The sequence below is a fragment of the Carcharhinus amblyrhynchos genome, chromosome 3 (assembly GCF_965287045.1).
Source record: "Carcharhinus amblyrhynchos chromosome 3, sCarAmb.v2.hapA, whole genome shotgun sequence".
NCBI lineage: Eukaryota > Metazoa > Chordata > Chondrichthyes > Carcharhiniformes > Carcharhinidae > Carcharhinus > Carcharhinus amblyrhynchos.
In genome coordinates, this window is record NC_137326.1 from 84,883,511 (window position 1) to 84,945,846 (window position 62,336).

The window sequence follows — 62,336 nt, forward strand, 5'->3', positions numbered from 1 at the left end:
CTGCTTTCTATCAGTCAGCCAATCCTCAATCCAAGCCACAAATTTACCCCCACCCCTTGGGATCTAATCTTCTGGATCAGTCTCTTGTATGGCACCTTATCAAATGCCTTCTGGAAGTCCAGATAGATCATATCCACAGGATCCCCATGTTATCTACCATTGACTTCAGCAAGAGGGGAAAATCCCATTGATGAAAAATTCCACCTAGTGGGTGGAACTTTAGTCCTTTCCGCCAACGGGATCTTCCAATTCCATCGCAGACAAGCACCGCCACCTCCCCCCGACCACCCTGCCCCATGGCTCACCAACTGTGGATTGAGATAAGCCACACAAAACATCATAGACAATGTCAGGACCAAAAATCCTGTTGGGGACCAATCAGAAGGCACCTCCACTGCTGGAAAACACTCTGGGGTGGGGGTGCGGGACAGGGTGGGGGGGGAGGTGTGGAACCAGAGAATCCCACCCAAGATTTTAGGGCTCAAGTCAAAATCCCAAGAGATGGGAGATTAGATAGATTTGATGCTCTGTGTTGGACTCAGTAGTTCTAAATTGACATTACAGCACAGATGGAGGCCGTTTGGCCCAATTTTGTCCATGCTGGCTCTCTGTAGAGCAATTCAGTCAGTTTACAAAGAACAAAGAACAAAGAACAACACAGCACGGGAAACAGGCCCTTCGGCCCAACGAGCCCGCGCCGCCGTCCCATTGTCTCAGTGACCTATTCATGATTTTAGTCTACGCCTAATGTGCGAGGATCAGGGAGGTCCAATATAGGGACAATTTGTTACCCAATCAATCAGCCTAAAAGCGCATCTTTGGGATGTGGGAGGAAACCGGAGCACCCGGAGGAAACCCACGCAACCACGGGGAGAACGCGCAAACTCCCACAGACACAGGCCCAAATCCATGTGTCCGCACAGCAACAGAGATAGTCTCTGAGCTGTCATGTTGCCCTCGAGATGGTCCAGTTGAAGCACACTAACGACATGAAGCAATAGGCAACTCCCGAAGCAACATCCAAGAGCAGCCCACTACAACCTGCCGCATGCATGCCCCTTGCTGGTCAACAAGGTGGACTTAAATGCCTGTGGAGACAAAAAATTCATTATTAAACAGGCAAAGACTGTAACATCCCTGAGGCAAAAATGGAATCCCAAGCCTACAATGTTTAGTAAGGCCTGCTATATCCCCCTATATGTACATTTAGTTATAGCTGAAAGATATGTATATTTGTACATGGTTAACACATTTTGTGTATGGAACACTTTGCTAGGATGCCTTTCACAAAGGTTAATTGGGTTTTATTATAAAATTATGTGATCCATGTAGGTGAAGAAAGACCCACACTAGTAACTAAATTATACAACTGTTAAGGGTATTGACAATGGTTCCTATTTTATCCCATAGTCTTGTCAATTTATTTTGGACAAGTGATTTCCAATTTTCTTTTGAAATCACTGATTACTTCCAGTCCAATCTCCCTCTGAGACAGCAGGTTCCAGGTATTTACCATCATCATATAACAAGTCTTCTTAACATCCTGTCTGTATTTTTTGCCCAAAACCTTAAATCTATGTCCCCTAGCACTGGTGTCATCAACAGATGGGAATAATTTCCTTTGCATCAAAGGGAACAACTTCGCCATCTCCAACCTAATGTTGTAGATAACATCCTTCATTCCTAGAACTGTTCTGGTAAATGTTCTCTGCATACTCAAGGACATTTGTGTCCTGAGGTTGGTGATTATGAGTTGGGTGCAATACTCCAGTTGTAGACAACCCCAAGTTTTCTGAAGGTTCACAATAACTTCCATAGTTTGTGGTCAATATTTCTATTTATGAAACCAGAGATCCCATATGCTTGCTAACCAGTATCTCAGTATGTTCTGACACCTTCAAAGATCTAAGCACAAGAACCCTCTCCGGATCCCCCAGTCCCTGCATGTTTTTTCAGAACCATGCCATTAAATCTCTATTGTCCCTCACATTTCTCTGCGTTAAATTCCATTTGCCTTTTGTCTGTCCATATTCCCTTGCAGCCAACTGGCATTCATCCTCACTATTTACCATGCCTCCAAATTTAGTATTATTGGCAACTTGTGAAATTTTACTCTATTTCAATATCTAACTCACTTAACTAAAGAAAAAGCAACTGAGCTGAGTCTTAGGGAATGTCACTGGATGGAATTTTCCCCAAATTTGGCAGTGTCAGGTTCAGGCTGATGTACAGCCATGTTTGCTATCCAGATTTTCTGCCACTCGGTGCACAGTGGGTGGGTGGCTGGGTGGGTGGGGTAGGGTGTGGTGGGGGGAGAAGGGACGGTTCCTCCATGTCCATGGGAGCATGGTTTATGCCAGCTTCACAGAGATCTAGGTGCCTCAACTAGTGTTAGAAATAATAGTGTTGGACACGGAGGAACTGCCTCTCCCTGCCCCAGGATCAGGACTCTCTCCCCAACCACCATTTCAGCACTGGGGCATCCTCCTCTCCCCCACAACCTCAGCCCTCTATACAAGCATTAAGTCACCTCTTCCCCATCTCACCATCAGGGCATTTCCCACCCTCAAACCACACAAGAATAGGGGCATCCCACCTCCACTACCAGCATTGGGCACTCCCCCCTTTGTCAAGCATTCTACCTCTCAACCACAAGTATCCCAGCATTTCCTTCTTCTCAGTCATCCTGTCCCCTCCCAGGCATAGAGGCACTACCTCCATCCCATGCATCCACCCCTCTCACAGAATTAGGCACCCCACCACACATAAAGGGAACTCCTCCCCAAAGAGGATCCCCAGAGGGCCAGCCCTGGTAGTGGCACCCTGACATTTCCAACCTGGCACTGCTAGAGGCTAGTGCCCAGGCATGTCCCTCACCACCCAAGGGCTGTTTACCTAGGGACTATGTTTCTAAAAGCACTGACATTAAACCGATTCACCCATCTATAGTTCCTAGGAACTCCCTTACATCCTTTCTTAAACAAGATTGTCACATTTGCCACTTTCTAATCCTTTTGGCACCGCCCCCATATCTAGAAAAGTTTGAAAGATTCTGGCATAACACTTAAATTATCTTCAGCCCCACTTTGCTTCATAACCTGGGACTTCAGCCATCCAAACCAGGTGACTTATCCACTCTATGCATACTAGTCTTTCCACGACATTCTTCCTATTAAGTTTCACTCTATCCCTCTACAGTCTCAACTTCTATTTATATTTTGTCAACATTCTCTTCCTTAGCAAACACCTCCTTTGCCGTGAACCTCTCAGAATATCTCACAAATCACTTGTCCCTAATAGGGCACGCCTTAACACTTCCAACCTACTTACAAATTAAATGCCAAGATATGGTAACCAAAAAAATCTTCTATGTTAATCTGACAACTAACCAAAGTCGCTGTGGGAGTTGTTGGCTCACTGAGGAATAGGATTGTTTGCTGATGTTGAGTTTGAAACTCTCCCTGTGTTGGTGAACTGCACCTTCTGACAGTGTCAACCCCAACTGTATACAATAGACATTGGGATAGTGGTGTGGCTGCTGACTTTTTATTTTCCAAACAGCTCCCACATTCTTCAGGCTTAAATGGTGAATATGTTTCAACAGACAGCGATCTCCTTGAGGTCAATGCTAGCTCGACACGTGTAAAATATTCAGCAAGGACTGGGTTGTCACAATTAATATGAATTACCTGATGCAACTTTGAAGATGTGAACAGAAAATGAATCTGAAAATTTCATTATCAGCATCTGCACCATGGGCCTTATTCCTTTTCTTCGTGAATGCTCGCTGGTCCTAAAAAAGGGATAAAATTATTATCCTGACACATGATACAATGCTAGGCAAATGGTCTTCTTGAAGCATCAGCTACCTGATCGTGACTAGAGAGAGAGAGAGACTTGCATTGATATGTCACCTTCCATGACCTCAGGAAGTCCCACGGTGTTTTGCAGCCAACTAAATACTTTTGAAATTTTGTAACTAATATATGAAATGCAGCAACCAATTTTCCCACAGCAAGATCCCATAGGCAGCAATGTGATAATACCAGCTAATCTGCATTTAGTTGTTTTAGTTGAGGGATAAATATTGGCCACAAATATATTTGAAAATGGAATGTGAATGGAAAAAATTGTTATTAAGGAGTTGCAGAGTCACCAAGGAGAATATGGCCGAGGTACGCCAATTGATTAGTAAAACCCTGGAGATACAATAAGTCATTTACCACATGGTACCAATTGCAGTGAAGATTATTATTGCTTTTCACCATTCCTGCAAACAGATTATTTGACACGAGTATGCCAATCTAGTATGTTTTTAAGCTCCATTCTCATAAATTTAGTGATTTGAAGCTTGATATGACCACATTTTGTATTGGGGGGGAAAGCCAACATAATGGCAGAGGAAGCACTCCTGAAATTTGATCCTTCTGTGCTATGACTTAGTGAGCCATCAGTGGGTATTGCTACCTGTGATGTGCAGATGCCAGCATTGGACATGTGGTCCAACGTGTGGTAAGCTGGATAAAAAGTCTCAAAACATCAGGTTAAGTCCAACAGGTTTATTTAGTAGCACAAGCATAAGCTTTTGGAGCCCTGCTCCTACATCAGGAGAGTGGGATTTGTATTCACAAACAAGTCATATAAAGACACAAACTCAATTTACAAGATAATGGTTGGAATGCGAGTCTTTACAGATAATTAAGTCTTAAAGATACAGATAGACAATGTGAGTGGAGAGAGGGCCAAGCACAAGTTAAAGAGATATGTATTCTCTCTAGCTGGGACAGTTAGTGAGATTTTGCAAGCTCAGGCAAGTCATGGGGGTTACAGATAGTATGACATGAAGCCAAGTTCCCATTTGAAGCCGTCCTCATGTGTGGGGAACTTGGCTATCAGTTTCTGTTCAGCGATTCTGCGTTGTCGTGTGTTGTGAACGCCACCTTGGAGAATGCTTACTCGAAGATCAGAGGGTGCATGCCCGTGACTGCTGAAGTGTTCCCGACAGGAAGAGAACACTCCTGCCTGGTAATTGTCGAGCGATGTCCATTCATCCATTGTCGTAGAATTTGTATGGTCTCCACAATGTACCATGCCTTGGGACATCCTTTCCAGGTAGACGACGTTGGCCGAGTTGCAAGAGTATGTACTGTGTATCTGGTGGACGGTGTTCTCACGTGAGATGATGGCATCCATGTCGATGATCCAACACATCTTGCAGAGGTTGCTGTGGAGGGTTGTGTGATGTCGTGGTCAATATTCTCCTGAAGGCTGAGTAGTTTGCCGCGGGCAATGGTCTGTTTGAAGGCAAGAAGTGGGGGTGTGGAGATGACATGGCGAGACGTTCATCTTCATCAATGACATGTTGAAGGCTCTGGAAAAGATGTTGTAGCTTCTCTGCTCTGGGGAAGTATTGGACGGCAAAGGGTACTCTGTCCACCGTGTCCCGTATTTGTCTTCTGAGGATGGCAGTGCATCGCAACTGTTGATTCATGAGTCAAGTGCCATGTCCTGTCCTTATGAGGATGTCTTTCAGCATCTGGAGGTGTCTGTTGTGATCCTCCTCATCTGAGCAGATCCTATGTATATGGAGGGCTTGTCTGTTGGGGATGGTTTCTTTAACATGTTTAGGGTGGAAGCTGGAGGAGTGGAGCATTGTGAGGTTATCCATGGGCTTGCGGTACAGTGAAGTGCTAAGGTGACCTTCCTTGGAGATGCATGTGTCCAAGAATCCAACAGATTCCAGAGAGTAGTCCATAGTGAGTCTAATGGTGGGATGGAACTTGATAGAATGAAGAACAGCACAGGAACAGGCCCTTCGGCCCTACAAGCCCACGCCGCCCATTTTAGCGCTCAGTGAGTGCCTTATTCAAGTCTTTCGTCGATCGTTGACGTTTTTGTCTACCTCTAGTGGAACTCCACAATAAAGGGGGTGCAAGTTTAGGCAATTATATGTTCGCCAAATTAAGGGAGATCCAATTCAGGAACAATTTATTGACGCCAGTGAGCCTAAAAAGCATGCTTTTGGGATGTGGGAGGAAACCGGAGCACCCGGAGAAAACCCATGCAAGCACGGGGAGAATGTGCAAACTATTACAGACATTGATCCAAGCCGGAGATCTGACCCAGGTCCCTGTAACTGTACAACAGACAGTGATAATCACTGAGCTGACGTGTTGCCCATCGATTGGTCCAGTTTAAGCGTACACTAACAGACGTGAAGCACTAGGCAACTCTCGAAGCAACATTCAAGAGCAACCCTCGCACGACCCACCGCGTGTATGCACCTTGTTGGCCAACAAGGCGGACCGAATCGCCTGTGGATGTAAAAGGAGACATCAGTAAACATAAATAGACATACAACAGGCGATACAGACAGTAATGGAAGATCCCCAATAGCTCCAACTTAAAAATTAAGCCTTAAAATTTGTTGGAAGACTGATAGGAATCTATTAATTCCCAGGAACGTCCTGAGGCTCTTGATCGTCAACTAGAACATTCTTTTGTATCCCTCCATCTCCAGTCTGCTCATGTGCCTATCTAGGTAAGCCTTAAACAACCCTAGTGTGTCTGCCTCCACCACCCTACTTGGCAGTGCATTCCAGGCCCCCACCACTCTCTGTGTAAAAAACGTCCCTCTGACATCTGAGTTATACCTCGCCCCTCTCACCTTGAGCCCGTGACCTCTCATGATCGTCACCTCCAACCTGGGAAAAAGCTTCCCACTGTTCAACCTATCTATACCCTTCATAATCTTATACACCTCTATTAGGTCTTCCCTCATTCTCTGTCTTTCCAGGGAGAACAACCCCAGTTTGCCCAATCTCTCCTCATAGCTAAGACCCTCCATACCAGGCAACATCCTGGTAAACCTCCTCTGCACTCTCTCTAAGGCTTCCACGTCCTTCCGGTAGTGCGGCAACCAGAACTGGTCGCAGTACTCTAAATGTGGTCTAACCAACGTTCTATACAACTGCAACATCAGATTCCTGCTTTTATACTCCGTGCCCCTTCCTATAAAGGCAAGCATCCCATATGCCTTCTTCAATGTCATCATATAGTTGTGATTGTTACCATGAGTCCAAAGAAAGAAAATGTCATCAGTGTATCTAGAATTTCCTGAAATTCTCTCCTCCCAATAGTTGTTGTGTGTCAGCTCCTTTGTGGAAATTTTGAGCAGTCAGTGATTAGCAGCGACTGATCAATGTCTCAGTGATGGTCAGACTGAATTCAGGCACATTCATTACTGTCTGTTCAAACTCGCTAGCTTGTGTTTGAGGGGATTGGTTCCCTCCTGTCGAGGAGCTGTTTCCCAATCTCCACACATTAAACTACATACTCTCTGGAAAGTGCTTTGAAAAGTCTGGTGGTCATGAATAGCACCATATAAATACAATATTTTCTTGCTTGGCAGTCAGTTAACACCTGCAGGCTGTTGGCAACAAAACTGATTTTGCTAAACTTCTCTGCCAGTCTCCATCTCTTCCCATTTCCACCATGCTTCAAGTTTCTGGGTATTCAGACACCAACAATCTGTCCTGCTCCTTCCATGCCGATGTTATAATTCCGAAAACCCCCCATGCTTCTACTTGCTCAGGTGACTATGGAAATTTGGCATGTCCGCAAACATTTTCTACAGATGCACTATGGAAAGTATCCTTTCTGGTTCTATCACAGCTTGATATGGCTCCTGCTCTGAGCAAGACCACAAGAAACTACAAAGGGTTGTGAACACAGCCCAGTCCAGCAAGCAAACCAGCCTCCCATTCATTGACTCTGTCTGCACTTCTCACTGCATTGGAAAAGCAGCCAGTATAATTAAGGACCCCACGTACCCTGACATACACTTTCACCTTCTACTGTCAGGAAAAAGACACAGACGTATGAAAACGTACCAGCCGACTCATGAACAGCTTCTTTAGAATGGTTTTATCATACATTAAGCTGATCTTAAAGTTAAAGTTATTTTGTTAGTCATAAGTAAGGCTTACATTAACACTACAATGAAGTTACAGTGAAATTTCTTTCTTTCACCTTATCTCTAACTGCAACACAATGTTCTACACCCTATCCTTTCCTTCTCCCCTATATACTCTATGAATGGTATGTTTTGTCTGAAACAGCTGGCAAGAAACAATACTTTTTCCTGTATCCCAATATATGGGACAGTAATAAATCAATTCAATTCAATGCCTCCTAGCAAAAAGAGAAACTTTAATGTAGAAACTCACCTGAACCTTTTCCTGAAATTCGCTCCTCCTAATTGTTGTTTTGTGTCAGCTCCTTGGTGGAAAGTTTCATCGGCCAGTGAATCGTGGAATATTTAGTGCAGAATCCTTAGTCCAAAAATGTGTGAGTTAGGTTGATTGGCCGTGCTAAGAAATTGCCCCTTAGTGTCCAGGGATGCGTAGGTTAGAGGGATTAGTGGGTATAATATGTAGGGATATGGGGGTAGGGCCTGGGTGGGATTGTGTTCGGTGCAGACTCGATGGGCTGAAGGGCCTCTTTCTGCACTGTATGGTTCTATGATTCTATGAGAAGGAGACTATTCAGCCCATCAAGCCTGCACAGACAACAATCCCACCCAGGCTCTATCCCCTTAATCCCACGTATTTATCCTGCAAGTTCCCCTGACACGAAAGGGCAATTTAGCATGACCAATGAACCCAACATGCATATCTTTGAAGTGTGGGAGGAAATTGGAGCACCCGGAGAAAATCCATGCAGACACAGGGAGACTCAGCAATGTCTCAGTCAGGCTGAATTCAGACACATTTTGAACAGACAGTAATCACTCACCAGCTCGTGTTTGAGGGGATTGGTTCTCTCCTGTCTAGGAGCTGCTTCCCAATCTCCACACACTCACCTATTTTCCTATTTCCATCCGATTGAATTGTAACCGGGCTGGAACTTCACAAACAGCAGCTTCCACAAGTCAACACCGCGCCTAAAAGACATTTGCCCGCTACTTTTTCAAATTGACAGTTGAGACGTGACGTGAGTGTTGTGAACCTTGCTTTCCATTCGTCTGGATTTTTGTCCAAACCAACTGAACACACACGGGGAATGTTTTAAAGTATTTTCAACTGAATTGTGATGTTGAGGATTCAATACCCGAAAGGTTTAAAGTGTTTGTTTTATATTTGATGTTATCTGATCAAGTTGTGGCCGATCGTTGTTAAATAAACACAATTACAACTGAACTGATGTTAAGTCTGGCTGTTTTTCTGCCCTGTTCCTTGAACACAGTAAGAAGTCTCACAACGCCAGGTTGGGGTTCAACAGGTAGCAAAAGCCACTAGCTTTCGGTGTGCATTCCAACCATTATTTTGTAAATTGAATTTATGTCTTTATATGCCCTGTTTGTGAACAGAACTCCCATTCACTGACCAAGAAGCAGCACTCTGAAAACCAGTGGCTTTTCCTGTCAAATAAACCTGTTAGGCTTTAACCTGGTGCTGTGAGACTTCTTGCCGTGTTTATCCCAGTCCAACGCCGGCATCTCCATATCTGTTCCTTGAAGCCAGTGATTTGGGAAGGAGGCACATTTCATTCATAGGAATTACTGTGTGGCTCAGTGTTCAATTTCAGGCACACCTCTGCCACTGCCTGAAGGCTCCTCCATATTCACCACATTGTAGTTTATTCCCAATATAAGAAAGCACAGAGTGGTATTAATTGTCCTGTTTCCTAAGCGGAAACTTGCAGCGAAGTTTATAGATTCTAAACCTGCAACTTCATGTTAACATCAAAACCCAGCAATGAAATAGGAATCTCACCCTCTAGTGGCCAGCCACTAGTGGTACATATTAGTTTGTATCTCGATTAATGCAGATAAGGAAGCCTTTTCACCCCATTTGATTCCACTTCTTCAGACAGATCTTTGACACTCAACACCCTCCTCCCCCCAACGAATTTATATTCCTGCAATGAGCGGGGTGGAGAGAGTTTCCGAATAAAAATGTCCTGTTATGTGACAATGTGATTTAGAAACAAAGATACAGAATGAAGGGAATTAGGCTGTTGCTTTTATCGAGACCCACCTTCAAATCGGGTGTCATTGGGAGTGAAATGTTCCTGATGGTAAGATATTTAGAAAGGATGGGGAAATTGGGAGAGAAAAGGTTATTGCAGTATTGACAGAAAACACAATTACAGTCGCATAAATGATACGTTTCAGTAAAGATGAGCAGTGGAATCACAAACAGGCACGGGAAAGGGTGAAAAACTTCCATAACAATTATCTACAAACATCATAAGAACATAAGAACATAAGAAATAGGAGCAGGAGTAGGCCATCTAGCCCTTCGAGCCTGCCCCGCCATTCAATAAGATCATGGCTGATCTGTGGTGGCTCAGTTCCACTTTCTCCACCGCCCTCTCCCCATAACCCTTAATCCCCTCGCTTATCAAAAACCCATCAACCCGCGTCTTAAAAATATTTAACAAGGCAGCCTCCACCACTTCAACGGGCAGAGAATTCCAGAGATTCACCACCCTTTGAGTGAAGAAGTTCCTCCTCAACTCCGTTCTAAACCGCCTCCCCTTTATCTTGAGGCTGTGCCCCCTAGTCCTACTGTCCTTTTTGAGCGGGAAGAGTCTCTCCACCTTTATCCTATCCATCCCATTCATCATCTTATATGTCTCAATGAGATCTCCCCTCATTCTTCTAAACTCTAACGAGTACAACCCTAGTTTATTCATGAGATGGTCTGGCATGTCTTGCAGAGGTTGGTGTGGTAGGGTTGTGTGGTGTTGTGGTCACTGTTCTCCTGAAGGCTGGGTAGTTTGCTGTGGACAATGGTCTGTTTGAGGTTGTGCGGTTGTTTGAAGGCAAGAAGTGGGGGGGGGCGGTGGGAATGGCCCTGGCGAGATGTTTGTCTTCATTGATGACATTTTGGAGGCTCCAGAGAAGATGACGTAACTTCTCCACTCTGGGGAAGTACTGGATGACGAAGAGTACTCTGTCCACCGTGTCCTGTGTTTGTCTTCTGAGGAGGTTGGTGTGGTTTGTCACTGTGGCATGTCGGAACTGTTGATTGATGAGTTGAGCACCATATCCTGTTCTTATGAGGGTGAACAAAGAACAAAGAACAAAGAGAACAAAGAACAAAGAACAACACAGCACGGGAAACTGGCCCTTCGGCCTAATGAGCCCACACCGCCATCTTAACATTGTGAGTGCCCTCCTCTACCTCTATCAGCATCTCTGAGTGTCTGTTCTGATCCTCCTCATCTGAACAGATCCTGTGTATATGGAGAGCTTATCTGTAGGGGATGGCTTCTTTAAAGTGTTTATCATGGAAGCTGGAGTAGTGGAGCTTATCCATGAGGTTATCTGTGGGCTTGTGGTGCAGTGAAGTGCTGAGGTGACGATTTTTGATGGAGATGCTTGTGTCCAAGAATGCAACCAATTCTGGAGAGTAGACCATGGTGAGTCTGATGGTGGGATGGAACTTGTTGATGTCATCATATAGTTGTTTCAATGATTGTTCACCATGAGTCCAAAGGAAGAAAATGTCATTAATGTACCTAGTGTATAGCATCGATTGAAGGTCCTGTGCAATGAAGAGGTCTTGTTCAAACCTGTGCATGAAGATGTTGGCATATTGAGGTGTAAATTTGGCTGTTTGGATCCGGCACATCTTGCAGGGTTGTGTGGTGTTGTGGTCACTGTTCTCCTGAAGGCTGGGTAGTTTGCTGTGGACAATAGATGTTTGAGGTTGTGCAGTTGTTTGAAGGCAAGAAGAGGGAGTGTGGGGATGGCCTTGGCGAGATATTTGTCTGGATGAAGAACTTTAAGGTGAAGACATTGTGGCCCAGGATGAAGTGGATGAGTTGTAGAATTGCATCTGGAGATTGGCAGTTGTCAGCATTGAATACTGAGGCAGTTGCAACAATGCCATTGTCATGGGGGATGCTGGTGTAGAGTGCCAAGACACTCCATAAGGAGTGCTTCTGGTTCAATTGCTCCACGTGTGCTAAGTTTCTGTAGGAAGTCCATAGCGACATGACAGAAGCTGGGGATTCTTGTACCATGGGTTTCAGGATGCCCTCGACATAGCCAGAGAGGTTCTCACATTGCCCGATACGATGGGACGGCCGTGTGTGTTGGCCTTGTATATCTTCGGGAGGCAGTAGAGATCTCCAATGTGGACAGGACGAGGGATGAGAGCACAGAGGGTGCTCTGAAGGTCTGGATCAAAGGTCTTGATCAGTCTGTTGAGTTGACGGGTGTGTTCTTTGGTCAGAACTGGGGGTAACTGTCTGTAGTGTTCCTCGTTGTTCAGTTGTCAGTACACTTTTTTGCAGTGATCCCTTCTGTTCAGTTTGATAGTGACCCCTCTTTTGTCTGCTAGTTTGATGACAATGTTGAGGCTGGTCTTGAGAGCGCGGATGGAGTTGCATTGTGCTTGGGTGACTTTCGGGGCTGTCTTGTGAGTGCGGCTAATGAATCTGGCATTGATGCACCTCCTGACGGCTTGGGCATACATGTCAAGTTGAGCCCAGTGGCCTTCTGGAGGAGTCCAATTCGATTCTTTCCTCTCTGGTCATTGCACCGCGGATCCCTCCGTTGGCTGTTCCGGTTCATTGGCTATCTCATTGTGTTCGCTGTTGGCCTCTTGGGGTTTGTGGAAGAACTCCCACAGCCTCATTCATCTGATGAATTCGTCTTGCCACTCACATTGTCTGTATCTCTAAGACTAGATTACCTGTAAAGACTCGCACTCCAATCATTATCTTGTAAATTGAGTTTGTGTCTGTAAATGCCCTGTTTGTGAACATAGTTATTCGCTCACCTGATGAAGGAGCCTGAGACTCCGAAAGCTAGCGCTGCCAAATAAAGCTGTTGGAGTTTAACCTGGTGTTGTGAGACTTCTTATAGTCCAACATTTCAGACAATGCCAACAATTTACATTTCTGACGCACCTTTGATATAACAAAACAACCCAAGGCACTTCACAAGAAAATTATCTTATGGGCTATGTGTTGGGACGTGGGCGTGATTATGCCTTTTGTCTACATGATTGGAGGAGAATAATGCAATGTATCATTCCTTGGGATGAAATTTTGCTGTGTCACCTGAATTACTCTCAGGAAACTCCTGCTATTGCTGTTCCACCACCTTTCCTGCTAGGCTCCACTCCTGATCAACTCTGGCTGGCCAGCTCCTCCCTCATACCCGATAAGCTCGAGTTCAATTTAAATGATGCTTGGTGTTTCAAACTTTATTAAACAGGAAGGATCAGGTAAAAATATATCAACAGGGTACTGTAAATCTCCCATCAAAATCAAACCCAATGGTCACAGCATTCAAGGAAAATAAAGAAAATTTCTACAAATCTTCAACAGTTTTAAAGGAAAAACAATGATTTACAGACAATCGGTTAAAAAAGAGACAAGCAATAAATCCTTTATTCCATCTAACAAAATTTAACATTTAATCTTGAAATACTGTGTGCAATTGTGGTCACCCTATTATACAAAGGATATTAGTAAACTAGAAGGAGTGCAGAAAAGATTTACTTGGATGCTCCGGGACTTGATGGATTGAGTTATAAAGAGAGGCTGGATAGACTGGGACTTTTTTCTCTGGAGCTTAGGAGCTGAGGGTGATCTTGTAGAGGTCTACAAAATAATGAGGGGCACAGATCAGCCAGATAGTCAATATCTTTTCACAAAGACAGGGGACTCTAAAACAAGAGGGCATAGGTTTAACGTGAGAGGGGAGAGATACAAAAGTGTCCAGAGCGGCAATTATTTCACACAGAGGGTGCTGAGTGTCTGGAACAGGCTACCAGAGATAGTTGTAGAGGCAGGTACAATTTTGTCTTTTAAAAAGCATTTAGTAACTATCTAAATGCTTTTTAAGTTACATGGGTAATAGTTACATGGGTAAGTTACATTGATAGTTACATGGGTAAGATGGGTATAGAGGGATATGGGCCAAATGCGGGCAATTGGGGTTAGCTTAGGGGTTTTAAAAAACAAAAGGGCAGCATAGACACGTTGGGTCAAAGGGCCTGTTTCCATGCTGTAAACCTCTATGACTCTATTAAAATGGCTTTAGATTCTGAAACAATGAATCCTGAGCATTACATTAAAAGTGTAAAATATTCATGCATCCAAATTAATAAGCAGGTCACACACCCCACACATATCTTTCAGACTCCAGACATGAAGGTGTTGAAATACATTTTTATGTTGTGTTGATTTGGGATTTGGAGTTGGGAATTTGTGAATGGCTGCTAATCCACAAAGTTCCTCATTTCCAAATTCGATTTTGTGTACTTAAAGGGGAAGGCTGCAAAACCCAATTACTTCTTGCAGCCAATTAAAACATTATCCATACGACTGACTTTGTAAAATAATACCTTCTGCTTTACCATCAGAATCTTCATGTTACCACTTCAATGTTAAACAGCAACAAAACAAAAAAGACATCTGAAAAGACAAAGTAGTCTGAAACAATGATGGTTATGGCAAATTTAAAGGAGTTCAGCAATAATAATAATAACCACGAGTGGGATGCATCTTTAAATTTCTAGTGGATGTTTCCTTTTACAGATGGAGGCTTTCTGAAAGATGAAAATGTGAAATGTAAAAGCCACTGAAGTGTTTGTTTGGCCCAATCGTGGGATAGAGCAGAACAGACTTAAATATCACATCCTGGTCACAAGGGAATGTTATTTTTCTGCCCCCTGACATACTTGTCGGTAGAGGGCAGTATGACACAACTCCCATAAGAAACAGGATTCTCAGCCTGTCGATAGGAACTTAACCTGAGAAAATCCAAATGGCAAATCCAAATCTGTATGAGTATGTCTAGTTTTAAATTATATTAAGTGCATAATAAGAGAAAAGGCAGTTTTATATGGCTTATTTTATTCTCAGAAAATGATCAGAATATGGGATTTGTTCCCACATGGAGTGGCTGAGGCTAAAAGAATGGATGTATTTAATAAACAGCCAGATAAGTAGATAAGGGAGAAAGGAATATGTTGATTGTGTGAGATGAAGGAAGGGGAGGGGTGGTGGTATCTTGTGAACAGTTTAAAAAACTGGCATAGACAACTTTGGGCAAATGGTTTGCTTCTCTGCTGTAATGTCTCTGGACGTTTGTATAATCAATGGCAGTGTTTACCAACGAATCACACCCAATGCCAAAACATTGGATAAATGGATTTCTCATCTGAAATTCTTGGACATTTATATCATAATAATACAAATAAAGCTGCCAACACCTCAACAGATAAATAAGTTACTCATCAAGTCCCATTAAAAGCATACAATTTTTTTTAAAAAGAACAGCCACAACCTATAATTCAGCATTTTTTTTTGCTGCAATTCACACAATGCAGCAGTGGCATATTGCAGAAAGTAATGAAATCGACATTTCATTAGACCTAACATTTGGGGTGCTATTTTCTCATTTTTGTGGAGTCAATCACAGGGAGGAGTTTCAAGTAATCAGCTGCCACAAGAATATGTTCCACTGAGAAAATGGTGAGATGTGAGATACAAATAGCCCTTGAAGGCAATTGTTTGACAATCATTCACTGGTATCTAAAAGAAATTATTAATGTAATCCAATAAGGTTAATTTAAGTGCACAGTGGCACAGTGGTTAGCACTACTGCCTCACAGCACCAGGGACTGGGTTCGATACCCAACCTGGGTCACTGTCTGTGCGGAGTCTGACATTCTCCCCATAGCTGTGTGCGTTTCTTCCAGGTGTTCTAGTTTCCTCCCACAAATCCGAAAGACATGTTGGTTAGGTGAACAGGCCATGCTAAATCCTCCCTCAGCGTACCCAAACAGGTGCCAGAATATGGTGATCAAGGGATTTTCACAGCAACTTCATTGCAGTGTTAATGTAAGCCTACTTGTGGCACTAATAAAGAAACTTAAATCTAAACAAATGTCTCACATGTTGGTAAACCAATGCAAAAATGTGACCAACCCCCCCAGTCCCCCAGGAGGTCCCTGCCTCCTTGTTATGGACCTGCTCCCTGTCATGGGCCTGGCTTTTCAAGTACCATCCCCTTGGCATTGGTCAGTGCCCAGCAGGCAGTGCCAGTGTGCCAGGCTGGCAGTGACTAGCCCTGCCCCTGACCACCCAGGTGCCTCAATGGCCTCGAGTCTCACTGTCAGTGTCATCATATTAGGCCCCCGGTAGTGGGGACTGTATGTGATCCTTGACAATGAGGGCCTCCACCGGTGGGCAGGTAAGAACAAATGAGTCTAGACAAAACCTTTAAAACCTCTGTCCATTTAAAATTGTGCTCCTTGGTCCTGATCTTCCAGATCTCCAGGTGGTCAGAGATTATCTACTAGCAACCTTCATCAGCTCCTGCAAAGTGTTAGTGATATCCTCACTAGATAGTGACCTTGAGATGAATCCTAGATGTGTTTCCATTGAGGTGATTGTATCTGTGTTGGTGAGGGCACGAGGGAAGGATGTGATGGTATACCCTCTGAGGCTCCAACATCTTCATGCTCAGAGGTGGACTGAAATGTCATGGACAATGGAGCAGACCACGCTTCCAGAAAGTGAGGACCTGAATTGGAGAACATAACAAATTAGTTTGGTGTAAATCACAGTCCCACTTCTCAACACTCTGTCACATGTGTCTACTTTCTGTCTACAGTGCCCTCTCTAATGCTCTCACATCATTCCTAATGCTGGTGTGAGATGTGTTTTATGGAGGTTTATCATAACATCCTTCTTTATGTACTTTCAACTCTATTTATAAAGCCCAGGATCCAAAATGTTTATTCAATATTTTTTCTCAACATACCCCATCACACCTTCAATGATTTTGTGCACACACACCTCAAGGAGCAGGGTAGCACAGTGGCACAGTGATTAGCACTGTTGCCTCACAGCACCAGGGACCCGTGGTCAATTCACAGCTTGGGTCACTGTCTGTGCGGAGTCTGCACGTTCTCCCCGTATCTGCATGGGTTTCTTCCAGGTGCTCCAGTTTTCTCCCATAGACCGAAAGATGTGCTGGTTCGGTGCATTGGCCATGCAAAGTTCTCCCTCAGTGTACCCGAACAGGTGCCAGGGTGTGGCAACTCGAGATTTTTCATTGTAACTTCATTGCAGTCATTATGTAAGCCTGCTTATGACGCTAATAAAAAAAACTTTAAAACCTCTGTCCATTTAAAATTGTGCTCCATGGTCCTAATCTTCCAGATCTCCAGGTGGTCAGAGATTATCTACTAGCAACCTTCATCAGCTGCTGCAAAATATCCTCACCAGATAGTGACCTTGAGATGATTCCTAGATGTGTTTCCATTGAGGTGATTGTATCTGTGTTGGTGAGGGCACGAGGGAAGGATGTGATGGTATACCCTCTGAGGCTCCAACATCTTCATGCTCAGAGGTGGACTGAAATGTCATGGACGATGGAGCAGTCCACGCTTCCAGAAAGTGAGGACCTGAATTGGAGAGCACAACAAATTAGTTTAGTGTAACTCACATTCCCACTTCTCAACCCTCTGTCATATGTGTCTACTTTCTGTCCAGTGTTCAACGCTAGGGGTGGGATTTTCTGGCCGGGCTCGCCCCAAACCAGAAAACTCCATCCTAAGGTCAATGGATCCTTCCATGGTCCACCTCCAACTCCTCCTGCTACAATTTCCATGGTGGACGGGACAGAAAAATTCACCCCCAGGTTTGAGGCTTTTTCGCTCTCTGTACTTTGTACTTCTGCTTCACTGTCCATGCTTGCCTGCTCTCCTGCCAGTTCAATTGCCTCCTCTTATGGAGTTGTAATTTTAAGTTGGGCACTCCTCATATGACCATATGAACAAGGAGCAGGAGTAGGCCATACAGCCCCTCCAGCCTGCCCCACCTTTTAATGACTAATCTGATGATAACCTCAAATCTTTTTCCTGCCTACCTCTGATAACCTATCAGTTCCTTGCTTGCCAAGAATCTCTGTCTTAAAAGTATTCAAAGACTGTGCTTCTGCCACCTTTTCAGAAAGAAAGTTCCAAAGACTCATGATCCCCTGAACAAAAGTACTTCACCACTTCTTTATTTTAAATGGGTGACCCCTTATTTTCAAACAGTGACCCCAGTGCTAGGTTCTTTCACAAGAGGAAACATCCTCTCCACAACCATCATGACAAATCTCCTCAGAGCCTGATAAGTTTCTATCAAGTCACCACTTATCTTCCAAACTCTACAACACTCGTCTGGCATCATTTCCTCATCAGACAATCCACCCATTCCAGATATTGGGTTGGTAAATTTTCTCTGAAATGCTTTCAATGCATTTATGTTGTTCCTTTGTTAAAGAGACCAATATTCAATACTCCAGATGTTGAGTGCAACTGTGGCATAACCTCCCTACATCTGTATTCAATTCCTTTCACAATAAATTATAACATTCTATTAGTTTTCCTCAATGCTTGCTGTACCCTGCATACTAGTTTTTAATGATTCAGACACTGGGATGCCTAGATCCCTTTGCACCTCAGAGCTCTGCAACTTCTCACCAGTTAAATAATTCCTTTTTATTCTTCCTGTCAAAATGGACAAGTTCACATTTGTCCATATTAAACACAAATTGCCAAACCATTGTCTACTGATTTAACTTATCTACATCACTTTGTAGCCTCCTTACAGCCTCTTGGCAATTTACTTTTTCACCTATCTTTGTATCATAAGCAAATTTAACAACCATCCCTTCAATCCTGTCATCCAAGTCATTTATATAAATTCATGGAATCATAGAAATCCTGCAGTGCAGAAGGAGGCTATTCGGCCTATCAAGTCTGCACCAACAACAATCCCACCCCAGGCCCTATCCTTAGACTCACACATTTATCCCGCTAATCCCTGTAACACATCCCGGGACACTAAGGGGCAATTCTGCATGGCCAATCAATCTAACCTGCACATCTTTGGATTGTAGGAGGAAATTGGAACACCCAGAGGAAACCCATGCAGACATGGGAAGAATGTACAAATTCCACACAGACAGTGACCCAAGCTGGGAATCGAACACAGGTCCCTGGAGCTATGAGGCAGCAGTGCTAACCACTGAAGTCTCAGCACTGTGGCACACCCACATATTACATCATGCTGAGCTGAAAAAGACTCACTTATACTTAGTCTCTGTTTCCTGTTAGCCAGCCTATCTTTTCTTTATTCATTCATGGGATGTGAGCATTGCTGATTGGACCAGTATCTGTTGTCCATTCATATTTTCTCTTGAACTAAGTGACATTTCAGAGGGGTGCTTGCAGGTTGGGGAAATGCAGGCATTTGGTATCACTGAGACCTTAGCAGCACATGTTGCATCCTGCTGGAGTTGAGAGGGACCAATCTGGAAATGTGACTATAGTGTCAGAATGGAGTGTGTGAGGGGTGGCTTTGAGGCACCTGCGGAGTGTGCTGCCATTGGCTGGTAGTCCCAGAGGAATTGGAAGATGAGTGTCAGGGCTGTAGTGTTCTATTCATTACAGTGCATGGTCTTGAGGATCATAGAGCCTATTGAGTTGGCTATCCTACTTATTGGCATAGAACAGTGGCAGAGACACCACTGTGCCACGGCACCTGACCAGGACCAGCGCCCTGCGGAAGAGGGTGAGGGTGGACCTGTGAATGTTCTGGAAGCAGCACTGCAGATGTGTAGGTACTGGCTGAGGGTATTCTGATGTCGGTCATTGTACCTGCAGATGTCAGAGATGTAGTGCCATAGAAGGCTGTGTCTGTCCCAGAGGTCTGCCAGACCCTGCAGGAGTTGGCACCACATGAGGAGACATCCACTGCCTGTGGCCCTTAAACTCAGACACTTGAATTTCCACACAAATTCCAGGGTAGCACAGGCAACAAAGATATTCAGGAGGTTGCAGATGCCTTTTGTGCAAGAGCTCACGATGTATATCAACTTGGACTGGGACCAGGCAAGTCAAGATGCCAGGGTCATGGGCTTTGTCACCTTAGCAGGCTTACCCCAGCTCTGCCCCAGGTCTGCACCCTCAAGGCCCTGTGTGCCATTCATGTACCACAAGGGATACACCTCCCTTAATGCGTAGATTGTTTGTGACCACATGATGCTCTTCGAGCTGGTGTCTGCCCGTTTCCTGAGGAACATCCATGACAGTTACATCTTGTCAGATCTCAGCCCTCTTTGAGGGAGAGCGACGGCTGGAGGGATGGCTCCTTGGGCTCGGGGGTACTCACTCAACAGGTGGCTGATGACCCCTGTGCAGGGGCCGAAAACACCTGGGGAGACTCATTATAACGAGGCTCACGCTGCAACGCATGTGCTGATTGAGTAGGTAATTCGTCTGCTGAAGATGTAGCTCTGATGTTTGGACTGGTTGGAGGAGGGTGCCCAACAACGTAGCCCCCAGAGGGTCTCCCACATCAAATCAGTCTGCTGTGCTCCCCACGACTTGTCTTTGCAGGGGGGATACCTGGATCTGGAGGGGACGGAGGAGCACTACATCTCCTCAAATGAGGAGGATGTTGAAGAAGGTCATGAGGGTGACCACAGAGAGGAGGAGTTAGAAGAATCCTGGGCAGTGGACAGGGCCTGATGAGCTATGGATGATCTCACAGCATCTCGCTTCGGAGATGAGTAGGACTAGGGAGCAAAGAGCTCTCCCACCATGGGGACTAACATTTCCCCAGTTATGTGGTGCCAGCTGTATGCTCCCATGCTGCTGCCAGGTATCATGGGCAGGGCACTGAAGCCTTTGGCCGGACTGTGTAGGAGAATAATGATAATTTGCATTGAGGACAGAGCGATGCTCCTCTCATTCTCAACAATATATCTGACTCCTACCTGACAGAGTTTAACGCATTCTGCCATTGAATGGGTTTATCATAGGGCTCAGAAACGTGGGGTGTACTGCATCAGCTACTAGAGGCCCCACCTAGGCCAGGAGTCCTGGTGTTCCCATTCATCTTAAAGCTGAGGTGAGGAGCCTGGCAGCACTTTGACTGCCTTTGGCCTCATGATTACAAGAGAACACTGTTGGACGTGAGAGGGATACACTTTGATGGAGCGGTACTGGGACCACCCTTTCATGGATAGGGGTTGGGGGATGGGCTCCAGGGGTGCATGCCAGCAGCAGCATCTCCTTCCTGTGTCATGGATGTGGGAGGGACATAACACTGCCATTCTTACACTTCACAGTGATGAGGTGACATGTGAGCTCTTCTTTAATCAATAAACATTTGTAGAACAAAAGCATACATTCGCTCCACTTGCTGAGGTTGCTAACTCGGGTGAGAAGGTCACAATGGAGTTTGGTCTTGGGAGATCTCAGGATGAGATCTTCCTCACCGCTTGCTGACAACATCATCAGGTTCATACCCATTGAGGGAATGAACCAGATTACCATCAATTTAAATGTATTTAAATATTCAGAAATAGCTTTATGTCATATCCTCTGGGTTCCCCAGATCTTTATAGAGGGTGCACTGACCTCTGTGGAGATGGCCCTGATTCCCAATGATGATGGTGCAACCCCTGCTTTTTTTATCAGAGGATCAGAATAGAAAACCTGTCTGTTTCTCTGGGGGTTGCATGTCAATTTTCAGTCAGGGCCTAACACTTTGCCTCGGTGTTAACCACTTTGGCTAAGATCAAGCATCATCGGATCAGGCTCAAGATGGGGTGCAATACCTTATCTTGTCAGCTTGGATCTTGTTTGCCTCTCTTGTGGGGACTCAATTGGAATTTGACTTTGGTTTTTGGAGCAATCAATGAACGGATTTGGGTTTGCACCGGTCCACTCTGAGCATTGGCTTTGTAACTTAAAGAATGGAGTGAAAATTAAAGACAAAAATTTTGGGGAGAAATTTCCACTGACAGTTTCTCTGCAAACTGTACCACACAGTGAAGTAACAGGTGAGTGGACAATGACTGCAATCTCTGGAGGGTTTCATGTTAATTTCAGCTGTGGAACTTACCGCTTAAACTGTAGCACCTTTGATAGAGACATACTATGGTTAAAGTCAAAACTGTCATCACCACAGGGATCAGGACCATAAAATATTTTCTCTTTCCTGAAACAGATACATAGAATTTTATGAAACAAGAAGGCATCAGCCAGCTCATCAGATCCACGCTGACACTGAGAGATCCACTTAGTTCATCCACTGCTCCCCTGCCCTCACCCGAAACATATTTAAACCTTTACTTTTCCAAATGTCAATCACTTCTGCTTTAGAAGCCATTTTGATTTCAGCTGCCACCTCTATTTCTGCTGAAGCCTTTCACTTTCAGCAAACCCCACGCATGAAAAAATATCTCCCAACATTTTTTTTGTGCTTTTCAATCCAATGCTTGGAAATAGCTATTCCAAATTTAAAACCAAAGCATGTCTAATAGATGTCCAATCTCTATTGCCTCTTTTCTTTCTCTGTTCCTTCTGCTGCCATCTTGCCCAAAATGTAGTGAGATATTAGTGCGAAATGCAGCCTGTATCGGCTGATTCACGAGTTCTTCAAGTTTCATTGATAACTTCATTGATTCAGTTGTTTTGGGTGGCACGGTAGCACAATGATTAGCACTGTTGCTTCACATCTCTGGAGAACTGGGTTTGATTCCCAGTCACAGACCCCAGCATGGGTCACAGTCTGTATGGAGTTTGCACATTCTCCTCGTGTCTGCGTGGGTTTCTCCAGGTGCTCCAGTTTCCTCCCACCGTCCAAAGATATGCGGGTTAGGTTGACTGGCCATGCTAAAATGGCCCCTTTAGTGTCCTGAGATGTGTAGGTTAGAGGGATTAGTGGGTAAAATATGTAGGGACATGGGGGTAGGGCCTGGGTGGGATTGTGGTCGATGCAGACTCAATGGGCTGAGTGGCCTCTTTCTGTACTGTAGGGTTTCTATGATTTCGATTAACTTTATGTAAAGACTTGTCCGAAACTCTCTGGGTGTTTATGAACAATGGATCATGTACTGATACAATGTGAAGGATTAGTTTTCAAGTTGTAAAAAATAAAATTTTATATCTGCTGCTACTACTGGCCTGATAAGTAGCCTCCCACAAAGATGTGCACAGTTTGACTTTACCACCTGACTTCATTCTGGTATCAGCTAAAGGTAATCTCTGGCATCCAGCAACTTTGCTGTCTTCAAGCAAACTAATCAGCCTATCATATTGAAGTAATTGCAAGATTTACTATTATTAATTTCAGAGAAACCAAAGATATGGCATTCAAATGGGCTTGTGGTAGAAGTTAAAATATCATAAATAAACTTTAAAATAAAATTTTAAAAAATCTAGGCTATTTTTCATCGTGGAGTGAAGAAACTTGACATTCACGCAAATATAAAATCAGTTTTTCAGGGCCAGGCAGATTAACTCGTAATAATTATGAGTGTACATTGTTAAAATTCAGTTACATCTCAATTAGCTGGGTTTAATGCATAGCTCAGAGCCAGTAGTGCATAAACAATGGAGGCCCACATTAATTCTGTGCTTTAGAATTGATTTGCATCCTTTGGAGCAACAGAGAATAGCTCACGGCAGTGATTCTAGAATTCCACATTTAACAACGCACGCGGATGTGATGTATAAGATGATGAATGGGATGGATAGGATAGAGGTGGAGAGACTCTTCCCGCTCAGAAAGGACAGTAGGACTAGGGGGCACAGCCTCAAGATAAAGGGGGGGCGGTTTAGAACGGAGTTGAGGAGGAACTTCTTCACTCAAAGGGTGGTGAATCTCTGGAATTCTCTGCCCGTTGAAGTGGTGGAGGCTGCCTCGCTAAATATTTTTAAGACGCGGGTTGATGGGTTTTTGATAAGAGAGGGGATTAAGGGTTATGGGGAGAGGGCGGGAATGTGGAACTGAGCCACGACAGATCAGCCATGATCTTATTGAATGGCGGGGCAGGCTCGAAGGGCTAGTTGGCCTACTCCTGCTCCTATTTCTTATGTTCTTATGTGAATACTGACAGTTTTGTCATTGTTACAATCACAAAATCGGAACAAAATATCTTCCTGCAAATGGCTGGCAATCTATTGAACAACCTGGCTGATAAAATCAGCCAATGTTCTGCTGCCTTGAAAAGAAACAGGAAGAAAGTTGTGAAGAAAATCTGATTTAACGATCAATCCAAAGATGACTTGATAGCATGAAAAGGAAATTTGGCAAGATTACAAAAAAAAGGCAAGTCAAAGAGCAGGATTCACAGCTGAGCTTCAGTGATACAAAAGGGTCTTCACACTGAAACCTTTAGAAATCTACAGTTCACCTATGGAAAAAGGAACAGTGTTTGAATTCCCTGGGCCCAATTTTACCATTGCATTTGCCTGTTTTTGGGCATGAAAACTTGTTAAAGTTGGCATGAGGTGAGTAGCGTGATCCACACCCGCCTCTGCGCAGGTTCCCCCTTTACCAAGGCTTGAAAATGACTGCCGTCGGGGCTGCATCCAAAACAGGCATTTAAATTGGCTTACTGAGCTGCACGCCCAACCTTAATGGCATTTCCCCTTTACCACTGCATTCGCTTGTCGTTGTGAAACATACATGGTCCGCAGCGATCCGATTTGGGCGCTCCAACTTCTGAGGACATAAGTTCAGAGCTCTCTCTGACTCAGATCAGTGGATGGGGGCATGGGTGGAGAGGCTGAGGGGGGTGGAGAGGGAGGTGGGTCAGATGGCTCATTTAAAGGTTGGTGGGGGAGGGGAGGGAGGTGGGTCAGATGGCTCATTTAAAGGTTGGTGGGGGAGGGGAGGGAGGTGGGTCAGATGAATCCACACAGATTGTGGCGGGGGGAGGCAGGTGGGGGTCGGCTGCCACTCTGCATTTTGATCCGTGGAGGGAAGGGGGCAGGAGGTCATGATCAGTCTTGGTGGTGAGGAGGTGAGGGATAAGGGGATCATCAATGTTGTGGGTGTGGGGTAATGTCTGTGGGGGCCAAGGGGAGGCATTATCCACCTGGGAACAATGTGGCTTTTTATCAGTGCATCTGCAGTTGGAGGCACCGATCGAAACTGTAGGGCTTTGGGTACATTAAGCCCCACCTACAGGCTTCTGCAGCACGACTGGAAATCACTGATATTTTTTCAGGCAGACTGTATATGGGGGCGCCTGAGATCTAAAAGTCAGATCTGAAATGCTCCCAGTTTCAAGATGGCCCAACACTTCTGTCTCTCAACATTACAATGCATTCTGCAGAGGTCAGGCAACTGTCCTTTTGCGCACCTGATTAACTGGTTTGTGAAACATTGCAAATACAATTAGACTGAAAACTCTGATGACAGATTTTTTATTTGGGTGCTGGCCAAAAATGGTTCAAAGGCTGTTTGCTTGCAGCTGAATTGGGCCTATAGAAATATTATTGGGCAAAGTCAAGAATGGCATGTTTTGGAACAGAGATTAGATCAGCTCAGGCTTCTGTTGAAATACCACCCATAACATTTCACAGAATCCCTGCAGGTGCAGAAGGAAGCTTTTCAGCCTATCAAGTCATAACCAACCACAATCCCATCCAGAAAACCATTTGGATTTGGAGAATTTATAAACCAGACAATAATTAGGCTGGAGTTTCCTCCATTATCCTACGGCAACTGGATATGCCATCTCTCAGTAAGATGGCCATTTTCTGTAATCCCCACCACAGCCCCAGTATCCAGATAAACTGTCAGATTTAGTAGCTGTTTTAGCCAGGGATTTAGAGGAAGGTATGTCTCAGAAGATCACCATTGAATATTTTTGAGTGAATTCCTGTAAGGAAATACTACAAATAAAGAGTAGCAGCATAGTACACATAATTTTCCCATAAATCTCACCAGTGGGATTGGTCCTGTTACTTAGGTCGACTTTCACCAGGTCACTGGTTGCATTACTGATTGGGTTTTCTGCAATGCATCTGTACACACTTTGCTCCTCTTCAGTAACACAGTCTATCACAAGCACTGTCTTATCATATGTCTCTTTGAGAACTCCAGAAATAGACACCTTTTCCCAGTGAATCTTGAAATTTGTTCCTTTGGAGACAGAGCAGTTCAAAGTAATATTTGGTGAACTCGCACAGTTACCAAGAATCGCTGTTTCAGGTTGGGAAACTGGTTCTGAAATAGAAGATAATAATTAACCTACATAATATAGCCATTGCATTAATTTATTTCATATTATGCCTTGTGAGACAGTTCTGAATGATTTGATAAAGCAGAACACAATTGCACGTCTTTCTTTTCATTTTTGTGTTGTAAATGATTAACTTTAAAACTGAAGTTTCAATATATTAGAAGCCCTGATATTAACTGAATCATTGTTTTTGTACTTTAGCAATGCATCCAGTTTGTGCATCATACATTGTTATTAGCTGTCCCTTGATTGAGGATAATAACTACTCAAGATTGTAAGTGTTTGCCATATGGTTCTTGATGTGACTGAACAGGTTGATTCTTTGCCGAATCTGGGCACATGAGACAGGCTGTCCCGTTAGCTATTAGGATCAGAGTGTAGGATTTGCTTGTTTTTCTTTTCTTCTCTGTTGCTACTCCGCTTTATCATTAAGACATTGATGCTCAAAGTGTGTTACAAATCAATGAACAAGATGTTGCATCTGCGAACAATTAATAGCAAGCTCCCTCCCATTATTAATATCAATGTTGCCATGCTCCAAGGAAAGCTGCAGACTGCCTTTGAAGCATTACCTTTGTCTTTTTTTGGAATGTTAAATATTTGAGAGTTGTATGTCCAGTCCATCAAAGTAGATTTTGCAGGTGTTTTGCCTGAATGCTTGTAGATGTGGCTTCTGGAAGGATACGAACCTTTGCTTGATGGTTTCCCCCCGCACACATTGGATCTGCAGGACACATCTGAGTTATTGCTGATGGAATATCTCTAGCTTCTTTATGCCCAGGTCTCACTTCAGTACAGATACATGGTGTCAATGTCAACAACTGCTTTGCACACTAGGATTTTTGTTTCGTGGGGAGGTCTTTGTTATCAAACAGGCTGTGTTGTAGATTGTAGACACTAAGGTCAATCAACCTAACCTGCACATCCTTGGAGTGTAAAGTTAAAATTTATGTATTAGACACAAGTAGGCTTACATTAACATTGCAATTAAATTACTGTGAAAATCCCCTAGTTCCACACTCTGGCACCTGTTCATGTATACAGAGGGAGAATTTGGCATGGCCAATTCATCTAACCTGCACATCTTTGGACTGTGGGAAGAAACTGGAGCACCCAGAGGAAACCCATGCAGACACAGGGAGAATGTGCAAATGTCACACAGACGGTGACCCAAGCCAGGAATCGAATCTGTGTCCCTGGTGTTCTGAGGCAGCAGTGCGAATCACTGCGCCGCCGTGCCACCCTACATGCCACAGTGCCATGTGGGAAGAAACTAGGGCAGCCGGAGGAAACCCACACAGATATGGGGAGGGCATGAAACCCCACACAGTCACCCGAGGTCAGAATTGAATCTGGGCCTCTGGTGCTGTGAGGCAATAGTGCTAACCAGTTGTTCTAGTGGAAGGTAGAGACATGCCAGAGGCTGTTTGGATTGTCTCAATCTGTTGACAACCCCATAACAGACACTTGTTGTTGGAAACACAAAGACCTTTTAGAAAAAGCGGTGCTATGTTTATTTTTGTTTCCACCTCCTTTATTATGTTCACTACCAACGGTCTGTTTGTGTATTAGGCATCTGTTCCATTGACAGCCTTGCATACTGTATAATTTAATACTGTTAACAGATGCTTGTTGCGCAGTGCATTGTGTTTCAAACGTTCATTTGAACTATGCTTTCCCCAAGTGATAACATCACAGGCCCGTATATTCCTAAGATTTCCTTCTGTGAACTCTATGCCATCAAGTAAAGATATAAAAGTCTCATTGGGATTTCAATCCATATTTCTTTGGCTTATTCAGACCGTGTTTAGCATTCTTATATTTATTCTGTCTCATAAACCAAATGGTACTCAATGATGCAAAGACAATTATACCCTCAGTTACAGTCAGAGGCAATTATTTTCAAACAAGAAATGAAATGTCTCTGAAGTTAGATGGTGGAGAGGCTGATATATTGCCATGTGACACTCAGTGTTAGTTTTAATGTGCTTGATAGTTGTTTTGCAAATCAATGGAAAGCAACAGTCAGCAGAGGTGGCAGATGCCATAGGCCATGAAATATAGGAGCAGAATTAAGCCATTTGGCCCATCGAGTCTGCTCTGCCATTCGATCAAGGCTGCTAAGTTTCCCAATCCCATTTTTTCACTTATGTCTCATAACTTTTGATCCTTTTACCAATCAAGAACTATTTATCTCTTTCTCAAATACACTCAATGAATTGGTCTCTACAGCCTTCTGTGGCAATGAATTCCATAAATTCACCACTCTTTGCCTGAAAAAATTCCTCCTCATCTCTGTTCTAAAGGGTCATCCTTTTATTCTGAGATTGTGCTCTCGGATCCTAGTCTCTCCTACTAATGGAACCATCTTTCCCAAGTCTGCTCTATCCAAGCTTTTCATTATTCTGTATGTTTCAATGAGATCCACCCCCCCAACCCCCACCCACCCCACCCCCCCAACCCCCTGCACCCCCGCCCACCCCCCAACCCCCCCCACCCCCACCCCTACCCACCCCCCCACCCCCCCACCCCACTGCCCCAACCCCCACCCCCCACACCCCCCACCCCCCACCCAGCCCCCCCACCCCCCCCGATCCTTCTAAACACGATCGAGTACAGACCCTGAGTACTCAGATGCTCCTCATACGTCAGGCTTTTCATTCCTGGAATCATTCTTATGACCCTCATCTGGATCCTCTCCAAAACCATCCTTCCTTTGATACAGAGCCCAAAATTGCTTGCAACATTCTAAATGTGGTCTCATCAGAGCCTTATAAAGCCTCAGCAGTGCAACCTGTTTTTGTATTGTAGTCCTCTTGAAATGAATGCTTACATTGCATTTGCTTTTGTAACTACCAAGTCACCCTGCAAGTTAACCTTAAGAGAATCCTGAACTAGAACTCCTGTGTCCCTTTGCGCTTCCAATTTCTGAATTCTCTCCCCATTTGGAAAATAGTCTACACCTCTATTCTTTCTACCAAAGTGTATAATCTTACACTTTCCTACATTGTATTCCATCTACCACTTTGCCCACTCTCTTAACCTGCCCAATTCTTTTTTCAGCCTCCCCGCTTCTTCAATACAACCAGTTCCCCCACCTGTCTTTGTATCATCTGCAAACTTAGCCACAATACCCTCAGTTCCTTCATCTAGATCATTGATGTATATAATGAAAAGTTGTGGTCCCAACACTAATACCTGCAGAACTCCAATAGTCACCAGCTGCCATCATGAAAAGAAACCTTTTATCCCCACTCTTTGCCTTCTATCAAACAGCCAATGTTATATCCATGTGAGCACCTTGCCTCTTACACCATGGAATCTTATCTTACTCAGCAGCCTTCTGTGTTGCACTTTGTCAAAGGCCTTTTGGAAATCCAAGTAGATAACATCCACTGAGTCTCCTTTGTCCAACCTGCTTTTTACCTCCTCAAAGAATTCTAACAGATTTGTCAGGCATGACCTCCCCTTGATGAAACCATGCTGACTTTGTCCTATTTTACCATGCCGAGTTTTCTAAAATCGCATACTTAATAATGGATTCTTAAATCTTACCAATGACTGAAGTCAGACTAACCGGCCTGTAATTCCTCATCTTTTGCCTCCCTCCCTTCTTAAACAGGTGATTTTCCAATCCTTTGGGACCCTCCCGACTCCAATGATTCCCAAAAGATCACCACTAATGCCACCACTATCCCTTCAATTTCAGAACTCTGAGGTGTAGTCCATCTGGTCCAGGTGATTTATCTATCTTCAGACCTTTCAGCTTCCCTAGCACCTTCTCCTTGGTAATGGCCACCATGCTCACCTCTTTGTTACTACTTCTCCAGCATAATTTTCAAGCAGTCCAATGTTCACTCTTGCCTCTTTATATATTAATATCCCTTTATAAATCTAAAAAAAAAGCTTGCAGTCTTCTTTTATAATCCTGGCTAGTTTTCTCTCATATTTCATCTTCTCCCCTCCTTATTTCTTTTTTAGTTGCCCTCTTTTGGTTTTTAAAGACTTCCCAATCCCCTGGCTGTCCACTAATCACTAAAATTGTATGCTTTCTCTTTTGCTTTTATGCTGTCCTGACTTCCCTTGTCAGCCATAGTTGCCACAGCAGTGATGCTGAAGACAATGTAAAAAGAGGTGTGGGTTTTCATAGAACACAGAATTCCTACAGTACAGAAGGAGACCATTTGGCCCATCAAGTCTGCACAAGCTCTTTGACAGAATATGGTACCCAGGCCTCTAACAAAGTTTGAAATTTCTTGACGACACTAGAAGCTGCAACATAACATATTGACAATGAGGTGGAACCAATTGAAGGGCACAGCCTATCAGTGAGTATCTGATTCAATTGCAGTTGGAAAAGAGGGGATATAAGAACATAAGAAATAGGAGCAGGAGTAGGCCATCCAGCCCTTCGAGCCTGCCCCGCCATTCAATAAGATCATGGCTGATCTGTCGCTGCTCAGTTCCACTTTCCCGCCCTCTCCCCATAACCCTTAATCCCCTCTCCTATCAAAAACCCATCAACCCGCGTCTTAAAAATATTTAGTGAGGCAGCCTCCACCACTTCAACGGGCAGAGAATTCCAGAGATTCACCACCCTTTGAGTGAAGAAGTTCCTCCTCAACTCCGTTCTAAACCGCCCCCCTTTTATCTTGAGGCTGTGCCCCCTAGTCCTATTGTCTTTTTTGAGCGGGAAGAGTCTTTCCACCTCTATCCTATCCATCCCATTCATCATCTTATACGTCTCAATGAGATCTCCTCTCATTCTTCTAAACTCTAACGAGTACAAGCCCAGTTTATTCAGCCTCTCCTCATAGCTCAACCCCCTCAACTCCGGTATCAGCCTAATAAACCTCCTCTGCACTCCCTCTAAGGCCAAAATATCTTTGCGCAGCTGCGGCGCCCAAAAATGCACACAGTACTCCAGTTGCGGCCTCACCAATGCCCTATACAGCTGCAGCAAGACCCCCCTACTTTTATATTCAATCCCCTTCGCTGTGAAGGCCAGCATCCCTTTCGCCTTCCTGACCACCTGCTGCACCTGCAAGCTGGGTTTTTGCGACTCATGCACAAGGACCCCGAGGTCCCTCTGCACCGTCGCCTGCTGCAGTTTTTCGCCCCGTAAGTAATAGTCCTTCCTACCATTCTTCCTACCAAAGTGGACCACCTCACACTTGCCAACATTAAATTCCATTTGCCATTTCCTGGCCCATTCGCCCAGCCTATCTAGATCCTTCTGCAGACTCTCCACACCCTCCGCACAATTTGCCGTTCCCCCAATCTTGGTGTCACCAGCAAATTTCGACACTCTACACTCGGTTCCCTCCTCCAGATCATCTATATAAATGGTAAAAAGCTGAGGCCCCAGCACCGACCCCTGGGGCACTCCACTAGTCACCATCCGCCAATCCGAATAGCACCCGTTGACCCCCACTCTCTGCCTCCTATTTGACAACCAATCCTCTATCCACGCTAACACCCTACCCCCAACTCCATGTCCCTCGACCTTCTGCAATAACCTCTTGTGAGGCACTTTGTCAAACGCCTTCTGAAAATCTAGAAAGACCACATCCATCGGCTCTCCTCTATCCACCGCCCTAGACACATCCTCATAGAACTCCAGTAAATTTGTCAGACACGACTTCCCTTTAATGAAACCGTGCTGCGTCTGCTCTATCAAGCAATTCCCTTCAAGATGCCTCGCAATTTCCTCCTTAATGACAGATTCTAACATTTTACCTACCACAGACGTTAAACTAACCGGCCTATAACTCCCCGCCTTTTGCCTGGCACCCTTCTTAAACAACGGCGTAACATTAGCCGTTTTCCAATCATCTGGCACTTCCCCGGAATCCAGCGACGTTTGGAAAATAACCACCAAGGCATCCACTATCACCTCTGCCATTTCTTTCAGAACCCTCAGATGCATTCCATCCGGTCCTGGGGACTTGTCCACAATCAGCCCCTCCAGTCTGTCGAGCACCGCCTTTCTAGTAACAGTAATGTCATTAAGACCCTCCAGTCCTACCACCTTTCCATCGCTAACACCCGGCAAATTATTCACGTCCTCCTCCGTGAAGACCGAAACAAAAAAGTTATTCAATACCTTAGCCATATCCCCATCCCCTACCACTAGGTCCCCTTTCTCATCCTCTAAAGGACCAACATTCACCCTAGCCAGCCTCTTCCTTTTTATATATTTATAAAAACTCTTGCTATCCTTTTTTATATTAAGCGCTAGCCCAGCTTCATAGTTTCTCCTACCCTTCCTTATCAACTTCTTTGTCAATCTTTGTTGACATTTAAACCTCTCCCAATCCTCTTCTCGCCCACTACTCTTAGCTACTCTAAATTCCTCCGCTTTTAGTTTAACACTTTCCTTCACCTCCTTTGTTATCCACGGCTTATTACCTCTCCTCCTACTATCCTTTTTGACCATCGGAATAAATTTCCGTTGAGCACCAAGAAAGATCTCCTTAAAGATCCTCCACTGCTCCTCAACAGACCCTCCCTCCAACGCGCTCTCCCAGTCCACATTCGCCAATTCTTCTCTCATCCTACCGTATTCCCCTCTATTCAAACAAAGGACGCGTGTCCGGGAACCCACTTTCTCCTCCTCCATCTGCACCAGAAACTCCACCATACAATGATCACTCTCCCCAAGAGGATCCTTCACCACAAGGTCCCTAATTCTACCCGCCTCATTACATAACACCAGATCCAAGATAGCTCGCTCCCTCGTCGGCTCCAACACACACTGTTCGAGGAAACTATCCCGGCAGCATTCCAAGAACTCTTCCTCGAGCCCCCCACGTCTCTTGGATGAATAGATTCAGCAGGAGGGTTGTTGAGCTAAAAGAGATAAACACCACATACTTAACACAGGACATGTAGTCCTGCTGGCTGAGTAGTCCTCAGGATAAGATGTGCCCTTGTGTTCGTATCTCTGTTGAGAGGTTTGGCCCCGACCTAGCCCCAGCCACCTGTTTACTCAACATGGGCACCATTCTCCTCTGCATCTTCCTCCTTCACCTCTGCTGAAATGCTTTTATCTAGAACTTTTTAATTCTTTAATAGGATGTTAACTCTGCTGGCAAGGTGATATATTTCCAATTAGGATCATGTGTGGCTTGGAGGGGAACTTTCAGGTGGTGGTGTTCCCCCTTTGCTGCCCTTGTCCTTCGAGGTGGCAGAGGGTGCAGGTTTTGAAGGTGCTGTTGTGGGAGCCTAGGTAAGTTGCTGAAGTGCATTTTGTAGAGGATATGCACTGTTGCCACTGCACAGCATTAGTGATGTGCATCAATGTTTAAGATGGTGCATGAGATGCCGATCTTTGTTACTTTGTTCTGGATGGTGTTGAGTTTTTTGAGTGTTTTACTCATCCAGACAAATAAAACAATATTCCATCACATGTCTGACTTGTGATCATAGAATCATAGATTCCTACAGTGCAGAATGAGGCCATTCGGTACATTGAGTCTACACTGACCACAATCCCACCCAGGCCTCATACCTACAACCCCATGCATTTACCCTAGCTAACCCCCCTAACACTGTGGGGCAATTTAGTATAGCCAATTCACTTAACCCACACATTTTTGGAATGTGGGAGGAAACCGGAGCATCCGGAGGAAATCCACACAGACACAGGGAGAATGTACAAACTCCACACAGACAGAACCAATCTGGGATTCGAATCTGGAACCCTGGCGCTAACAGTGCTAACCATTGTGTCACTGTGTTGCCTATGGTCAGATGGTTTTCATTGTAACATCTCTGTGCCTCTGTCTTAGGGTCACATAAATGTTTGAGTTGACACTGCTTCAAGGGATAACCAAAACAGATATTCTTTGGCCCAAGAATTTCTTTTCCTTCTTTATTCTCTCATGGGATGTGAGCATGAGCGGGTCTGACAGCTCTTTGCTTGAGATGAGTTGTGGGGGGGAGGAGTTGAAAGTGGCTCCGACGGCTCTCTGTCTGAGATCAGTGGAGGGGAAGGGGGGAGAAACCTGCAATCGGCCTGGGTGGCGAAGGGGATGGGGGGGGGATAAGGGGATGGGGGGGGATAAGGGGATGGGGGGGGAATAAGGGGATGGGGGAGATGAGGGGATCAGTAATGCTGGGAGGGGTGGAACAGTATCTGTGGGGGCCAGAGGGAGGCATTATCCGACCCGAGAGTGATATGGCACGGGAGCAGCATTCTTTTTTTTTGCACATGCGGAGTTGGAGGCACCAATCGGAGCTGCAGGATTTCAGGTGCATTAAGCCCTGCCCACAGGCTTGTGCAGCACGATTCGGAATCACTGATATTTTTACAGGCAGAGTGTGTAAGGGGGTGCCTGAAAATGGGTCTAAAAGTCAGATCTGAAACACTCTCAGTTTCAAGTCCACCCAGCCCAGCGCTCTGAATCAAAATGGTAAAATAGGGCCTTAAGTTTATATTCCAGATTTATTCATTTAATGTAAATTTCACCAATAGCCATGGTGGGACTTCAATCCATGAAACCAAAATATGAACCTGGGCCACTGGATTACCATTATACCAACATTGCCCTGTAGTTTTGGTGATTACATGAAGAGTTGCAGACTGCTGGAGAATGAAGGCATCATGACAGTTGTCAGGATAGTGAGTTCACACATCCACAAAGATCTGTTGAATGTTTAAGCAGTCGAAGCCTTTCTTATTGATAAACCTCACTGTTCCAACACTCAGGGGTGCTTTGATGGCCATATGGATGCAATTGATGATGCCCTGCAACTGGGGAATCCAGCAACCGAGGTAGACCGTATCGTCCTTTATGCCAGCAAGGCTCCTTTGTCTAAAATTGTAAGTGCTGCCCAGCTCTTCAAACTAGTGCACCAGTGCCCTGTGAGATGCAGTGATGTGCTGCTGCTTGAGAGATGCCACTAATTTCCACTGCTGATCCTTGGAAGGAGCAAGAGGGGAAATAGTTCAAGGCTAGAGTTACATTAATGGCTACTGGCTGAGAATGGTAAGCTATACTGAGGCTCACTTCTACAAGGCCACGAATCTCAATGACCATCTGCCAGGTTAGGCACAGTATTGTGTGGTGCTGATTTCCTGAAATGCCCAGGTAACTTCTTTGGTGGTAAACTCAAGATTGTGGCCTTCATTGCCTCACTCCAGCCTCCCCATGCCAGGGCTCGGCATCAGTTCCTGAGGATGTTAGTCCTCTTTGCTCCTCATCTCTACATGCCAGTACCTCAATCCCATGTCCGGCTGTTGCCTTTATTGTGGTCAACTGCATTTAAAATGTTTAGTCACTCCCACCTGTTATGGTCCCATGATTCCTAAATGGTTACTTCCCCTCCATGCATGCAGCATGCAAAGACTCCTTGCACTGCAACTCTGCTCATCGGATGGCACCTGTGGATGAATGCCCCTTCCTCCCTCCCCAGTCATGAACCCTTTTATGTGCCTATCTTGCTGCCTCCTTCTAACTGGATTGTTTTCAGATTCGTCGTGTAAACAATATCTACCCACAAAAATTGCAAACCATCCATTTAAAGGTTGATAAAAAAACTTGTTAACAAACTTAATTGGACCTGGATCTGAATTGAGCATTTTACAGGGTTCTGACTTCCCTCCTTTTGAGCTAAATGACTTACAGTCAGAACGGCACCAGCAGCCAACATCACAGCAAGTGGTGTAAAATTACTTGCTTGCCTGCCTGCACCCATATTTGGCTGAAAATCCTGTTGTGTTTACAATGTACAGATGCAGAAACAATGATTGTGGTTCCATGGATTAATTACTCATAACTGAAAGGTTTGACTCAGCCCTGCCTAACTAGGTATCAACCATCATTTAAATACAACTGTGAGAAAAGTATTGTTATTCAGAATTCATTACATTTTCCCATGTCGGAGGATTCTATTTATTGTTTGGTTATGCCAACGATAACTCACAAAACTGGTTTGTTCAGTGAACATGATGTGGGTATGCTGGCGTTGGACTGGGGTAAACACAGTAAAATGTGTAACAACACCAGGTTTAAGTCCATTTGATATTTGATAGTAAACTATCAAATAAATCGGTTGGACTTAAACCTGGTGTTGTCAGACGTTTTACTTGCTCAGTGGATACAGAGGGGGGTGATTTTACCATTTTGATTTGATGTGCTGAATCTGGGTGTAATTCAGATCCGACGTGTAAACCCGTTCTCAGGTGCCCCCATACGCACTTAGCCTAAAAAAAAATCGCGATTCTGAATTGTGCTGTGGGCAGGGCTTATCATGCCCAAAACACTGCTCCTCCGATCGAAGCCTTCAACTGCACATGCACAGTGAAAAGAAATTTGAAAAATGCTCTCCTGTCATATCGCTCCTGCGCCACATAAAGAGGCCTGGGAGTGAAGGCCCCCATAAACATCGCCCCCATCTCCACAACACAACTGTCCTGCTTATCCACCCATCCCTCCCGCTACCCAAATTGCAACCCCCTGCCTCACTTCCCTCCCACTGATTGTCTGCAGAGTGGAGGTGGACCCCCTTGCACCCCCCCCCCCCCCACCAATTGCCCACAGACTGGCAGCAGATCCCCCGCCCCCCCCACCATTACTGCTCTCCCCACCAGAGAATGATCGGGCCTCCCCCCCAACCCACCAGAGAATGGCCCATTTGGCCCATTGAGTCTGCACCGACCTGACAGAATATTTTACCCAGGCCTTCTCGCCTACCCTATCCCTGTGACCTCACACATTTACTATCACCAATCCATCTATCTTACACACTGGGCACTAAAGGGCAATTTATCATGGCAAATCCACCTAACCCTGCACATCCTTGGACTTTAACTTGTGAAACTGGTATTTTTTAAGGACCTTGCAAACAGTAAGTTGAAACAAAATGTATTATCTGCACCACTGATAGTAAGTGAAGGTTTTGACCCAGTCTTAACACAGAAACTGTTGTAAGAACATAAGAACATAAGAAATAGGAGCAGGAGTAGGCCATCTAGCCCTTCGAGCCTGCCCCGCCATTCAATAAGATCATGGCTGATCTGTCGTGGCTCAGTTCCACATTCCCGCCCTCTCCCCATAACCCTTAATCCCCTCTCTTATCATAAACCCATCAACCCACGTCTTAAAAATATTTAGCGAGGCAGCCTCCACCACCTCAACGGGCAGAGAATTCCAGAGATTCACCACCCTTTGAGTGAAGAAGTTCCTCCTCAACTCCATTCTAAACCGCCCCCCCTTTATTTTGAGGCTGTGCCCCCTAGTCCTACTGTCCTTTCTGAGCGGGAAGAGTCTCTCCACCTCTATCCTATCCATCCCATTCATCATCTTATACGTCTCAATGAGATCTCCCCTCATTCTTCTAAACTCTAACGAATACAAGCCTAATTTATTCAGCCTCTCCTCATAGCTCAACCCCCTCAACTCCGGCATCAGCCTAGTAAACCTCCTCTGCACTCCCTCCAAGGCCAAAATATCCTTGCGCAAGTACGGCGCCCAAAACTGCACACAGTTGTGAAATGATCAGAAACATTTTTCATTGTGACACATCCAGGCCTCAATAAAAAAACTAATTTTAGAATGCTGCTGCAATTCGTTAAGTTGGCAGAGGTTCCAGAACCAAACACTTACCAAATACATGCATCTTGAATGTAATTTGATCACGGTTTTTCAGCTCTGTCCCATAGTAGTCAATGTGTATTTCATATTCTCCAGTGTCATTAACGTGGACATCATTCAACATCACAAAACCTTCATAAATTCCAACTCTGTGTTGATACAGTGGGTGGACAATGTGCAACCTCTCCGGATGATTGGATTTCCATGTTAAAATCTTAAAGGGCACGGGAAATTTTAATCTAAAGGTTACATCATATGGATCAGTGCCATTGTACTGTATAGGGAACAGGACTACTTCTTCTGAAGTGGCATTAGTGACGGTATTTGGTGTGGCAAATAATGTTTCTCCACATGGTACAAACAAATGGAACACTGGAAAACACAAACATAGATTTTTTTTGTTGCTAGTTTAAGAAAAATAAAATAGATTATTAACTGTGACAAGTAAAGTTGAAGGGCAAGGTAAGTAAGGGGATAGTTGAGTTTACTTCGATTTGGCGATTAGAATTGTTCTATCCTTTAAGACAGGCTCGGTAACCTGACCATTGAGTCCAAGCGGTGTATGGTGATTGCTGGAAGTGTTCATTTTTTAGTGGAGGTTGAATTTCTCCCTGTTCTAGTAATCTATGTGGTTTGAGCAGTTTGAACTCCAGCAGTAATATTATGGACACTCGTGGGAAGGTGGGCACAACCATTGGTCTTTCCATTCAGCACATGCATTTTCCAGGTTTGTGTAAGGGGATATATTCGTACGCTCAGGGAGTTTACATTCATATCCAAGTCAATGTCAATGTCACTTCAACAATTGTGAAATTCTTAATAAACATAGGGCTGTGTCATGACCATTAACAAGTATTACCTGTAGAAAATCTGAAGATGTCAACAATTAATGAATTTGAGTATTTCATTGTTTATTCTGCACAACTTGAACTTTTTCCTTTTCTTCATGAACACTGGCTGATCCTAAAAGGGGATAAAATTAATAACTTGACAAAATGTACAATGTTTAGCAGGGATTCTCCTAGAAATATCAACAACCTGAATACATGCAAAGGAGGAGAGGTTTGCCTTCCGTGATCTCAGGATATCACTTTACAGTCAATGAAGTACTGGGTACTTCTTAAGCTTAGCTCTTGTTGAAGCTTGAAAAATGCAGGAGCCAATTTACACACAGCAAGGTCCCATAAACAGCAATGTTTTAATGGCCAGGTAATTTGCTTTTAGTGATGCTGATTTGAGGGATAAATATTGTTCAGGAGTGTATTTGGGACTAGGACATAACTGGAATAGTAGTGTACGATGAGGTGCAGATTCACCAAGGAGAATGAGACTGAGATGGGCAAAAACACTCCTCTTCAAAATCCTGGCCATATAGAAAACTATTTACCAATTGCAGTTAAGGTCAGCATTGATTTTCACCATTCTGTCAGAAGATTATTCTGTGTGAATATTGAGTAATGACCATGTAGTACATTTTGAAATTTGTTTCCCATAATTCACTCAGTTGAAACTTGTCTGACTGCATTTAGAGTTAGGACTTCTAAGCCTATATAATGTCAATGGAAACATTCCTGAGAGTTGGTCCTACTACATAATGGCCTACATAACTACGGTCACCATGTGGCTGCCACCTTCTCAGTGGCAGTCTGCAATTGGTGGCACACAGTATGGAGAACAGACTGGTTCGACTGCAGCATGCTGGCTTTTAAACTAACAGAGGCGAGAGAGGGTTTGGATAAAGGGAGAATTAAAAATCCAAAAAGAGAAAAGATTACACAGTAATAGAGTGTTGTGATACATATAAACAATAGCAGAATGGGCCAGGAAGGGACAGAGAATTTAACAGTAATAGCGCACCAATGAGTAAGGTCCATGCAGGCAATAATAGGAAAGAAATAAATTAATGGCCCTTTATCTGAATTTGGAAAGCATACACAATGTGATAAATGAACAAATGGAATTAATGGTTTAGATTTAATTGCCAATGCAGAGTAATGATTACAAGGTGACCAAAGTTGGGAAATAAATATTCCAGGGTACACAATAGTTTCATAAGTCAGATAGAATGGAGAAGGGAAGGGTTAGCCCTAATGGAAAAGTGATAAGGACATTACTGAGGAAGGAAGTAGAATCAGTATGGATGGAGATGTGAAATAGCCGGTGCAAGAAACACTGGTGTGAGCAATTTATGTGCCCCCAGTTCACAGAATGTTAAACAAGAAATTACTGGACAATGTAACAAAAGCAATGTAATAATTGTCAGTGATTGTAATCTTCACACAGACCAGACCAATTAATTTGGCAAAGGTGATTTGGAAGATGAGTTCATAGAACGCCTCCGTTTCCCTTTCCTGGAGCAATATATCATGGAACCAACTAGAAATAGAGCTATTTTAGATCAAAATTGTGCAGTATGGCCAGCTTAATTAATAATCTCATAGTAAAACTGAGCCACGACAGATCAGCCATGATCTTATTGAATGGTGGGGCAGGCTCGAAGGGCTAGATGGCCTACTCCTGCTCCTATTTCTTATGTCCTTAAAAGATCCACTGAGAAAGTGATCATAATACAATTGAACTCCATAGTCAGTTTTAAAACAACATATTCAAATTACAAGTAAGAAACTGAAAACAAAGCCAATTACATAGCCACGAATGAAGACCTGGCTACAGTCGATTGATAAGTGGACTGGCAAGTATGGTGGTAAATGAGCAGTGGGAAATATTAAAGAAACAACTCAAAATGTTAAAATATATGTTCAATTAAAGAATAAGAAGCCAGCACGAATGATCCATCCGTGGTTTACTAAAAATATCAAAGACATTATTTGATTAAAAGAAAAGGCTTAAATAAATATGAGGATTGAGTGCATTTTAGAAATCAGGAAACGGACACCAAAAAGTTATATAAATGAAAAAAAATAGAGTATTTAGAATGAATTAACCAGGAATATAAAAGCATAGGTCAGAATTTTACCATCTTGCTTACCATGGCAATCGGAGAGGGTGAGGGACAGACTATAGAAACGTCCATTGACCTTGGGCAGGATTTTACAGTTTTGGGACATGTGAGGCTATAAAATCTCATCCATATTGTATGAGCTTTTACAAGCATATATAAAAAGGAAGAGAATAGATAAAGTAAATATTGGTTCCTGAGAAGCAGAAAGAGAAGAAATTATCATGTGGCATGAGGAAATGGCAGAGACATTGAACCTTGTGGTTGTCTTGACTGTGGATGACATGAATTACATACCAGGAAGAGGGTAACCCAGGGCTAAAAAGAGTGAGGGAGTTAAGGTAAATCATATTAGTAGAGAAAAAGTACTGGAGAATTTAAGAGTCTACAATACAACAAATCACCAGTGCCTGATGGCCTACATCCTAGGTTCTAAAAGAGATAGCTGCAGGGCTCATCTTTTGAAGGGTCATCCAGATTGCAACATTGGCTTTCTTCTCTCTTCACAGATGCTGTCAGACCTGCTGAGTTTTTCCAGCATTTTCTGTTCTTGCTTCAGATTCCAGCATCTGCAGTATTCTGCCTTTATCTTAGTTAATAGCATATTTCACTGTCCCATTGTTCATATCATTTAGCAAATTGATAAGAGAAACATTCATCAGCGTTTTACTGAAAAGTGTTGGTATCAAAATTTTCTCCAGGATGATGAACAGAATAACTTTAAAACGTTCTTTTTTTCAGCTGTTTAATCTATGTGGTGCTTCTACAGGATCTTTCTCATCTCTTAAACAATGTTACAGTACAGGATCTTGATTGAAACTTTAATGAACAAGCAAATTGACTAATAACAACCTTGGCCTTTTGGCAAAGATCACGTATAGTATTGACGTGCTGTACTTGTTTGAAGTCATGAGGTTACACTGAGGCTTTATTAGAAGCAATTTTTTAAAGCGGCATCTCAGCCTTTTGGCTAAGATGCAAATGAGATTGAACCTTGGAGGAGGAGCTATGCCTACTCCAATCAGCTTGGATCATGTAGATCAAGGCCAAGACAGGAAGTGAGAGCCCTGTCTTGTCAGGTTGGATTGGGAATGTCTTGCTTGCCGAAATTCTGAATTGGACTTTGATTGGATTGAATTGGATATACAAACAAAAGAAAAAGCAAAACAATAAATAATAATAAATACATTTCGAGGCAGATAGATCATTAAACCTATTTTCTAATTAACCTAGTCATTAGGGCAGCACGGTGGCACAAGAGTAGGCACTACTGCCTCAAAGCACCAGGGGCTTGGGTTCAATTCCAGCCTTAGATGGAGTTTGCAAGTTCTTGCCGTGTCTGCATGGATTTCCTCTGGGTGTTCCGGTTTCCACCAGCACTCCAAAGACACGTAGGTTAGGTGGATTGACCATTGTAAGGTGAAGTAAATCCACTTATTTATGAACATTAATACAATAAGTGGAATATGGACAAAACTGGCTGAAATACAGACAAACCGAAAATTCTATGTTTCAAAAAAACATGGACTTAAAATCACCAGAAACAAGATATCGACAGACAAAGAGACACACGGCCTTATCAAATCCATCAGGGAGTTGCTTGAGCAGACAAAGGGCAATGAGTCATGGCAAAACTAGACTGCTAGTTTTGCAAAATTGAGCCCTGCTAGACCTGGCTAACAATGCTACCCATTATAACAGCTATGGACAGTACACATTATAGGCCCCAAGTTGTCTGCAAGATCTAACATGTTTGGGCCCATGCAAAACCATCTTGATGGAAAAGCGATCAACACCTCATGAGGTCCATCAAAAACAATTTATAGAGTCATGGAGGTTTACAGCATGGAAACAGGCCCTTTGGCCCAACTTGTCCAGACCACCCTAAACTAATCCCATTTAGCACCTCATCAGCTCCAAACACTCTCATCAAATTCAGTTGACCATTGGGAGAAGCCTGCCAGAATGTCAAAAGGCTGCACCTTTTTAAAATTGGATTAAGACAAAGGACGCGAGACTCTTTTCGCCAGAGCACACAGGTTGTTCACTTCTCCACAATTACAGCTAGGGACTCTTCTCCAGGCAAAACCAAACAACTTTGTCTACTCTGCAACCTTATTCCTTATGGGTTCCAACAACTAAAAGGACTTGAAAATTACTCTTCAACCACCAAAGAAAGAAATTCAACAAAGTATTTACCGGCACAGATCCAGGACACAAGAAGCTGCATTTTCAGGCACAATCTCAGACTGAGGGCTTGGGTTGCACAACAAAGATTTTTATACCCACCTGACCACGGGACCAAGACGCGTGTCCCTTGAAGGCAGGATGGCCCTGATCTTTTCTTAAAGGCAGTAATGCCCCTTTGACTCCAGGAGTGGTGAGTATAATCTACAGTTCCCAGAAATCCCCAGTTAGCCAAGTGTTAAGGGAAGGTAGATTGGGAATTCTGTAAAATTGTGTAAACGTAAAAATATACATTGTGTCATTATAGTCTCTTCCTTCCATAGCATAGTAACTGATTATGTGTGCATGTTGGCAGGTCTGGCTAATTTCATTCCCCCCTAAATAAAATTTGGCCTTTTGCATCACCCACTCATCTCTGTTTTCATTCTGGTGGATAACAGAGCTAGAACATAATTCTGGAGTCTAGAAACATAGGGGTTTGGGCACCTTGAAAATGCTCATTCAAGTGGGTTTACTGGTCAGGCATAAACAGTGGCTCACTTTCTCTCTCCCCTACGAAGTCATCCCAGCGTGACATTTCTACTGTTTCCTCCACCCTCAGGAAAGACACACACATCCAAGAGTGATAGCAGAAACCACTACGTGTCAAGTAAAAGACCCCCTGCACCATGCTAAGTTGCCCCTTAGCGTCCCAAGATGTGTTGGTTAGGGTTATAGGATCATAGAATCCCACAGTGCAGGAGGACATTAGGCCCATCGAGTCTGCACCAACTACAATCCCACCCAGGCCCCGTCCCCGCAAACCCAGGCATTTACCCTAGCTAATCCCCTGACTCTAAGGGGCAATTTAGTATTGCCAATCCACCTAACCCGCACATCTTCAGACTGTGGGAGGAAACCAGAGCACCCAAAGGAAACCAACGCAGACACAGGGAGAATGTACAAACTCTGCAGAGACAGTGACTCAAGCTGGAAATTGAACCCAAGTCCCTGACACTATGAGACAGCAGTGCTAACCATTGTGCCACAATGCCACTCATAAGCAGTACTAGCAAGGTGAATGCATAGGGTTATGAGACTAGGTCTGGGTAAGATAGTCTGTCAGAGAGACTTTGCAGATTTGTTGGCCTCCTTCTGCACTGTAGTGATTCAATGAATGCATATTCTTTGATTCAATTTCTTCCCTGGTCTTTGCAACTTTAGGTGCAAACATCAGCAGAAATGTAACTGCACCAGCCTTATAAAGATTGTGCTGATAAGAACTGGTCAAAGACTGGGAATTCTGCTGTGAGTAACTCACCACCCAGTTTCTCAAAGCCTGTCTACCATCGATAAGGCAGAAATCAGGAGTTTGATGGAATACGTCATTTGCCTGGATGACTACAGCTTCAACAGATTCAAGAATCATCATCGAATCATAGAAGCCCTGCAGTGTTTGACACCATCCAGAACAAAGCAACCTGCTTGATCGGAACTCCATCTACTATTCTAAATCTTTTCTCCATCTATCATTGGTGCACAATTGCAGCAGTGTGTACCACATTCAATATGTACTTCAGTAACTTGCAAAGGCTCCTTCAACAGCAACTTTAAAATCTGTGAATCTACTGCCTAAAATGGGAACACCACCAACTGCAAAATCCCCTCCTAGTCGCTCAATGTTCAGACTTGGAAATACCATTCCCATTCATTCACTGTCACTTGGTCAAAATCCTGAAACTCAGTAACACCACGGTGAGTGTACCAACACCACATGGACAGCAACATTTCAAAAAGGCAGCTCACTACCATCTTCTCAAGGGCAATTTGGGATCAGTATTAAATGCTCGTCCAGTCAATAGCGTTCACACTCCCACAGCAACAAACAAAAACTGTCTGGATCTATTTCTATTAACATTTCAAATTGTTGAATAACTTGAACATTCAAATCTCAAATTCTAGGGTTTCAGATCCTGTTAACAGCTGAATTTAAATGTAACTGCCACACAGCTAAACAAACTGCAGTTTGTTGGATCTGGCTGGGTTTCTCACTCTAACCTGTGGCCAGGGAGACAGCTGAATAAATCTTCACAATATATTGATCTAAACTGTGGACATTATTTTGAATGCAGATTGTTTTTAAATTCTTAGTGCATGAATCACCATCTAGTCAAAAGAAGACATTCATTTTTGTCCCTTCACTTTGAGAGATTCAGTAATTTAATACCTGTGGGATATTTTCATTTAATCATTTTTCTAAATCTCATTTCCTTCTCGCAATAAAAAGAGAAACTTTAAAGCAGAAACTCACCTGTGCCTTTTCCTGAAATTCTCTCCTCCTAATAGTTGTTGTGTGCCAGCTCCTTTGTAGAAACTTTGAGCAGTCAGTGAATAGCAGCAACTGAGCAATGTCTCAGTGACGGTCAGGCTGAATTCAGACACATTCATTACTGTCTGTTCCAACTCACCAGTTTGTGTTTGAGGGGATCGGTTCCCTCCTGTCCGGGGATTGGTTCCCAATCTCCACATGCTCATCTATTTCCTCATTTTCATACAACTGAATTCAGACCAGACAGGAACTTCACAAGCAGTAAACATCAGATGCCTGTCTTCTTAAATTTCCATTTAATGTGTAGCTTGTTCTTTGTTCTGTTTTCATTTGGCTCTGGTCCAGACTCACTGTACATGTGGGAATTTGTTAAAATGTGTATTTTAAAGTAGGTTGTCTTTGAAGATCAAATCAATATTTGTATTTTACTGACATCTCTTGCTTGTTCCATTATATCTGGAGTTAACTGATGGTGTTGACAGATTATTAATAAATTAAATCAACAATATAAATAACTATTTCACACATTAAAATGTGGATCAGAATTTAATTTAATTGTCATTTATAAGATTGTGATTTAAAACTGTCAGCACCAAACACTTTCTTCACAAAATAAATAACCAAAGCTGGTTTTCTGGAAGTTTGGGAATTAACAATAACTGGGAGGATTCATTTTCCATTCACAGAGTTACTTTGTGGCTCAGTGATTAATTTCAGACACACACTGCTGTTCTTTAATACTGTCCAAGCCCTGAATCAGACACTGCCCAGAATTCACCACTTTGTAATTCACTCCCGGTGTAAAAAAGTACTGAGTGACAATTTATTTTCAAGTTGTCCTATTCCTAAAATAGCTGTCTGAATCTGCAGCTCTGTCTGCACCCCTTCTTAGAAGTGTGGTCGGCCAGTGATAGAATAATGGTGATAGGATTGAGATGGGAAGGAACTTCTTCACTCAGAGGGTGATGAATCTTTGGAATTTTCTATCCCAGAGAGTTGTGGAGCATGTTCAGGACAGATATCAGTCATTTTCAGGATACGGTTGACAGCAAGGGATATGGGCATAATGTGGAGAAATTGCATTGAGGTAGAGGATAAGCCATGATCTAGTTAAATGGCAGAGCAGCCTCGAGGGGTTGAATTGCCTACTCCTGCTCGTTTCCTGTATTGCTATGTTTTCAGAAATGCGTTGTCACCACTTCAGTTGTGCTGGAGTTCCATCTCTTCTCTGTATCCTTAATTCTGATAGCTAGAGCTGCACTTCAGTCATGAATAGTTCATTGTAAAATAAATGGAACTTAGCAACATGTACAGTAATTCTGTTGTGTTTGTGTCCCTTTTTGACTTTTTTTGTCCTCAATTTGTGTTTTACTTTGGCTTTTAATTGTCTCAGCAACAACGTACAATGTTTGTACCTCAGCAATCATCAAAACATCTATTTTTCACTGGAAAAACACCCTTTTATTGATAAATACACAGAATCTGAGACTGGTTAAACAGCAAACACTAATGAGAATTGACAAATAATGAAGGGAAGCTCAGCAGCTATTATTATCTGTAAACAGTTCGAGATGTGTAAAACTCCAGAAAGTAATGCTTGAAATAAAATGTTTGAATAATTAGATGGAAATAATAAATCTTCATGGCAACACACAAAGTTGTTTATAGATTCTAAACCTTTTGGCAACATGAACATTATGATGCATGGAGTAGGAATCTCACCATCTAGTGACTGTTTACAGTTATTGCCATATTAGGAGAAATTTTAAGTTGAAAGGTTGAAGTCGATTGTGGCCAGAATCTCTCAATAATTGCAGGTAAGCAATTCTCTTTATTCTATCTTGATCCATTTCTCTAGAGAGATCTTAATACTTCCGTCTCCTGTGAAATATCCAATCCTATCTGAAATTGTTTTAAGAGAAAAATATTACAAACGTCTATCAACTTGCATCAAAGTACTTTATAGCCAAAGAAATGTTTTTATAAGTGTTATAATGTTATAACTGTTCAAACTGTTATATTGTAGAACATGAGGTATTCAATTTGTGCACAGCAAGCTCCCACCATCAAAAATGTCACAATGGCTAGTTAAGCAATTGAGGGATAAATATTGATAAGGACACGTGGGTAACATGTGATGTCGTTCAAACTAGTGTCACTTGGCTTTTAGGACCACTTGAGAGGGCAGACGCAGCTTTGCTTAACATCACAACTTAAAAACGGCACCCCCAAATGTGCAGCATCCCCTCAATACTGCATTGTTCAGGAAGTTGAGCACTGAAACAGAGGTGATTTGAGCCACAGTTCATTTAATTCTGTCATTCATCCATCTGAATATAAGTTCACTTACTGGAGCTGTTGTCTCAGTTTCTGTTAATGAATGTTTGACAGGCAGTTCTTGCGTGGATACAATTGTTTTCAATTCTGGAGTCTTCAATGCCGCATGACCAGTGTGAGAGGTGTGGTGCTTTAAAAAAAACATGTTGGAAATATTCTGTGGTGAAATAGTAAATTCCACCCCCCCCACCCCTCCCCTCCCACCACCACCACCACCCCCCCCCCCCCGCCCCACCACCCCCTCCCAACCCCACTTGCAGGTGTGCTGACGGGGAAGCTGAGGGTGGATCACTGTCTCAGTGATTGGGAACAGGGGAGAGGGAGGTATCACAAAGCAATGAGAGTCCGGGGGAGATGGGGGGAGGGGAGATGGGAGGAGGGGGGAGGGGAGGAGGGGGGATGGGGGGATGGGAGGAGGGGGGATGGGGGATGGGAGGAGGGGGGGATGGGAGGAGGGGGGAGGGGGGATGGGAGGAGGGGGATGGGGGGAGGAGGAGGGGGGAGGGGGGATGGGGGGATGGGAGGAGGGGGGATGGGGGGAGGAGGAGGGGGGAGGGGGGAGGGGGGAGTGGGGAAGGGAGGGTGGGGGAGGGGGAGGGGGGATGGGAGGAGGGGGAGGGGGATGGGAGGAGGGGGGGAGAGGGGGATAGGGGAGGAGGAGGGGGGGGGGAGAGCGGGGAGGAGGGAGTGGGGAAGAGAGGGCGGGGGAGGGGGAGGGGGAGGGGAATGGGGTAGGGGCGAAGGGGGGAGGGGGAGGAGGGGAGGGGAGTGGGGGGAGGGGGAGGGGAGGAGGGGAGGGGGTGGGAGGGGGAAGGAGGGAGGGGAGGGGGGAGGGGAGGGGAGAAAGGAGGGGGGAAGGGGGGAGGGGAGAGGGGAAGGGAGGGGGTAGGGGGGAAGTGGGGAGGAGGGGGGAAGGGGTGGGGGGAGAGGGGAGGGGGGAGGGGAGAGAGAGGGGGGAGGAGAGGGGGGAGGAGTGGGGGGAGGGGGGGTGGCCTTGTGCGGGAAGGTCCAGGGTAGGGGTGAGGGGGATCATTCCACCTGAAATCAGTGAGGGGGGAGGGTGGATCTCTCTGAGATCAGGAAGGGGGGGGGGTGGTGGCTGCTGTGACTCTGCCTGGGATCACTGGGGAGGAAGGGGGGGCTCCGGGATCGTTCTGGGTGGTGGGATAAGGGGGTCAGTAATGTTGTGGGGGCCAGGGGGAAGTTTTATCCAGCCTGGGGGTGAAGTGGTAGAGGAGCAGCATTCTATCGTTTTTTCTGCACATTGGAGGCGCCGATTGGAGCTGCAGGGTCTTGGGCGCAATAAGCCCCGCCCACAGGCTTGTGCTGCACGATTTGGACTCTCTGTTACTTTTGCAGGTAGAGTGCATCTGGGGGATCAGAAACACTCGCAGATTCAACTCTGTCCAGCACTTAGAATCAAAATGGTAAAATAGGGCCCGATCGGTCAAATGGCCATCTTCTGCACTGTAGGAATTTTATGATCCTTGGGTGAACATCCTGATTATAAGGTAGTATAATAGGCTACCACTTATGTTAATGAGATTGTGCTAAGTATCATAATATAACAGTGACATCAGTTGTCATTAGCTAGAGACTGTGCAGCAGATAATACTGTCTGCACTCAGGGGAGAAGTACTTACCCTGTAGCTTATTATAGTGTTAATAAAGTAGTTTTGAAGTAATCACCACTCTGATCCCAGCCTCCCATCACCTCAGTAGGTCCTGCCAGTGCTTGGCAAATCTCTCCCACTTACCTTGTTATCAGGCTGCAGTGACAATTGTCATGTTGAGGTGTGAATTTGATCTCCATGGCTGTTCCATGTGTCTGGATGAAGAGCTGGTTGTTGAAGGTGAAGGCACTCTGGTCCAGGATAAAGCAGATAAGCTGTGGAATTGCGTCTGGAGATTGGCAGTTATCGACTTTGGATATCGAGGCAGTTGCAGCAATGCCATTGGAGACCAAAGTCGCTCTTCAACATGCCAGGTTCGAACAAGATCTCTTCATTGCACAGGACCTTCAATCGATGCTATACACTACATACAGAAGCCATCCCGTATGGACAAGTCCTCTGTACACACAGGATCTGTTCAGATGAAGAGGATCGCAACAGGCACCTACAGATGCTGAAAGATGCCCTCATAAGAACAGGATCTGGCGTTCGACTCATCAATCGACAGTTCTGATGCACCACAGTGAAAAACTGCACTGGCCTCCTGAGAAGACAAACACAGGACATGACAGACAGTGTACCCTTCATCGTCCAGTACTTCCCCAGAACGGAGAAGCTACAACATCTTCTCTGGAGCCTTCAACATGTCATCAATGAAGACGAACATCTCACCAAGGCCATCCCCACACTCCCACTACTTGCCTTCAAACAACTGCACAACCTTAAACAGAGCATTGTACTCAACAAACGACCCAGCCTTCAGGAGAACAGTGACCATGACACCACAAAACCCTGCCACAGCAACCCCTACAAGACATGCTGGATCATTGACACAGATGCCATCTTTTCATGTGAGAACACTGTCCACCAGGTACACGGTATATACTCTTGCAACTCAGCCAATGCTGTCTATCTGATACACTGCAAGAAAGGATGTCCCGAGACCATGCAGATGCTACAACAATGGATGAATGGACACTGCTTGACAATCACCAGGCAGAAGTGTTCCCTTCCTGTCGGGAACACTTCAGCAGTCAAGGGCATTCAGCCTCTGATCTTCCAGTAAGTGTTCTTCAAGGCAGCCTTCAAGACACACGACAATGCAGGATTGCCGACCAGAAACTGATAGTCAAGTTCGGCACACGTGAGGGTGGCCTCAACCGGGATCTTGGGTTCATGTCACACTATCAGTAACCCCCATGACTCGCCAAGGCTTGCAAAATCTCACTAATTGTTCTGGCTCGAGACAAGTCACGCCTCGTTAACCTGTGATTAAACCTCTCTCCACTCGCATTGTCTGTGCCTGTAAAGACTTGATTACCTGTTAAGACTTGCATTGCAACCATTATCTTGTAACTGAGTCTGAGCCTATATGTACCCTATTTGTGAACCCAACTCCCACTCACCTGATGAAGGAGCAGTGCTCCAAAAGCTTGTGCTACCAAATAAACCTGTTGGACTTTAACCTGGTGTTGTGAGACTTCTTACTGTGCTTACCCCAGTCCAACACCAGTATCTCCTCATCATGACTGCTCTCAGCAAAATTCTGTGAATAGTAAGCTGTCAGCCATTTAATTGGAGGCAGGGCTTCCCCGGTATAGGGGTTGAAGCCACTTAAAGGACCATCAGCCGTTAAACTGCTTGTGAGCTGGGGCCACTGGCTTTGCATTGAAATCAACCCATATGTTTTAATGTAGAGACCATAATTTAAGATATTTGTAGATGATAAAAAAAATTGACTGCAAGGAAGAAAGCTACAGACAGCAGGAAGATATCAAAGGTTTGGTAAGTTGGGCAGAAAAGTGACAAATGGAATGCAGTTCAGGAAGGTGTGAGGTAATGCATTTGTGGACAGCAAATAAGTCAAGAGAATGCACAATAAATGGTGGGATTCTGAGAAGTGTGAAGGAATAGCAGGAATCTGAAGTGCGTGCAACCCATTCACTCAAGTTCACTTTCCAGCTCTTGGTTTGTAACCCTGTAGGTTTCCATGTCTCCAGTGTGTATCCAAGTATTTTAAATGTTATGAGAGTTTCTACCTCAATCTGTCTTTCAAGGCAGTAGGAAGGTTATACTAGTGTTATAAAACATTGATTAGGACACAGCTAGAGTACTGCCTAAGCTCTGGTCACTGAATTATAGGAAAATTGTGATCAAACGAGAGAGGCTACAGATGGGATTTAAAAGAGTGGAGAATTTTAGCTCTGAGAAAAGATTTGGTAGGCTGAGTTTGTTTTTGTTCGAACAGAGGAGGAGACTGAGAGAAAATTTGGCTGAAATGTATAAAATTGATGGGCCTAGATAGGGTGGCTAGGAAAGAATTAATTCCCTTAGCAGAGAGTTCAATAACCAGAGCATAGATTTTAAGTAATTTACAGAAGGAGGCCATTCAGCTCATTGAGCTTGTAGGGCCAACAACCCCATCCAAGCCCTATCCCTGTAACCCTACATATTTACCCTGCTAGTTTCCCTGACACTAAGGGGCAATTTATCATAGCCAATCTACCTAACCTGCATATCTTTGGACTATGGGGGAAAACCAGAGCGCCCAAAGGAAACCCACGCAGACATGGGGAGAATGTGCAATTTCCACACAGACAGTGACCTGAGGCCAGAATCGAACCTGGGTCCCTGGTGTTGTGAGGCAGCATTATTAACCACTGTGCCGCTGTGCTATCAAAATGCTTTGAGCATTTTCCCCTCATATACCATAATGTTTGTTATTCCTGGCCCCTGCTTGAATTTGAGCTAATTACTGCCTGTTAATACATCTAGCCTGTGGGTTGAATCCTAGGTGTCCACTACCCCTACTCCACCTTCCCACAGGTGTGTCTCATATCAATCACAGTGGGTGGGGAAGGCATCAGACAATCTGGCAATCTACTAAGGGCCTTTAGTGGCCAATTAAGTGGCCATTTAAAGTCTCATTTCACATCCACCATAATATTATGGTTGATAGGAGAAGATAGAGGTAAAGCAAGTGGCCCGGCAGCTTTCACTGTCCGGCTGTTTGTCAGGGAGTCCATTGAAAGAAACCCCTTCAAGGTCATACCTCTCCTTTAAGCCCACCATTTACTGTAGCCTCTAAAACATTACTTCTCTGAAGTCCAAGATCCATGACATTTCTTCTTTGGGTGCTGCTTGTGGTCTCCGTGGTGGTCACAACACAATTCTAGGTGGGAGTAGGATGTCCCACTCTGACTCAGTTAAGGCTGCTTCTAGCGTAATATCACTGCAGGGCAGTCAGGTTACAGGTGGGTGGGCTGATCACAGACTTCATGGTCAAGGGGACACGGAATAAGCCACCCCATCTCCCATAATGGCCATCCCAAAGATTTCTCTTATTTGGATCCTGTTTTTTCCCCCTGACTCTCCCCGCTATTTCCCCATGTGCGGTTTAAGTGATTTTCTACTGCTATCTCGACAAAGTTCACAAGCTTTTTGTCCTAACTTACTTTAATTTGTAGTCTGTCGCTCCCTCTACGTTGTTACTAATCTGGGGGAAAGGAATAGCACAGTAACATTGCCAGCTATGGGAATCAGAAGAGCATTTCATTGCCCTGTGATGAAGTCAATGAGCCAGTAGAGGGCAGCAAAAATCAGAACCAGCATTAACAGCATTAACCATCCCACCAAACCTCTCATTGGTCACTTTTTGGAATAATTCAGCTCCTTATTTCAAAGACGCCTCTTGCCAATAAACTGTTGCGACAAGGCTGAGGTCATAGGGTGAAGGGATTCAAAATGTTTGCTTAGATTTAAAATGAAAATTGTGATTTTTTCTGCAACAAGATTAACATTTTTATTTAGTTTCATTCTCCAGCTATGAAAATCTGGCATTTTAAATGAACAAAAATCAATGTGCTGATTAGGCCTTCTGCCCTTACTTTACTAGTGGTCAATCTAATGTTTTTGGAAGGCAAATTCCGAGAAACCAGTGAAAGGACATTCCATCTTTGCCACCACACATTGGAGCTGGACTTTATTACTGTTACACTGTGGAGAAAAGGCACTGAAGCAATGTGGGAATCCGATTAAATGGTGTGGAACTCCTGGACCATACAGTTAAACCTAACCTTCCAAACTCTTTTTATACCTCTTCATTAAGGACAAGGGAAAGACAAGGGAGCTCAAATTAAAACCTTTTAAAGTTTATTTATTAGTGTCACAAATAGGCTTACATTTACATTGCAATGAAGTTACTGTGAAAATCCTCTAGTCGCCACACTCCGGCCACTGCTCAGGTACATTGAGGGAGGATTTAGCATGGCCAATGTAACTAACCATCACATCTTTCAGACTGTTGGAGGAAACCGGACCTTCTGTTCTCAGTAACGTCTTGCACAGCAGTGTTACAGCCTGTATGGTCTGAATGGTATCATAGAATCTTAGCATCCCCACAGTGCAGAAGGAGGCCATTTGGCCCATCAAGCCTGCACTCACAACAATCCCAGCCAGACCCTATCCCTGTAACCCCACATATTTACATTGTTAATCCCCTGATACTAAGGAGCAATTTAGCATGGCCAATCCATCTAACCCACACATCTTTGGAGTGTGGGAGGAAACTGGAGTTCCCTACAGAAACACTTGCATGGCGTAGACAGAAGGTGCGGACTCCACAAAGACAGTAACCCAAGGCTGGAATTTAACCTGGGTCCTTGGCACTGTGACGTAGCAGTGCTAACCACTATGCCACCCAACAGTGTATGTCTTTTTCATTTTACAAGAGATGGTTTGTATATTTGCAGCCTATTTTGGTTTGTGTTTTACAATTACAGTTTTTCTAATGTACAGATGGTTCAATATTGATGACCATGCATCAGTACTGTCTGAGTGAAGGTAGATGTGGAGATTATGGGAGGTATAATTGGTGTCAACATTACAATGCCCACAACTCATCAGGAGATACATTAGAATTTATTATGATAAGTCAATATGTATTGATCATAAATCTGTCTCACACCAAAATTCCTGGACATTCAAGTATGGAGATGGATTTATCCTGGATGATCCCCAGCCAACCAAATATTGCAACAATTTGTGTACACATGTGACGTTGAACATCTCACAATTGTGGATTTACCATACAGTGCACTCTGTGCATGAAAAAAGTTCATATTAGAGACAACTTATTTCACTTAAAAGCAGCAGAGTTGCACAGTGGTGCACTGCTGCCTCACAGTGCCAGGGATCCAATTTGAGAGTGGGCCTTGGTAAGATGCTCTTTCAGAGAGTTGGTGCAGAGTCTATCAGCTGAATGGCCTCCTGCACAGTAGGTGCTTTATGACTCTGAAGATAGGAGCACATTTTTTTTTCACACAGATGTTGTACCACTTTGCATAAATCATGTACTGACTTGGAAGACAGTTGATATGACATTGCAATTGTATGATTCATTAAATACTTGCATTTTTTCTTAGAATAGAATGTACTTTTAAGCACAATAAACTCCAGTTTTATTTAGTGCCAGGAAGCAGACATATCCCACTGCGCTACTTTATGCTTGGCTACTAGTTTTTCAGTCTCCATTCCCTTCTGACAGTGAATGATCTCTTAGGGTAAGAAACTTGCCAAATTTGTAATTCCAAAGCTTATCATCCGTGATATAAAAGGTTGATTGTACAAGGTTTTGTTTGCAGTGTGAAGTCTTGTGCACTAGTGGAATGCATATTGCTGATATCAGATGCAGTCCTGATTTGTTTTCTGATTTTGCAGAATAGAAGAGTTATCATTGCAGCATGCTGTTATACAGGGCATGTTTCATTAGAATTCCCAAAAGCTTGGGAGTAGCTTTTACACTGAACCTCATAATTTAGGAAAAAATTATCTCTTTATTGTTCACATTTTCTTTGGTGCAATGCCAGTGGTTTTTGTACTGATTTTATTTTGTACTGCCATTCTTCTGTATCAGCCCTGCTTGCAACTGTTTGTTTAGTAAGGAGTCTCAGTGGGGACAAGAAGGACAGGTGCGACCACAACATGCAGAATTACACTTCTAAGATGGAATTCCTACAATACAGAAGCAACAAATAAAAATGATACCATTTTACTAGTTGATGGTTTTATTAATTTTATAATGTTTTCATTTCAAACCATCATTTAAAGTTAGTGATAGGTATGATCTAAGCTAATGCCATCTCTTTCTTTGGATCCAATTCCTGGGAACTAGGATAAGGCTGCAGGTGGACATGTGCAAAGGGTAATGAATGACATGGCAGTGTAAAAGAAAGGTAAACTCTCCGTTATAAATAGATTGATAATAGAATCATCTTTGTCTAGCTCAATGAGAAAAGCACCAAGTATGCATTCTCAATCAAAATGGGTATCTAACTCAATCCCCATATTCTGCATTTGGCATCATCATAAACACAACTTGGAGAATAATTCTTAAGCTTCATTTTTAAATGATTTATCTCCAAATCATGTCATATTAATTCTGAATCAAAGGAAAGAATTGGCAAGCAGATTACACTAACAGTCTAAAAGCAGTTACAATGGTAAAACCAGGTCCAACTCTGTGAGCTTGCACATGAGAAAATCTGTTCTTTATTTGGAGCTGGGATGTTCAAAATTGATGCTCAACTGTGAATATAAGGGAAGCCTGTGGGGACCTTTAGAGAAGGAAAGTTCAAAAAGGAGATATTATAAAATAATAAAGAAAGGCCTGGATTTCATCGCGGATTAGATCACAGGCCAGAAGTTTGCATTCAGTGGCGGGGGAATGTCACTCCACTTCATTACACTTACAGTTACACAGACTTTCAGTGGACTTGTGCACAGCAAAGTGGACATGACAACCTTTTACCAGAGATCTGTGGGCTGTGAAAGAATGAGGCAAGCAATGGTAAGTGTTATAATCTGGCAGGTGCTAAGTGCCACACAAAAGTCCCAATAGGAAACCTGGCAAACTATCATAACTCTTTTTCTTTTTGTATTTTTCTATTAATATCATGTGAATATTCAACTATTGAAGTCAGAACCACAACTTTCAGTAATGCTTGGAGATTTTAAATATTATATTAAATCATTTACTAACAAAAGAAACAAAATCTTTGAACATGCAGAATTACATTTACACAGTTAAAATTAGTCGTATGGAACATGGCCCCAAGAAGATTTCCGACTTGGTTAGACTCACAGATAACCATCCCTTAAAGTAACAATCCCTCATAAATACATACTCCATTTAAAAAATCCAGTGATATTACTATAAGACAAAGCCATTGTTGCTGTAGAGGAGATATGTCACAGGGCTTCTCTCCTGTGGAAATTCAAGATAATTTAAAACAAAACCCTGCTTTCTGAAAAGAAAGCAGGTACACCTCTGGGTTGGCTGGATGTTGCCTCACTTTGCTTCTTCACACTTCTTTCCCAGCACAAAGAATCACTCCAGGAGGTCTTACTTGGTCATCTCTATACGGTTTTCACATCTCTCCTTAAGTAGTCTTCATTTTAGTTAATGTCGTCCTTATTCTTATTTGAAATTCACTTTTTCCAGAATATTTTATATTCTCCCTATGGCCCCTACCTTTGGTTAATTACACTTTAAAATAGCTTTGCCTCATTTATTTATGAACTTTCTGAGTTATAGACTCATTTTTACTTCCCTGTTAATAATGGATATTTGCATTATCCCCTAATGCAAATACCTACTCATGGCATATTTGCATACAGAAAAGTCAACTTGACTATATTTACTTCAAGTGCATACATTTCATACTTAGTCCTTTTTGATGTCTTCAACCCTGTAGGCAGTCAGTTTCCAGTTGAATTGCACACACACACACACACACACACACACACACACACACACCTCAACCATAAGCCTGCTTCACAGAATAGCATAAACCACAAAAATGTTAAAAATAATAACTTTTTTCACTCTTGGCTCTTCAAGTTATCATATTGTTTATTCCTCAGTGAAATACACAGAGTCCAGATCAAGAAATATTAATTAGATAAAATTCAATGTCAAATCAGATGCAGAAAGTAAAATAAAGAAAAGGAAAAAAGATAGGTATAGGAAAGGATACATGGAAAATTATAAGAAAACATTTTACATTACTTTAAAAGAAATCCAATACTAATTACATTCTAAAGGAATGAGATTCCACACTTGAAAATTTAAATTTTCAGCTCCAGAGACATTGTTAGTCATAGTTATTAATATTCCATTAAAAATTCACTTACAGCTGAATGCAGCAGCCCTGACCTTTATTGCCATGTTTAGTGGGTAGCGCTTGGGTAAGCTCCACATCTTCATGCCAGATATTTTTGGTGAGCACAGCACAAGGTGACTTGGACAACACAATCCAGATTTTCACATTTAACTGCATATTTGCAGAAGTTGGAAGCTGCTGACAAGTTTAATCCTTAATGATAGCAAATGCTGTTAGCTTCCCTATTGCTTTCAATACAAAATTTGGGCTCTTTTTCTCATTTGTCAAATCTTAGTTAAAATGCACAAGAATGAGAATGAAACATTCATTCCTCCATCACTCTTTCTCTCCTTTTTTTGCCAGGAGCTTCATAAGTCTGAGCATTAAAATGGCACTAGACAATCATTTTTCGTCAGGCCTCAAGAACAACTAGGGTGGAAAACAGAAAAGTTACTATTCTTGATAGAATAAATGATGCCTTTCTAAGATGGACTATAGCATATTGCTGAGACAATGCAGAAGAAACTATATTAAGTTACTGGCTTTAAAATACATGGGCTGAAAGTACCTGATGTGTGCAATGGAAAAGTGATGTGCTTTTAATTATTATTATCACTAAAACTTTTAAAGCACACAGGGAATAATGATGCATGATTATACAGTGTCTTGTCAAGGTGAGTTCTATATGTGTGGCATACATTCAGCACTGAATATGCTGCTGACTGGCAGTACACTCAACAGGGACTCAGGTGCATGAATGGCTAGCATCTGTTACTGCTACACTGTACAACCTAAAGGCAACCTAGAGCTCTTTAAAAAAGGAGTGCATTCTGGGTACAGTGCTACTCAATGCCCTGCAACACTAACCTCACATTGCTCAATGCCCTGCAAAACCAATTTCACACATTTCTCAATGCACCTCACCCATCGCTTGTCAATCAGTAATTCAGATTCATGCCAACATTCATATCCTCCACCACAGTCTCACACACTTACCAGTTCAGCAAGCTTCACACTCACACCTCACAGCTTCCAGTTACTCAGCTATGACAGCACTTTATCCAACCACATTGTAGCCCACTAATTGTTCCTGCAGAACATGACTGTACTTAACAGGAGACAGCAGTAGAGAACTAGCACGGGAAAGGCAGAGTTGTATCTCCCAAGGCTCTTGGAAGAGAAATGCTGCAAATTATTAGGTCACCAGTGACTGAGCTCCTTGTAACCAGTGTGCCAATGTACATCCAAGATGATGGGATGTACCTGTCTAATGCTTCTTCTCAAATAGCTCATCCCATATATCCTGCTATCTGACATGGAATGAAATTTGTAGATGGTATGACCATGGATTTCTTGTTCCTTCTCCACCTACCCATTTTTGCTTTCAGATATCCAAGACCTGCCATTCGTCACTGCAGTCTCACCTTGAAGGTTATGCCCAAAAGCAGATTCCTGATTAAGACTTGCTATCATTTGATTTAATACTTACAACCACCAGCTCTGAAACAGGCATTACATGAAGATTAGAAGACAACATTGAGGTGTGAATCAATGTTGATGAATCACTGTACATGAGTCAGGCTGGGAGAGAGAACTACATTCTACCCCCTTAACACTACATTCTGCACTTTCCCTTTTCCTTCTCAATGTTTCGTATGCTTTGTCTGTATAGCATTCAAGAAACAATACTTTTTACTGAATGCCAATACATGTGAGAATAATAAATCAAACAAAAGCAAAAAGATAGCACATGTGCTAGATCCCTGGAGTGTGAGCTTGCACATGAGAGCTACTGCAAAGGACTTAACAAGGGCTTCAATTGAATGATGCATTGGCTGGGCATCCACATAGAGATACTTAGTGCATTGACAGGCCTGTCACAGAGTGTGCTGTTACTATTAAAGAGTATGGAAGATTTTGATTTCAATTTGGCACAAGGTTTTGCACAAAGCTTGGAGCTGATCCTTTCCTAGTCATACCACCTGCAAATTTCATTTCGTGTCAGATAACAGGATGTAGGGGATGTGAGATTTGAGAAGGACCATCAGGCAGCGACATCTCATCATCCTGGTTCCAACAACCTCAGCCACTGGCAGCCCAATAATTTACAGCATGTCTCTTCCAAGGGTCTTAGGGGATATAGCTCCGCCTTTCCCTGCTAGTTCCCGTGTGGAAGAGGTGATCAATATGGCAGAACTTGCAGATCCAGCCATAAGACAGCATCAGTGGCTAATGTCTCAACTTTCATTGCAACACCTGCAGAAGCCATTCAAAGGAAGTGGTACCCCTCTACAAAGTTCACCTTATTAGCACCGTTGATTCCTCAACAATTTCTGATTGACCTGTACTGACTGCCCTGTTGTGAACAGCAATAGCGAGGGCGTTCCATCTGTGCACTGAAGGCTGGACTGATTTTACAGTAAGAATACAACACTGATTTAATGCTCGGTTTGCCTTTTTGGAATCGTTGCTTTCAGTGATGCTGCCAATTAAACACATACAGCTGAAGGCATAAAGATCCCTAACCAGCACTACCCAGCTAACAGGGATGGCGCCTTTGACTATCTACTTGCCGTTACAGACTAGAAGCACTTGGTTGTTGGAGCTATTGTAGGAGGTTATTCAAGTCAGTGGGGAATGGGGCTGGATGTTGTGAAGCCAGTTTGTGGTTTGAGGTTCTCTGAGTGGTGTCACTTTCTCCTAGTCAGAGGAGATATAGCTGAAGCTCCCCTTAGGCTGCAGCATCATAGGGAGATGCAGCAGAGAAGACTATTTGTTCATACAGGAAAGGGGAGAAGATCTCTCAACAGGAGACCTTACCACATTGGGCCTTCAGGTAACATTTCCACTGCCTGTGCCTCAGCTAGGACAGCTAAACTGTCTGTGCTTTATATGGTCTGTCTGAGGCCAGAACTCTCCATTCACCTGACGAAGAGGCAGTCCCCTCGAAAGCTTGTGAGTATATCATCAAATAAATAGGTTGGACTAAAACCTGGTGTTGTCAGACTTTTTACTGTGTTTACGCCAGTCCAACGCCGGCATACCCACATCCTCAGCTAGGAGCCATACATGAGGTTAGCACTGTAATTGGTAGATTTGAAATTTAAACATTTATTCACTGATCTTGACCACTCACATGAGGTCATTAAATATCCAATGGCTCTGTATCTATGCCCTTGGTGATGGACTGTTGGCATTGGCCACTGCTTAGGAACATGTGTAGGTCATTTAACTACTACACACTGTACCAGCATTCAGTAAGATCATGTCTGATCTGTAACTTGATTCTATATACCTGCCTTTAACCCATGTACCTTAATTACTTTAGATTAAAAAATCTTAGATTTAAACCATACAATAGATCTAGCATTAATTGCAATTTCTGAAGAATGCTACACTTCTCCCATCTTTTGTATGAAGAAATATTTTCTAATTTCATTTCTGAAAGGTCAATCTCTAATTTTTAGACAATACCCCTTGTTCATGGCTCCCCAATCAGAGGAAATAATTTCTCTCTATCTACCCTATCTGTTCCCCACAATATTTGGAACATTTGATGTACTGTGGCTTAGGCGACCACTCCCTTCTGAGCTGTTCTCTGGAGGACCCCTCTCCTCTGGCCTACCTCTTGTATCAGTGACTCCAAAACCCAACTTCCAAAATTCTGGGGGAGTGGAGGGAGTGGGGGAGTGGTGCTGCTATGCCTGTTGCACCATTTTGTGCCAGTCACTTGACCTTTAAGAGATGCAGTCTAGCCTGAACTAGTACTCAGCAGCATTAATTGGTGCTAGTCTTACATGAACATGGGCTCCCTGCTAATACATCTCATTCAAAACATGGCACCGCTGACATACAGCACTCGGTCAGAGTAGAATGGGACTGAAATGTCAACTGAGATGAATGTGTTCAAACTGGCCTAGGGGAATTCAATGTCTGCAAGATTACTGCGGCAGTGCTTGTTAATCCATATACTCTATTCTTGTTCTTCCTATAAAAGTTGTATGATTTGACTGTTCCTTCTACCTTTGTTCCAATCTTTATTTCTCTTCCCTTCTAGTTGGAACAGCTGATTACCCTAGTACCCAAAAGTAAATGGTTGGTGAAAGTGATTAGTCTTTGGGTTGGTGATCATCGCTGAGTCAGTTGTTATCCCTGATGAACAATATCCCTGATGGAGGGATGCACAGCATCCCTCCATCTCAAAATAATGAGTAATAATCAGAAACTGAAACTTGGCTGAATACCCACAAATTAAAGTATGAATTAATTTATAAAACTCTGTTAGTTATACTCTTTAAACAAAAATGACACGGGTGACAGCCCCTGGGGGGGCACTGTAATTAATATAAAATTTCATAAGGAAATTTAATTAACTAAATTAAAATGTCATTCCAGGGAGTGATGAAGCACCCTAGCTCTGGTGATGTTCACTGGCTGCGGAAGACCTGAAGAGCCCATTAGTTGTATGTGCATATTCTCAATCTCTTTTTATTAGAACCATAGAACATCACAGCACAGAAACAGGCCTTTGGCCCTTCTTGGCTGCGCCGAACTATTATTCTGCCTAGTCCCATTGACCTGTGCCTGGACCATATCCCTCCACACCTGTCTCATCCATGTACTTGTCCAAGTTTTTCTTAAATGTTAAAAGTGAGTCTACATTCACCACTTCATCTGGCAGCTCATTCCACACTCCCACCAATCTCTGTGTGAAGAAGCCCCCCCTCCCCCAATATTCTCTTTAAACTTTTCCCCCTTCACCTTTAACCCATGTCCTCTAGTTTTTTTCTCCCCTAGCCTCAGTGGAAAAAGCCTGCTTGCGTTCACTCTATCTATACCCATCATAATTTTATACACCTCTATCAAATCTCCCCTCATTCTTCTCGCTCCAGGGAATAAAGTCCTAACCTATTCAACCTTTCTCTGTAACTCAGTTTTCTCAAGTCCCAGCAACATCTTTGTAATTCTTCTCTGCACTCTTTCAACCTTATTAATATTCTTCCTGTAATTAGGTGACCAAAACTGCACATAAT

The 62,336-nt window shown here is 43.6% G+C and overlaps 2 protein-coding genes across 6 annotated transcripts in view; both read right to left on the reverse strand.

Moving 5' to 3' along the window:
* The window catches only part of LOC145340906 (hepatic and glial cell adhesion molecule-like), a 19,387-nt gene extending 10,442 nt beyond the window's left edge, over window positions 1-8,945 (reverse strand). For both annotated transcript variants that reach the window (XM_080185466.1, XM_080185465.1), the window contains exons 1-2: window positions 8,864-8,945; window positions 3,690-3,793 (exon numbers count right to left, since the gene is read on the reverse strand). In XM_080185466.1, the coding sequence (XP_080041592.1) occupies window positions 3,690-3,756 (67 nt within the window). In that variant the 5' untranslated portion in view covers window positions 3,757-3,793; window positions 8,864-8,945. The remainder of the gene's footprint in view (window positions 1-3,689; window positions 3,794-8,863) is intronic.
* A 7,034-nt stretch (window positions 8,946-15,979) lies between these two features.
* On the reverse strand, window positions 15,980-45,316 carry LOC145341432 (hepatic and glial cell adhesion molecule-like). Of its 4 annotated transcripts, none has more exons than XM_080186380.1 (7): window positions 45,114-45,316; window positions 38,537-38,640; window positions 37,690-38,049; window positions 25,780-25,977; window positions 21,943-22,038; window positions 17,263-17,444; window positions 15,980-16,558 (listed from the first exon to the last, which is right to left on the reverse strand). In XM_080186380.1, exons 2-6 carry the CDS (start codon window positions 38,583-38,585, stop codon window positions 17,287-17,289), a joined length of 861 nt encoding a protein of 286 aa, XP_080042506.1. In that variant the 5' UTR covers window positions 38,586-38,640; window positions 45,114-45,316; the 3' UTR covers window positions 15,980-16,558; window positions 17,263-17,286. The 4 variants fall into 4 exon arrangements, with proteins under 4 accessions (XP_080042506.1, XP_080042504.1, XP_080042507.1 ...); XM_080186378.1 differs by having other exon boundaries at window positions 25,780-26,061; XM_080186381.1 differs by lacking the exon at window positions 45,114-45,316 and adding an exon at window positions 42,926-43,069 and having other exon boundaries at window positions 25,780-26,061; window positions 37,690-37,891.
* Window positions 45,317-62,336: the final 17,020 nt, after the last annotated feature.

Coding starts and splice junctions, on each gene's coding strand:
- LOC145341432 (XM_080186378.1), bottom strand. CDS start 38,585: ATGAAATACTCAAATTCATTAATTGTTGACATCTTCAGATTTTCTACA. Junction 38,050..38,536: donor CATCTTCAGATTTTCTACAG/GTAATACTTGTT, acceptor TGTGTTTTCCAG/TGTTCCATTTGTTTGTACCA. Junction 22,039..25,779: donor TAACAGGACCAATCCCACTG/GTGAGATTTATG, acceptor TATCTGTTTCAG/GAAAGAGAAAATATTTTATG.